The 72,089-nt window shown below is 46.3% G+C and overlaps 1 protein-coding gene across 2 annotated transcripts; it reads right to left on the reverse strand.

The window, feature by feature from the left end:
- Positions 1 to 2,109: 2,109 nt before the first annotated feature.
- On the reverse strand, positions 2,110 to 40,260 carry Add2 (adducin 2). Of its 2 annotated transcripts, none has more exons than XM_077791813.1 (14): positions 40,078 to 40,260; positions 38,511 to 38,649; positions 31,585 to 31,736; positions 31,163 to 31,243; positions 27,555 to 27,704; positions 26,065 to 26,208; positions 24,080 to 24,178; positions 20,298 to 20,474; positions 16,154 to 16,411; positions 15,245 to 15,364; positions 14,288 to 14,377; positions 12,066 to 12,213; positions 10,679 to 10,804; positions 2,110 to 2,414 (listed from the first exon to the last, which is right to left on the reverse strand). In XM_077791813.1, exons 1-14 carry the CDS (start codon positions 40,258 to 40,260, stop codon positions 2,110 to 2,112), a joined length of 2,172 nt encoding a protein of 723 aa, XP_077647939.1. The 2 variants fall into 2 exon arrangements, with proteins under 2 accessions (XP_077647939.1, XP_026260910.2); XM_026405125.2 differs by having other exon boundaries at positions 2,110 to 2,417.
- Positions 40,261 to 72,089: the final 31,829 nt, after the last annotated feature.

Raw genomic sequence — 72,089 nt, forward strand, 5'->3', positions numbered from 1 at the left:
TATTCTAGTAACCATGACTGCTTCCTTTTAACGTCAGCATCATGTGTAATTCTGAGCAGCTGCTCAATAAATTCTATGAAAGGATGAATGAGTAAACAGGAACCTAGTTTTTAAAGAAGGCATCAGAGGATTGGCTTTTAAAGGCATTTCCCATATGACAGATTTTTTTTTTCTGAGATGTCAGTGCCCCGTTGGGTTGTCCATCCTAAGACGGGACCCAACCAGGAAGCAGAGGGGCCCTAGCAGTTGGGAATCCATGCTAGGTTTTCAGCACTGGGTTTTCCTTGGCCATGTCAGTTTCCTTCCTTTTCAAGAAATAGCCAACTGTGGATGGTGTTTCCTGCCCCAACTGGAAGGCTCCTGCCTGTCTTGTCAGAGGACCACATTCACAGGCCACCAGGAGTTGAACATGTGTCAGTAAAAGTGGACATAGGTAGTTTCCTACCTTCATTTCAAGTGCTAACATTATGCAGTGGACACTAGTCTCAGAAATGGTTCATGGACTAAATCACCTTCAAGGATTAAAGTTGTCCATTCACCAGAGATGTTAAGAGCAAGGGCTCAGGACTCAGACTGACCTGGGTTCAAATCTAGACTTTAGGTTTTCCTTTGGGGAGTTCAGTTTCCTGATGATCAAATGGGAATCATCTTATCCAACTCACAGGATTGTTGTGAGGCTTACAGGGTGTCATGTATGTGAAGCCTGCACAGTGTCCTTGGACTTGAAAATGCTCAAAAAATGGAAAACTATGGTTCTATGGTTAAGAACGTCCGAAAATATTTTTGCATTAGGACAAAAAAGAGAAATTTTCTTTGAAGACACTGTGCTTTAAAGAGAATGGATTGTCTAGGAGTCAACAATGCTCATGAATCAATGCCCTGTAGAAGATCATGAAAAAATAGTGTTGGCATTTAAAACAAAAGCTGTAGCTATGACCAGGCCCCAGGATAGACAGAGCGACAGGGCTGGGGACACCCAAGCATTTCTCTGAGCGCTGGTCCAAGAGGATTAATCCTGAAAGACACATTTCTGTTTCTCCTCTGCTGGACCCAGAGTAACTTGGATCTGGAACCCCAAGGAAGCCAAGACTAAGATGCCAGTTCTCTGGTCTGTGAGCAAGTGCTCTGGGTTTGAGGGAAGGTCAGGGGACACCTGGCTGCTGGACAGGAATGAGGCAGGTACAGTGCATTGCTGGGTGTGTCATGCAAAGCTAGAAAGGCAGCATCTCCTGTGCCACCTTGATCCTCCTTATACAACGCAAAGCCAACAGAGGATTTAAATTTCCCCACTTTTCTGCCCTGAGCATGAGACGACATTTTCTTATGCTAAGTTTGGTTTTAGTTTTGAAGCACTTGAGATGCACAATACAAACAGGTCAAGTTCCTGGCTTCTGATACTGATCAGACCATCCCTGATCGTCAGGCTGACTTGGCTTGCCCTCGCATCGGCCAACACTTACAGCTCTCCTATTCATCGTTCAAGTGGTTCCATGAAGACAGCTCAGGGGTAGTGTTCGGGGAAGTGCAAGCTAAGCCATCAGCCTTGGGAAGAAAGGTTAACTTCTATTGGCGGGGACAGGTCAACTTGTCTCGTTACTTTGAGCAACAGGGTAGGGACCCAAAATGGACAAGAGAAGCAAGATTTCTCAACGCAGCCGTATCTCCATTGCAGGAGATGGGCCTTCTGGGAAGAAATGGACCTTACTCAGGGGAAGTCTCGACCTGTTTGATTTAGTCTGAGCCTGTGAGAGCTCATAGCCCATTTCTTGCCTTCCTGCCCTGGGCTCAGATTGGTGGGCAACGTCCTGACAAAGGTGGCCCACAACTAGGCAGTGTTGTAAAGTGGAAGAGCACTAGACGGGGGGTCCGAAGACCTGAATTCTAGTGTAGACTCTGCCGCTAACTATCTGTGTGACCTTGGGCAGTCACCTGATTTCTCTGGTGTAACTGTAAAATGAGGGGTTGGTCGGGTGATCTCAAGTTCCCCCTCTGAGTGTGATCCCGGGTCCTATTCTATCCCTCCTTGGCCCTGTGCTTCCAGGGACAGAATTGGGAGAAGGGGAGGGGAGGAGGGAGAAGATGCAAATGGGAGTCCGTGGGTGCCACCGATCAGGACTCCACTTTCTCCTTCTTTTTGCTCTTTTTCAGGAAGGAGGGGGTGCGGAATTTCTTTTTCTTCTTGGAGGGAGACTTGGAGGGTGAGCCCTCTGGGGACATGGGGCCGCTGGTGACTGACTCGGTTTTGTCCTTGGAGGTATCGACGTCCGTGTCGGCGTTGGTGGTCATCTGGCTCAAGCCTCTGCTGAGGATTTCCTCTGCAGTCTGCTCTTCCTCCCTCCCGTTGACCACCACCCCTTCTGGCTGGGCTGTTTCGGGCTCAGTGGTGGCTTGGCTTGTTTCTGTCTCCTTAACATCTTCTAGAAAAAGAACAAAAGACACGACTGTAAGATTTCATTCAGATGAGAATGTCCACTGGGGGAAAAAAACACTTCCGGTTCAGTCTAGAACAATGGTTGGGGAGGCAGACTGACACGGGGATGCAGAACAGGGCTCTCAGGCAAATGGGAGGACAAGGCTGTCATCCGAACACTGCACCCCTTTCTACAAGGCCTGCTCCTGCATCCTAGGTAGGACAATGACCCTGGACTCTTGTCTACACACTGAACAGACATGGAGGTCAGAACATGGCAGGAACCCCAGCAGAGACTCAGCTCAGGACATTTCTAGGCACAGAGCTAGGGTCACACATGAGGGAGGAGAGAGGCTGATGGAAGGAGGGAATGTGTCCTGGACATCTCAGGGGAGGCATCTGAGAATCGCTGAAGGCAGAGCAGTTTCACTAAAAAAACCATGGAGGTTGCAGGTTTGTTTTACTTCTTACACCAGGCGAGCTGCTTAGGAAAATATGGAAAGTATCTTCCCAAGAGGAAGAGAGGAGAAGGCTGGGAGGATGGAATTCCCTGAGTGGTGTGGACCCTGCATTTCTATGATATAAAGGTTAGTCATAAGGGATCTACCCATCTAATGGCACCCGGGGATGGCCAGGTGCCATGTGCAAGGGCAGAGCTGCTCAGACCCCAGGAACTAAACCCTCCAGTGACCCTTCCTCCCCTCCCCACCCACAGCCCACCCTCTTTCCATGCAAGCTTTGGAATGCCGGCTCAAGAGGGAGGAGGGGAAATGTAAAACCACAGATTTTGAGAAGTAGAAGGCACTGTACAGGTCACCTGGCTCCCTCCTTGTTTCGTAACTAAAAACTGAGCAAAGCTGTAAAACGGTGGGTCAGCCTCGGTTCACTGACTTCTAGCCCAGTGTTGTTCTCACCGGAGCTCAAGGGAGCATCCGTGTGTAGCATGGGTGTGAGCTCCTGTGAGTGTGTGAGTACATGTGGTGTGAGGGTTAAGTGAGCTGCATGTGTGTGGGGAGTGTGGAGTGTAAGTGTGAGTGTGTGTGGAGGACGTGGCAGGTGTGGTGAGTGTGTTGTCACAAGAAGTCAGCCCCGCAGGGTCCTCCATGTGGGAATGTGGGCTCTGGGGGAAGGGACAGCCAGGGTCACAGAAGTGGGTGGAGAAAGCGTTCTAGAGAAGCGTGGGGTTCTGACGGGTGAACAGGGACACGTCTGGTTATGTGGAGGGTTACATGGAAGATGGGCTGGAAGGGGGACCTTAGGACAGTTAGGCTGGGCTGGATTAACTGCTTGGGCAAGATCTCCTTGTAATGAGGCCTTTGGTAACTTCTGAAACCGACAAGTGGAAGCCTTCTCCCGAACGCCTTCTGGAAGATTCCCTCCTGGCACCACAGACTTTGGTCACTGGCTCCCATTCTTTCCACTGCCCAGCCCACGTCCTCTCATCATCCAGCTGCCCAGTTCTCCAGCTCCTGACTCCCATGGCCCTTGCCCCAGTCCCCTCACCTCTGCCAGGAATTCCTGTGGCCATCACCTGGCATGCTCCTGAATGCCATCCATCAGTCTGGACACAACCTTCTGTCTATCAGTTGTCCCCATTGTACCTGCCATTTAGCCTCCTCAGCCTCCCAGCCCCTGCTGCCACCCCAGCCTGTTCTCTGCTCTCTGGAGGGCCCTTCTCTCTCCTCTCTGTGTCCACAACCTTCACCTCATGCACAGAGTCAGCTTGAATGTTTCATCTTCCTTAAGGTCCTTCCCGATCCCCATTTCCACTTCTTTGCTGTCTCCACTACTAGAATTTTTAATCACCGTAATTATGAAACTATTAGACCTGGGTGATTTTTTTATGCCTATCTCTTCCTCTTCTGAACTGAAATAAATTTGGGCAAGACTGTCTAATTATCTATGTAACTAGCTCCTAGAAGATACTGGGAAAATGGCTGTGGGAGTCCATGAATAATTGAACGCATGAGCAAATAATGAACATGTGAATGGATTTATGCTACCCAAGGCAAAGCCACCCCCTCATTATATTTCCTGTCTACTCCACCCTGAGCTTTCTAAGGATCCATCGTGTAATGCCACCCAGGTGCTACACTTCCTGACCCTCATCATCTTAATTCCCAATTGTCCTGGACCCTCCTCATCTTCATTCCCAATTGTCCTGGACCCTCATACCCCCACCCCATGGCTCTGCAACTTAAATCCAGAGACTCACGACAGGTGCCCACTTGAATGACACATAAGGATATATTCTCAAGCTTGATCCTTGGTGCTCTTCAAAATGACTTTGGGACTTGTTTTTTAGCTTCACAAATACAACTGTGGATCAGAAGGGCTTCCACTTTCTGTTCTAGTGTCATTTCCTGCCTGGCGATGACGAGGATTCTTACTCTTCCTGTGCCCTTCATGCGTTCCCCATCCATTTCCCTTCCCACACCTGCTCTGCCATCCACCTCAGCTACAACCTTGGCCTCTGGTGAGAGTCTTGGTTCACACCCACGTTCTTCTCACCATGTAGAAAACAAGGGCCACACCCAGTGTACCCACTCTGACCCCAGACAGCTCTCTGATGGTGAATTGGTTTCGTGGGTCGTGGCAAATGGAGTGTGGAGCTGGAGGAGCCAAACTGAGGTCGCCACTCCCTCAACTACAGGGACAGAGACCACGTGAGAGTTCTGTTGGCCAAGAAATGAAGCAGTGGTACAGGACTCCAAAAACATGTATGGGTCCCTGGAGAGGACTGGCTCTGAGAGTCTAGACCCTTCCTCTGTTAGTGACTCAGGGAGTAGGCTGGGAGAGACCCCGAGAACTAGGTGCAGGTGGGAGTTTACCTTCCAGCATCTGCCAAGAAGCATAGACTTTCTCTCCTGAGTGGGGTCCTTGGGACTCTGGGAATAGGGGATGGTGGGGGAGGCAGAGGGTGGAAAACTGGGAGCTATATCTAAGGATGGTGACAAGGTAGCTGGAGAGAACAAGGAGGAACTGAGATAGCACATGATTGGGAGCAAGACTAGACTCAGAGACCAGGTCTACTCCCAGACCCCACAGGGCTGCAGGACGGAGGGCTGAAAGACTTCCAGATTCCGAAAGAGAAGGCAGGCTTCTGTAGGGAGGTACAGAGCTTCCTAGATGCCCTGCTTCTCAGATTTGATTTCTCACTATCCCATAGTCTCCATCCACTCACTGCCTCTTGGTCCACCAGTGTCCCTTTGATGATTAATTCTACACGTCCACTTGACTGAGTTAAGGAATGCCCACATAGCTGGTAAAACAATCCTTGTGGGTATGTCTGTGAAGGTGTTTCTGGAAGAGATCAACACTTGAATCGGTAGACTGAGTAAAGGAGTTGTACCCTCATCAAATAAAGTTGGGCATCATCCAATCTGTTGAGGGTCCAAATATAACAAGAAGGTGGAGGAAGGAGAACTCTCCTCTTGAGCTGGGACATCCATCTTCTCCTTCCTTCATACACTGGAGATCCTGGTTCTCAGGCCTTCAGACTGAGGGTGAATAAAGCCACTGACTTTCCTAGTTTGCCAGCTTGCAGACACTCAATCATGAAGCTTCTCAGCCTCCAAAATCATTCCCTAGTAAGTCTTCTTTTATATGTCTACATATGCCCTATTAATTCCATTTCTCTGGAGAACTCTTATACAGTCACCTCCCAAGAATGTCCTTTCTCCCTGCCTCCTGGTTACCATCTCTGGACAGCCTACCCGACTACTATTTGCGAATCCAAGTATATATGTCCCCAAAGTCTGGCTCAAGACAGCTTGTGCATCTGCCTGGTATTTGACAATGACCTTGCCCTCTTCTAAACCTACTGTTCACATAATCATTTTGCACTTGCATGCATCACTCATCTTTTCTAAGACCTCATTTACCACCCTAGTAGACCATTCAGGACAGAGACTGTCTTACTTCTCTGGCAGCCATCATCATCCAGCTCAGTGATAACATGTACAAGCCTTTTTCCAGGTGAGGCCAGATGAAGGTCAACAGAGGATACCTTGCTTCTCCTCAGCAGCCAAATCTTCTGTGCCCACACACTGGAGTGAGGACATGGGGAAGGACAGAGGCCTCGCCTAACTACAGGAGCAAGGATGCCTTTCCTCGCTGGCCTAATGAACCTGGCCTTCTAACATCTCAGGGTCAAATTCCATGACCCCTGGCCCCAGCCCCACAACTACAATGGCCCTCTCTCTGCAGGAGGGTGGACACCAGAGGAAGGGCCCTGAAGCAGAATTTTCTGATTTGCTTCTAAACTCAGGGTCAACCAGACAGATCATCAACTGTATCCAAAATGCATAGAAAGTTGGTGACTGCCATCTGCTGTTTTTGTTTTCCTGCTGAGAGAAAGCTCTTCTTCTGTATAAAGAACCAAAAGAAAGGTTCATAAAAACCTTGAAATAAACATCTGTGGTCTATGCCAACACAGAGCTGATTGTGTGGCAGCAATCAAAATATCCCACAGGGTGCTCAAGGGACAGAGCAGGGGAGCCAAAGACCAACAGCCAGAACTGCCCCATGGCAGATCAATAAATTGGATGCTATCCACACAGATAGGTTTGCAATAGTGTTTCTGCCCTTGTTTCAATTTTTGAAAAAACATCAGTGAAAGAATTGCAGAGAGCCTATGAAAATACAGCTTCCCTGTATTGTCTCCATGATAAGACTGAAACAGATGGTGGGCCAAGAAATTTACATTTTTTAACAAGTCCTCAGATAATTCTAGTGCAAAAGACCCATGGGTCACACAGTGGGAAACATGATTTTAGAATGGTATAGCTCCTTCCATGTCTACCCACCCCCCAAAAGGGCTGAGACAGCACCCCTGATAGGAGAGAAAGTAGAGCTTCTTATAACCAGGGGCAGGTGGAGTCTCTGTGACTGCCATGCACACTCCACAGCCAGGACACAGAAGCTCCCCTGGACACCCGAATATACTTTCAGTGTGTGGTACAGCTGGTGTGCAAACACGGCCCCTGTGAGTGATGCCTCCAGGTATTCACGTGCTTATGTAGACCCCGTCCTCCCTGAGTCGAGGCTGGCCCCATGGCTCACCATAACCACTAGAAGACAAAAGTGCTGCAAAGCTAGCCTCATGCCAAAGACTAAAGTAGGACTAGAAACTGCTGCTTTTATAGTTTCGTATAAAGTCCAACGACCCTGATGGAAACATACAGAAAAGCCACATGGAGAAGCCCTGAAACCACATGGATTGGGAGGAGGGAGAAAGGAAGAAAGGGTGTGTGTGTGTGTGTGTGTTAGGAAGAGGGAGGAAGGGAAAAAGAGACCCAGACACACCAGTGTCCCAGCTGAGTCCAGTTTTCTCTTGGCCTCTGTCAAGGTACCATACACATGAGTGCACCAGCAGGTAAGTTCCAGTCTAGTCAAGCTCCCAGCCACCTGCAGCCTCAGCCCGATGTCATATGCAGCAGAGGAACCATCAAGCTAAGTCCATCAATCCACAGGAGAACTAATTTCCATAAAACCAGTTCCTATTATGTGCCATGATTTAATAACTATCTAGTGCTACCCCAAAACTTAGAGGCTTAAAAGTCAAGTGATGTATATTAGTTCTCACAATTCAGAGAATATGGTACGTAATAAAACCTAATTTATGTAAATACCTTACAAAGGACTTTTATATTCCTTAGGTTCTTTTATCCTGGCAACAGCGCCGTGAGTTAGGAAGAGCAAGCATTTGTGTTGTTCCCCCATCTGCAGTGTTTTTAAGTGACATATTTAAGATGACTAAATTATTCAGTGGCAGAGCTGATGATGTGATGTCAAATACAGGATTGTGTCTTTGCTGGCCCAGTCAGTGGCCCTGAGGGGTTGCTGGAGGATGGAATTGGCAGGGACAGGGGACAGTCAGTAAAGAGTCAAAGAGAAGATGGCTCAGATGGCCAGATGTAACAGAAGAGGATTTGAAAAGAGTCTCCTTCAGAGAAGCTGATGGAGAAGGAATCTGGGACACAGATAAGGAATAACGCTATGGTAACTCATGGGGATTTAAGAGCACGGTGACAAATGGTTGTAAAAAACCACTCCTGATCTGACTGGCTAGCTAAATACGAGAGTGCAGATGCCAGCCTGTCTGCCCTGAAGGACTGACCACCCACTTCACATGGGTCACCCCACCCAACTGAAGCTCATGCCTTCATCATGCAGGGTCTGCTCCAAGGTAGCCATGCTTCTCAGCTCTGTCTGTGGCACAAGATGTGCCTTCAGAGAGACTGTGACTCTTCTATCAACTCAACCTCAGTGTCCCCTCCAAGGGCACGGATTTGGACCAGAGAGAATGAGGAGTCCTGCCACAGTGGGTATGATGTCAGGAGTTGGGTAAACAGTTATCCCATCCATCACACACCCTCCTGCCTTCCATCCCTTCCAGGAGCTGATAACAAAGTGCTTCTCTTTGTCCCATTCCTACCATGAGCCTCTTCTCCAGCCTCAGATTTCCTTCCTACAACTGGTACACACATCCTCATAGGTGCTGAGGGCTCTAATCAGGCCCAGCCTTCTGTGCCTCCCCATGCGGTAGCTCCCTTGGGGCACTCAGGCTCTGGTCCACAGCCCTAGAAGAGGTCACCAGCTCCTCAGAGGTACTCATGCACTAGAACAGAGGCGGAGGTGAGCTCCTGAGGGCCACGGGCACTCTACCGCAGGGAGAGCTGCCCCACAGCCCTCAGCGCAGGTGCTTGTTGCCTCTGGGTGTGTGTGCTCTGTGTGTACATCTGTGTCTCCCTCAGGGAAGCCTAGTCTATGCATAGTGCAGGTGGAACTGGTCATGAATTTTATATCCAGAAAAACCGAGGAAGGCGGGGGTGTGAGTTGCAAAAGAAAAAATTGGGAGAAATCTATTTCTTTTGAAAAACTCCTCCCTCCCCCGTTGCCAGTGTCGGCATGAGTTAGTAAACAGCCTTTCTATACTTACTACAGAGACAAGTATTCAGAATCGGAGGAAACTCCTTTGATGAAGGCACAAATGGGAAGAGAAAGGAAGACGTTGTGGAGACAGGTTGACAACACGACACCATGATGAGACACAATGAACACAGACCACTGGGGACATCCACTTGGGGCTCTGGCCTCAAGCAGATGGGTTTCCTCTGACAATTCTGGGCCTGTGCTCGAGAGAGCCGACTGGCTTAGGAGAGAACTCAGGGGTGGGCGGGGGTGGGGATTCTATCTGAGTCCACATATGTGGCATCTACCCAGGAGAGAGAAGATCCCAGCTGCCACCCTGCTCTCTGGATGGCAGGGCAGCCTGTCTGGTGGTGTCTCTGGGAGTCTCAGGGGACCCAGGGAGGAGTGTTTTATATCCTGGAGTGATTCCAGGAGCTCCTTAAAGATACCTTTATGATTGAGGGACTTTAACAGTATCAGCGTCTACCATATGGATATTCTTATTCATAACATGACTAGAGCTTACATTTAAAGCATGCTTTTATTCTTTCAAAGTATGTCTTCATCTATACTTCCTTTAAACATGCAAGAACCTTAAATAGGGAGAAAATAAGAGTAGCCCCATTTGGCAGACAAGGACATGGGGGAACAGAGAGGTTATCTGATTTGGTAAAATTAGCAGCTTAGATGTTATCAGTTAGCAGTTCAGATGGTTCTAGAACTGGGTTCTCGATACTACTGTCTCTCTAATGAAGTGGTTCTCAAACTAGTCTACGTTCTAGACCCCCCTGGAGAGCTCTTACAACTCCAGGCTTCAGGCCCTCCCATGCCCCAGCCCACCCAGGTCCTCTAATTCATAGCTGCTGTGGGTGGGATCTAAGCCCAGTGAAGGCAGAGAATGACATCATCAGCCTCACCCTGGGAAATGCAGAGTCTCAGGCCCTATCCCAAACCTAATGGATCAGACTCTTCATTTGAACAAGATCCCCAGGGAGTCCCCTATGCACATTAAAGTCTGAGAATTGGGCTTAGCACATCTGCAAAATCCCACTAGCCAGCTGTGTCTCCACTGCAGCTGAGGAGACTACGGGTCAGTCTTTCATTCAGCTTTGCTTGGCAGGGCTTAAGCTGCAAGGTGTGCTGTCAGAGTTTATGAATGAAACAAACTGAAAATTATTCAGATTTCCTAGAAATAGCAGAGGGGAAAGTTTTTCAAATGGTGTGTGTTGCGGGGGGGTATTACACCTGTTGAGAGGCAGGTGCCCAGTGTGCCTAGCTGTCCTGCCATCCACGCAGACACCTCTCCCAGCTTGTGGATGCTCCCCCCACCCCCACCTGCTCAGCTCCACTCACCCTCTGCAGACTTGGAAGGAGAGACCACTGGGCTCTTTGTCTCTGCCTTCACTGGGCTCTGTGCTGGAGAAGCAGGTGCCGACTTTTCAGGTGAGCCTGGCTCTTCTGTGGCAGCCTCCTTCTCTCCTGAAAACACAGAAAAGCACCTCAGCACCGGGATCAAATACTGGCCAGATAGGCAGAGAGAGAGGATGTTAGCCACGCTGCCATTTTCTAATTGGTCATCATTCCTCCTGGCGGAAAATGAACCTCCTGGCTGAGGTCAGCCAGAAGCTCCCGCTCCTGCTAAGCTTTTATTTCTGCTGTTTCCTTGGGGAGGAAAATGGGAGAAGAGTGATCTTGTTTCTTTCATCAAAGCTTATGTACCAGTGCAACAGGTCATTCCCGAGTGGACAGCAGAATGCCCCCTCCTCTCTGTCCTGTCTCTGAGGAGGACCAGCCAGATAGACACATCCATGGGCAAGCGCCAGCCCCAAACAAACACTGACTCCCTTTAAAAACACCCGTGATTTCTTTGTGTGTAGCTACTTTGTTAACTCAGCTAATTTACATGTCCTGTCCAAACAATCCCTAGGGATAACAAGCCCCATATTTTTCTGTTCTTCCAGTTGGTCCATGAGAACTGCAAGCCAGCCAGGCAAGCTTCCATTTTGTGCTTTGGAAGAAGGCGGACCCTGGGTGAGGAGAGGTGGCGGAGAAGGACGCTGCCCTGATGAATGACAGCTTACCCTAGTGGACACTGCCAAGGGCTGAAGTATGTCTCAGATTCCGGGTGTTTGTAAAGCAAAAAAAAAAAGGGGGGACGGCTCAATTTGGCTGGAGTGGGGAAGGTGGCGGGGAGGCCTTCTTGGCTGGAGGGGGATTTGAGAGGGAGCTGGCAGTATTGATGACTTTAGATCAGGCTAGCACGAAGGGAAACAGTGCCTGGAGGGGACACAGGCATGGACCAGGGCACGCATCCCATCACATATCTGGAAGTCAATATGGAGAGACAGGTTTGAGTGAAGACTCTGAAATAAAGGAGGAGTTAGAAAAGACATAAAAGTGCCAGGCTCAAAGGCTTACATCAGGCCTGACAGGTCATTAATGATAATTATGACTCTTATTCCGGCTAACGTTAAGCTGGTGTTTGCCAACCTAAGCCATATTTACAGGCACTATTCTAAGCACTTTACACAAGCTAACTCTTTACACGGAGGTGAAAGGGCAAATGAGGTCATGCAGCCACCATGTAACTGTGAAGCACAGAGCAACAGAGGCATTACTGGAATTAATAAATAAGTGGAATATTATTTGGTGATGGGGCAGGAAGTCCTCCCTGGGTGGTCCTGAGCTCTGCCCTCTCCCCTGGGAGATTTCCAAGCCATGATGCCCCAGGGTTACTTACCATCCAGTTCTAGTTTCTTCCTCTCCACCTCTTTCTTGTACTCCTCCAGCTCCTGGTCGGTGAGTTGGCTGAAGGGGTTGGGCACCGTCTCCTCTGAATCATCTTTGGTATCCGCATCACCCTTGGACATCAGCTGGCTCTCTGTCGACTGAAAGTTAACCACAGAGTGTGTGTCGCTCTCTGAACGCCGCAGATGGGGCCCGAGCCTGGGCCTCCTTTCACACTCAGGTGGCTGCCAGCAGTCTTGCTAGCCATAGCGTGGCATGCAGCTCCTTGGAAACAGCTCAGGGCCTCGTGGTAGGGCTTGTTCATTCCTCCCCACTGCTACCTCATCACCAGACCCAGATTTTGCAACTGCCTGAATGAATAATACAGGGAGGCCACTCTTTGCCCCTGAAATAAAATCAAAGGATGCTCCCAAGCAGGAGGAAGACACACCTTTATTGCAATCCCTTCTACGGACACTTCCAAGCCATTACTACGTAAATGTACAGTCAGTGGCCCAAAGTCAGTAGGCAAGCCCAAGCCTAGCAGGCAGAGTGTTGGCTTGAGCAAGCTTCATGCCAGCCATTCCCCACCAGAGCCCCTGCCCACCCCCCAACAGCAGTGCAAACCCAACACACAGCAGTAAACACAGCAAACACAGCAGCCGCAGCATTCTCAGTCCAAGCCAGGAGTTCTGTTTTGCGCATGGTCAAAGGTTACAAAGGGGCAAAGGTCCTGAGTCTCAGATTCCCAACCTGCAGGTACCTTCAGGGACACTGGCAAAATCGCTCCATTTCACCACCCCTGTGAGACCCTTGGCTCTAGAGAGCTAATCAACCAGACACTGTGAGCCTCGGGAATCCTTTGGCTACTCTTGCCCAAAATAGGGACTAAAATCCAGACTCCATTGCCCTTCGTCCTAATTGAGCATCCTCATCATGGCCTTTAAGAATTCAGTGCTCTAGAGCAAAAGAAAGTGAAGCCCAGGGGCACTGAACCCAGGGTAGCCAGGTCTTCTGACAAGAGGCCCAGGGGGCTCCTTCCCAAAGGGAGGCGGAGGTAGGCCTATGGCAGGAATCAGTCAAAGGAGCCAGATTCTAAGATGAGGGACTGGTTTTCAGCAATTTTGCTTGCTGTATTGACCTTTCACCTCCCCCAGAATCATAGACTATTTCCATCCTTGACCCTGTGGCATGTTCAGTGTTCTTCATGTGGCTGAATTCGGGTGGGTGGGAGTTGGATGTAAGGATGTAACATTCACACTTCTCCTGGCAGTGAACCCCCACCTTGTGGGCTGCTGCCTGATCTGAAACCATCACATCATCTCAATTTTCTTTGTAGAGAACATTTTCTGGACTTCCCCACTTTTTACTAAAGAAAATGCCACGCCCATTGCTGCCTTGCCTTGAGCAGCAATGACTTCAAACAAGCCAGAATTATGAACTTGCTAAACACTAGACAAGAAAGATGTCATTCTAGCTCAAGCACTCAAGCACCAAAAAAATGACTTTGCCAGGCACTGTGGCGCATGCCTGTAATCCCAGCAGCTTGGGAGGCTGAGGCAAGAGGATTGCAAGTTCAAAGCCAGCTACAACTTACTGAGGCCCTTTCTCAAAATAAAAAATAATGATAATACTGAAAAGGGCTGGGGATGTGGCTCAGTGGTTACGCATCCCTGGTACAAAAAAATAAAAAGAAAAAAACACCAAAACAAAACAATGACTTTATGCTTCCTTAACCTAAGTGGGGTTGTGTGGGCAACTGACTGCCCTTCCTTCCCTTTAGGAGCGCACACCCTGTGTCCACACCCTCTGGGGGTCAGGAGCATCTTCCCAGAACTCTGGCCAGATGATGCCATATCCACACACAGAGGTCAGAAACACTCAGGGTCGTGCAAGCCTGGTGCACCTGAGAGCCACCAGCCCTCCACAGGGTACTAACAGAGGCCTGAGCAGGGTACCAGGGTGGAAGGTATGGAGCTGGCCAGCCACACTCCCAAGAACAAGCTGGACAGCAGCTTCCCTGCCCAGTGCCTGCAGAGGGCAGGTAGACACTGTCCTCCTGGGACCTCACAGCCCCCTTGAGTGGACCTCCATTCTGCAGCAAGAGCATGGATGCCCAAGAGCACAGAGGAGGATGGGCATGAGGACTCAGAGGTCCTGCTGCCCAGCCCCAGGCACCAAAGCCCCAGAAGGCAAACACGTCTCCCCTCCAGCCAGGGGCAGACTCTGCTGTACCGGGCTTCGGCTCTTCTCAGCAATGACGCTGGCCAGGAGCTGGGACTGAGGCCCCGCCGACTTCACATCTTGCCGATTCTGTTCTCGAATCTGTGTGGAAAGGAGAGAAGGAGGGTGCGGCATCAGAGTGTGGAGCTTGTCAGGGGGCCTACTGGGATCCAGTGTGGTCTGTGACTGGAATCTAGAAGGGCCCTGCAGGGTGAGGGAGCCCATCCCCTATAAGAGAAAGTCCCCAGGTCTGTTCCAGAGTGAATTCACAGTTCATATAAATACCAAGTTCATTAAATCAGAGAAGCAGCTGTGAGGACAAGAAGAGGGAAGGGGACACAGAGGGAGGGTCTCAAATTTTAATATTCCTAAGAAGCCCATGAGAGGGAGTGAGAGGGAAGGTAACTTAATACAAGAGACATGTATTTTAAATATAGATTCATGACCCTCCCCATACATACACCTACTGAGTCTGAATCTTGATGGGGCGGGGGGGGGGCGGTGCAGTGACCCAGGAATCAGACAAATGCTGTAGGGAGATTCGGCCACAGGCTGAACACCATTCTGGGCTCTACTGGCCCGTGGGCAGCCAGAGCTCAAGTTTTAAAGTATCATTAGAAATATGAGTGAATTATCAGGTGAAGGTCCAGAAATAAATATCAAGGTTCTCAAAGTCTTAAAAATAAGACAAATGGCATAAAATGTATAAAAACTCTCATGTAGTGGGTGGGTCTTGCAGACATACCCAATGAGCAATGCCCACAGCCCGCTGTGGGAGGGGCTATCTAGGACTCTCTTCGCTATCTTGGCATGGTGCCCACAACATTGTCCATATATGGTAGATTCTTTTTTCTGTGGCACATCCGGGGTGCAAGTAAGGTGGGCATGTCTGGGAACTCAGCCTGTGTTTGCAGGACTGAGATCCCTTTGCGACATGAGAGAAAACGAGGCCAACAGACTCCACCTTACCTTGTTCCTCATGTCCAGCACTTCTTGGGGGTCGGTGTAGAGAGGCACAAATTGGTTGGGGTTTTCAATCCGGATTGGCATGCCACTGCTGGATTTCTCCACCTCATCAGCCTTCATCCACTGTATGAGGCAAGGCCAGGTGGGTAAGTTAGAGGATCAGGGCCCACAGACCCTCCCCAGTAGCCTACCCCTTGTGATCTGGGCCCACCAGCCTATGCTGAAGTTCAGAATTATTCATAGATGTTCTCTCTTCTTGGGCCCCTTTGATGCTGTGACAGATGACCTGGCTGCCAAAGAAGGCCTTAGGTCATAACAAACACTGGAGGGTAGGGATCAGAACCTTGTTAACCAGCTTAGACAGGTGACCACTTGGGTTTCAGCATTAAATAACAATTTGAGTTTCAAGGGCTTGGTGGAGAGCTATTCTGTATGGCTGCCAGCTACTTTCATGTTAACAAAAAATCAAATTGAGAGTCTGTGTGTCTGTGAGAGAGGAAGAGGAGGAGTGAGAGGGAAGGTAACTTAATACAAGAGACAAGCCCCCTGACCTCTTGGCTTTGCCTCAAATTTACAATTGAAATGTTGGATATTTATCCCTGGTATTTCCCAGCAACCCCCTCTGGACATGAGACCAAGAAGTAAAAAAAATCATTTGTTCCAGGGGACAGTAGCCTAGTCCAGCTGCCCTCTAGAGAAATTTGCCCCTCAGACCAAAAATTTAGCACAGAGATGCAAGAAAGAGGTGGTCAGGCCAGGGGTGGGAAGTGTTGAGCTGTTGTTCCCAGAGGCCCCACAAGAAGCCCTGAGAGGAAGCTGCACAACCTTGGGTTCTGGGGCCATTTGTTCTGCTCCCTTATAAAGCTTGTTAACCCCCACAAATGCAGCAGTCCGTCCCGGCTTCCCCCTTACTGTGGTCTTGGGCCGGGGGCTGCCCATGCTCCTCTGGACCTCGTCAGCCACATTGACCCGCAGGTAGGTATTGGGCGTGTTGAGCCAGCGCGTCTTCTCCTTCTGCTGTTTCTGGGCATGCTGTCGCAGGGCGGGGACAGGGGCACCATCCTCCTCAAACACAAAGGCAGTGACCGTGGCTGGGATCTCCACCTCACTTTTGTGTTTGGTTTTCTCTTGAACAAAGGGGTGGCGGTACGGGTAGCCTGTTCTGTAGCCCTAGAAAGGACAAAAATAGAACCACTCATTGTAGAGGAGGAAGATCAGAATATGTACTTGTGTTTGTGAACACACACATGCACACACACACACTTTGCCCCATTCCATTTATAGACTGTTTCAACTCAAGTTTCCATAAGACAACCTAGGTGTGGCCATTCTCCTAAGGTATTTCAGAATTGTTTGCTCCTAAGGGTCTCCAATCAGGACTGAGAAAATTCCTAGGACCTTGTGGTCCTCCGAGTATGGACACCTACAACTCTTTACCCACACAGAGTCCCCAGTTTCATCCACTCTGATAATGACTCTCAACCCTGGCTGTGCACTGGGATCCCGGAGGGGCTTCAAAAAATACTTTTGTCTGGGGCCCTAATGCAGAGCTGTGGACTTGATGGGACGATTGCCTGGCCTCAGCCACAGAAACGTTAAAAGCTTCTCAGCTTATTCTAAGTCACCCCTCCCTTCCTCGACTCTGAAGCTTCTGAACTCCTCCTGGAGCCCTGAGATTGGACTCAAGAAATTTTTGTCTCCTTAAGCAAGATCACGTCCCCACAGGCAGAACTGACCACAGATCAGTGGGAACAAACACTCCGGAAATTAGGCATCTGCCAGAGCGATATTTGGCTCTCCTTGTCTTCTTCTTCTACTACTTTTTAAAATTAAAATGACATTAAGGTATTTTCCCGATTATAAAGAAAATATGGGCCCATGTAAAAAAAAATTAAGCAACAATACAAAAAAAATGAGGAAAAATGTGAATTTCACAAAAGATAACCACAAAATTGTTTTCTGGTCTTCTCAGTATTTATATGTGGGTATGTGTACATTTGATTATTAATAAAATTGAATCGTTTTCATTACATATATTGGCCACTTGAAGTCTTCCTTTATAAATCATTATGCTCCCAGCTCATTTCCTGTTGAGCTGGTTTTTTCCTTTGCACACTGATACACCTCTTTTAACACTAAGAGCATTAATCTTTGGCTGTCAACTGATGTCACAAACATCTTCCCCCTTCATTTGATGTTCAGCTTTGTCTATGGCAGGGGAATGATTTACCAAACTGCAAGTTTTTAATTGTCTCATGGAATCATACCTGTCAATATTTATTCTTACAATTTCAGACTCTTGCCATGCTTGACAAGGTCTTTCCCAATGTTTTTAATACCTCTGTGAATTCACTTTTATATTTAAACTTTTGATAACTTGGGATTTTATCTTATTGAAAGTAATAAAGTAGCCATGTTCTTTCTCACATGGCCAGAAGTCTACCTTTTTCCTCACTGATTTGTACAGTGCCTGCTACCTCTGTGAATTTTCATGTATTTTGGGTCTATTTCTGGATTCTCTAAGCTGTCACATGGGTTTGCTTGTCCAAACTGTTTAGGAACTGCTCAGTTACTAAAGCTTTATCCTACTTTACCATGGGGTGGAGCTAGTGACCCTAATTATTTCTTTTTATAGCATTTTCCTAGTCATTCTGAATTTCACATTGAAAGTATTTTTTACGTCCTTTTACCTTCCCTAGTTTTGGACAGAATCACATTCAGTTTGTAGATTGATCTTGGGGTTGTGACCTCTTTACCTATGAACAAGCATAAATTATATTTTTTTTCATTGATTTTAACTTTTCTGATGTCTACTGTTAAAGTTTTGTGGTTCCCTTTAAATGAGGTTTGCTTAATGTTTATGAATCTGTTGCCTTTGAGAATACGATTTTTCTATTATATCATTAGCTATTTTGTGCGTGTGTGTGTGTGTGCGTGTGCATGTGTGGTGCTGGGGATCAAACCCAGGGCCTTTACATCACACATGCTAGGCAAGTGCTCTATCACTAAGTTACATCCCTAGCCCCCATCATATTTTCCAAGTAGTTAACATAAAGATACAAAAATTAATGATTTTTGTATATATTTTCAAAACTGACCACCTTAAAATACCCTCTTTATTTCTAATTTTTTAGTTGATTTTTGGGGAACTCTCTAAGCAGGTAAGCATATTATCTGTTCCAAATAGTCATCTTACTTCCTTTACAGTATTTATGCCTCTTATTCTCATATCTCACTGCCTGGGATTGAGTTCAATATTATTCCAGAACAATATTAAGTAATTGTGCTAAAAGTGGGAATCATTGTTTATTTCAAAGTTCCTTGGAATACTTCTATGGTTTTACCATAATATTGGCTCTTGTTTTGAGAAAAATCATTTTAATCATGTTAAATAAGCATCTTCCAGTTCTAACTGGTAGATAATATTTTTATAAATTGATATTAAATTTTTATCCATTTTTTAATATTTTAAAATCTTCAAAAAGGTTTCATCCTTTGGCCCTTTGATATTGGGAAATATATTTAAAGTCTTATAATATTCAACCATGCTTGAATTCTGGGAATCAGCCCTGACTTAGTTAATGGGTATTATTATTCTAAATTATGTTCCATACTACTTGCTAGTTTTCAGGCAATATTTTTCATCCATATTCAAAGTAAATTAGTCTGAATGTAATTGTTATGGATTAGTATCTCTTATGAATATTAGGTGTCCTCCAAAAGCTCATGTATGAGAAATGCAAAAAGGCTTAGAGGTGAAATGATTGGGTTATAGGAGCCCTAACCCATGCCTTAATCCCATGCCTTTGGGGCATATATTTTGTATCTGGTGAGTGGAGTCTCTCTGCTTCCTGGCCATATCCTGAGCCATTTTCCTCTGCCATATTTTTCTGCCATGATGTTCTACTTTACTTCAAGCCCTTAGAAATGTGGTCGGCCATCTATGATCGAAGACCTCTGAAATCATGAGCCGCCCAAACATACTTTTCCTCCTATAATTGTTCTTGTCAGATCTTTTAGCCACAGCCGTGAAAAAGGTGACTAAAACAGTATCCTCCTTTCACTCTTCTTTGACACCATTTAAATAGCATGAGAATTGTCCATTTCCAAAAGGTTCGAAAGAATTCCTGTACAAAACCATCTAGTCCTGATGCTTTATTCAGGTGGAGATTGCTCAGTGCACAAATGGCAGAAAGAACGGCATTTTCATTGTGGACTGGACCTTTCATCATTACAAAGTGACCCTCTTGATCAATCTGGTAATAAGGTAAAGATGACTTGGAGGAAATGAAGGCAAGAAGAAGAGATTTAATTATCACAGTGGTCTTGACGTGATAAAGGGGGCCTGAGGAGGTAGCAGAGGGAACAGGGAAAATGAACCAGATGGAAGTGCTAGGAGGACAGATTTCATCTTTTCCATCTGTGAGCAATCGAAGAGGTTATTGTCTCCTGCAGCATTTAACCCCTTCATTTTAAGTGCTTTCCTCTTGTTCTTAAATTTTCTCCTGCTCATCAACTAAATTGTTAGCCCCTAGAAGAAGGAAGAATGTCTAAAATTTTTTTGGTATCCTTTAACGAAGCAGACCGCTTCTAGACACATACCAGTTTAATTCCTTACATGATCGATTCATCACTGCCACAGAATATTCTTATAAAGGATAAGGAAATTAATAATATTCTGTGCTTTCTGCATTGAAGTCATAAGATTAGACAGGCAGGACTAACTACTTAAGAGGGGTGAACTACGCCCCAATACGACAGCAGCTCTGACTGTAAGAAGACGTGCTCTGATTTTTGCTGGATTACTATTTCTTATAGTACTGTGCAGATATGACATCCACAGCCCTTAGTAGGGAGTGGCAAAAGCCATCACTGAAGAAAACTCAACTATTTTTAAAAGGGCCACACATGCCAAGTTAAACTGCCCATCAGTGAAGCCCTCAATGACTTGATCGTGATGTTGTCAGTTTCTGTGCCACCTCATGCCTTGCATTGCCTGGTTCCAGGGGTGAAGGTTCCAGGCACTAGCCTGGAAGGGCAATGGCAGGGGACTCACCAGGTTGTCCAGCATCCTCATGAGGGCTTCAAACTCGTGCTCCCCCAGCCGGCTCTTCTGCATGGGCCCAAAAGTACTCCCAGCCCACTGCACAGAGCCGACCTCGTGGGGCCGGTGCTTCTCCTGCTCCAGGAGGATGAGGTTCTCCACTCCCCCAGCGCTGGACAGAGCTGACACCTGCAGCAGAAGCAAAGAACCCTCAACCCATGTGCATACAGGGGCCCCCACACTTGCCTACGCTTCTGCATGACATAGGACATTGAGGGCCACGGAGGTGAACTTAGAACTAGAAATATCCGGGAAACTGAGGAAAAGCCACTCAAAACTCATCGGACATGCAACTATTTCCGGGGAATGAGATATTAGTAATTACTTTGCTAATTTCAGTTTTTAGAGACCGCAGAGAAGAAGCAAAAAAATAGCAAGTGTTAAACCTTAGGAATAAAATAATACAGGGAACTGAAAATTTACCTGGGATACAGACCAACTTAGAATTGTGATTATTTCTGAGGAGGCAAGATGAGATTGGAAATGGCTGTAAAGGGAACTTCCATTCTTGTCTGTAATAATTTATTTCTTCAAGAGTTAAATATTTGAATCAAAAAAGTTATTAATATATTTGTTAAATCTTCCAGGTGCAGTGGTGCATGCCTATAATCCTAGCAACTTGGAAGGCTGAGGCAGGAAGATCACAAGTTCAAAGCCAGGCTCAGCAACCTAGCTAGACCCTGTCTTAAAAAGTCAAAAGGGCTGGGGATGTCATTCCTTGGGACAGTGCTGTGTCTCTGGATTCAGACCCTAGTACAATCTGAGTGATGTATGTCTATTGTTATTCTCTTTATTTTTTTCTGTATTTAAACACTTTCTCTGTCTCTGTCTCTGTCTCTCTCTCTCTGTGTGTGTGTGCGCACGTGTACGCACACATGCATCCAGTCACTTGAAAAAAAATAGCACAGCTTTTAGACCAGTGAAAATTGGTCTAAAGTGTAACCTGATGGGAAGAGTTAACAGGTCTAAATAAAGAATGCATCCTCCATGATAGGGTTAGCCAGACAATGAAATCCCAAAAAAGAAGACAGGTGAAGTATCACTATATGGCCAGGTCCGGTGCATGGGGCTAGACAGCTTTCATCCATGGACTTGTAGGGTTTGTCCCACCGTCAAAGCTCTGTGGGGAGGGGATGATGCAGGTGGTTGCAGGTCATGGATGTGGAGTACTGGGAGAAGAGGTATGTGTATAAAGCAGACAGTTTTAGAATAATCCTATAAAAACACATTTACTCACTTAACTAAACTTATTTTCCAATTCCATGCTTATACTACTGTTATATTCTATGGACTCCCACATACCTACCACTCAGATATAGCTGGTCAGGATTTGGATGGATCAGTCTGGTTACAGAGATGGAGAGTGGCTTCTGAGTAGTCTCACTAGTGAGTCAGTGTCCCATGCTACCCATTAATAAATGCATCTACATCTTGAGGAAGACTGGATACCACACATAAGCCTGTTTACTACAGGGGAGCTGCCCTAAGCACATAAACTTACAGTGTGCTGGCATTTTGTGACTTATATTTTTTACTGAAAATGAAAGGATCCATTTATCCTGCTGACAAATAAACGCAAGCCTATAAATCCATGAGGGTCTGGACAGCCTGAGAGTGTGTGACATTCCAGGGTCAACTGCGCACCCTGTGCTACTTCTTGAAGCTCAGCCAGGTAGGTTTACCAGGTGAACCCCATCTCCCTGGGAAGAGCCGGAAGTGAGAACATATTCCACACTCTTTTCACCCAAGACACATACCCATATGCCCATGTGACAGTTCCCACTGACCCTTACTGCCCTGGAAAGGAAATACAGGGTAATATTTAAGGGCACGGAGTTGGGTGCCAGGTTGTCTGGGTTTGAATCCCTGTCACTTCCTTATCGTGTGACTTTGGGCACTATTTGTCATCTTTGTGCCTCAGTTTTCTCATCTGTTAAATGAAAACAGCAATGCCTACCTTGTGAGGAATCTTCAAGGCAATGATTGTAAAGCACTTAGAATAGCCCCTGGTCCCTAAGGAGTGCCACATGAATGTTGCTGATAAATGAACTCTGAGATGCAACATCCCCCTCAGACTGGTCATTAATGGAGGAGGAGGAGGGAGGGAAAGAATGGCCCATAACCTTGCAAGGGCTGCCTCCTCCCACCTCCCTCTTCCTCCACCAGTTTCCATGGTGATGGGTAGCAGATGGAGAAGAACTGCCTGTGCATCTTCCCATCTGCCTGTCAGCAGAGCAGGGAACTGCCTCTCTCAGCTAGGGATGACCCAGTTTTCTGGAACCCCAAACTGTTGGGGAGTAAAGAGTTCCCAGGAGAGCTGAACAGGCACTCAGCCTTTAACTATAAACATGACCACAGCCACGTCTGCTTGTTTACCCATGTGACTGAGGGAGAAAACAAGGCCCAGGGTGGAAACAGAGCTTCGGCACTGCCCCCTCTACCTCACATGACCCCAGTACAATCCCTGTAGCAGATCGCTGCTACCTGTGCTTTCCCGCGTCCTAATCCACCACCTTCTGCTCTCATCATCTCTGGGTTTCTTCCACTTCTTCTGGCTCCATGCTTTAGAAGCCTCTCTGCCCCAACAGCTGGGGAAAAGCCCCTGGAGCTTCTCTGGGGGTTGCTAGCCACACTGCCTAAGGTACTTTCACAAGGTCACATCAAACCAGTCTTGAACAGAAAGTGACAGCAGCCATGGGGGGCTGTCAGGGAGGGTGGCCGGCAGCACTGCCCTTTGATCACACATGACCACTCTGCTTTTGCTGAAGTTGCCCAGTGGCCACCTCCAGGGTCCAGGGCCTGGAAGACACAAACTTCACTGTGCAGGGGGGCACTCACAGGCATCTGTCTCCATCCATTTTTAGGGCTGAGCTGTCTTTGTGAGGATGAGGAGTTTCCATGAGCTATTTTCTCAGGGAAGCCTCTTTCTTCTCCAGAGGCAAAATGGGGAGCCCCTGAGTGTTCAGGTGTGGGGAAGGGCCAGCGGCTTCCCTTTCTAGTGAGATTCTGTGGGTTCTGACACCAGCCAACAGTCAGAACTCAGGGCCAGTAACCTTGGTTGGGGGAAGGACGCCACACCAGGGAGGCACCCCCTGGCTCTGCCCACCTCCCCTGGGTCTCTGGTTCTGGCTGTTGGGGGGCAGGGAGGTGGTCTCACACCATTTCCTATAAAACCTCCTTATCACCAGCTTCACAGCTTTCTTTTCAAAGAAAAGATAGTCTTTTAAAAACTATTGATAGAGCCCCACTAGCAATTATTCTGGATTCTTCTGGACTGATCTCCTTCCTCCCAGAGTAATGCCTCAGAGAGAGGCAGCAGCCTTCGACTGAGCTCTGCTCTGCTGGGCTAGCAGGAGGGGGCAAACAGGACACCAAAACAACCCTGTACACTGGGGACAGCTAGGTGCCGAAGGTGCACTCAGGTAACATGAAAGCATGGCATACTCATGGTGACAGTCTTTCCCTCTTCTAGCTGAAGAGTCCAAACAGCTCCCTGTCCTGGGTTTGACCCCCAAAAGCTGGGTGGCCAGACAATGGTGATCGGTTTTGCCAACTCACAGAACTGACTCTAAATGTGAATTTTCAGAAGTGTGAAGTGATGCCATAATGAGAAATCAGGCAAGAGTGTCACAAGGCCAGGTGTAAAGGACTCCCCAACTCACAGCCAGCAGGGCCACTGCCCTCACCCACAGGCACCCATCAGACCCAACTGCATCCCAGAGGGATATGCTCACCTGTATCTCACAGGCAGCCTGCAGGTGGAAGATCTTATAAAATGCCTCCTCTACGGTGTCACCTAGAGCGACCATGCCGTGGTTTCTTAGCACCAGGATCTGTGGAGGAGGAAAAAGCCAATTAAACCTCAAGCCTTCAAAACTTAAGAGAGATTTTTTATTTTATTTAGAGCACTTTCTATAGCCCTTCCCAGAGCCCCTCCCCCAGCTCCTTATTTATTCTCCCTAATCAAACATCCCAATGCCACCTTGCATTGAAATTGAAATTGAAAAGGCTTTTTTGGGGGGAGGTACTGGGGATTAAACTCAGGGTCCTTAAATTTGGGGGGACAATGCCTAGATTTTTAGGTGTCAGAGAACTTAGAAATCGGAAAAACTTTGTGTGTATGTGTGTGTGTGTGTAAATGAATGAATTTTTTGATGTCTAATACAAGGGTTCAACCTCAAAAGCATCTCTTGTTCCTGTGAATTAGTTGACTTAGGACCAAAACCCAAGAGGACAGTTCTTTGAGGTGGCTCTGCAAAAACAGGTAAGTGGCATCCCCTCTCTGGGCCTCAGGTTTTCACTCCATAAACTCAGTGAGGCCCTGGCAGCTCCAGGATTCCACAGTTCTGTGAAAGAGGCTACACTGGTCTCCCAAATTGATTTTATAGATGTGGAAATAGAAATCTTAAGAAACAGAAAGTCTTCCAGCTAATTAGAGGCAAAAATATGAACTTGAACCCTGAGGTTCTCACTATTGGTCCAAGTTTTCAGATTCAGCTGGGAGCAGGTGGATAGAGGAGGAGACAGAAATGAATTTACACCAAGAGTACCCATCCCCAAGGGCAAAGCCTATCTTCCCTGCCAGAAAGTTTACTTGGTTGGTTTTTCCCTTGAGAACTCTCTGAAGCCACACAGGGCCCACACGGGAGCTGAGACACAGGTCCATGGGTCGGTTCTGTCCTTGCAGAGCCTGGGCTGAGGCTTTGAGGCTCTCTACAGCACACCCTCTCTTGCTTAAAACAGCTGCAGACCCTCTCTCTCAAGTCCAGAGAGATGGAGACAATGATTCTAGCCCACAAAAGACTCTGCAAACAGTGAACACCCCCTCGATTTCTTGTAGCACTTTAAAGTGTAAAGATCTCATCCCTGTCCTGGCACTGCTAATGATACTTTGGAGGATGTTGGGAGAGAGAGGTAGGACTTCTCACCTGAGTTAGAGACAGGGAGGCAGGGAGCCAGGAAACAGACAGTGAGTGCCTTGTCAGGATGGTGGCAAGCAACCCCCGACCCAGGCTGTTTCCAAGCTCAAGTGTGTGCTGTTATATGTTAGGGCTTTAGACTTCACCCAAGCAATAACGGTGTTCCACTTTTCTCTAGCAGATTGATAATGAATGAATGAATGAGTGAATGAATGAATGTGATAACACTCAAGTTTGGGGAGACTGCAGGGAAATAACATCCTCTATATTAGACATGGGGAAGGAGAGAAGAGTTGTTAGGGGGAGGCAAATGATCAATATGAAGCAAGAGTTATAAAATGTGCATCCCTAGAAATTTGTCCTAAGGAAGTTATCTCAAGCATAGGAAGATTTAGTCAAAAGGATTTTGATCCCAATGTTGTTTATATGAAGAGAAAATTTGAGAGGGTGAAGACAAGCCTTCTGATGTCCTACCCTAGAGGTCTGTTCCGCTTAATGGCTATTCATATAAGGCATAATTTAATAATTTAAAATAGCGACAGAAAATGTTTAATGATAATACTATATTTTGCTAAGGGCAAAAAAGAGAACATATTTTATGATCCCAATTTTGTAGGTATATATGAGAACACTTGGGGTGTACCCCAAAATCTGAGTAGTGTGATAGGTTTTTCTTTTTCTGTCTAGAAAAAAAAATTATCTGCAACCTCTAAACATTCTCCAATGAATACATGTCACTTTCGTGATGTCAGTTTTGACAATGCCCCTCCAGAGCACCTTCCCAGAAGAGCTGAGCAAACCTTGCAGGTGGGGCCAAGGCACTTCTGCAGGTTGATGCGATCGGCTTCCTGCTCCATTTCCCCATTGAAGTCATAATAGGCCATGTCCCCCACCAGCAGGGCATTGTGGGAGACAGGCAGGAGGCCACACTTCATGGCTGAGACCTGTAGGGAGACAATGGAATGGCTAGCACCTGCTGCCCCCAGTTCCATTGGCCTTTTCCACAGCCCAGCACAGTCCAGTTTTACTCTGGGGTAGGCAGGGTCAGGGGAGCAGCTATGGAGAAAGGCCTGGGTCTCCTCCACCAGCTGGGATCTGCTCTCATGCTTCTGGCTCTAATGTCAGTTTTCACACCAATACTCCAGCTGTTAGAAATGCTGGGTACAATGATTCAAGAGAGCTACTGCTGTCCTGCCCCAGCCCGGCTGTGGTCCTGTGACTCCAAGAAGGAGGGATGGGAGTTTGTACCAGGTGGAACAGGCTCAAGATCCCCGGGATGGGGTGGAGAAAACACTCAGCCTTGGTTTCAGTGCAGAAACCGACACGTCTCTGCAAAGAAGACCAATGAGAAACCATTTTATGGCTCTGGGGCTGCAGAAGTGCCAGGAACCAGTGGTAAAGCACAGGTTGTGACCCTGCCTCCCACCTCTTATGAAGAGCAAGGAGCATGGAGGGAACCCTCACTCTACTCCGTGAGTCGGCCTTGGGCTTTGCAGACACACATGCTTGGCACAACTCAATCATCAAGTCTTAGTCCAGATTCTGGGAGGTCTGACTGCCCATAACCAGTGTGCTTCACTGAGAAAAGAACAGGCCGGCCACAAGTCTGCTCCTTCCTGGTGAATGCATGGTCCTCTGGAGGTCAGTAGGATGGGGTGAAGCTTGAAGCAACTGGTTTTCTACTCTCTCTCTCCAAGTGACATCACAGTGTCTTGGATCCATATGGACAAATGACCAGAGGCCCCTGGGGGCAACTTGCTCTTGAGGTTATTCTTCCTATTCTCCCTGAGATGGGTTGCACCTGCTCCCAACTCTCAGCTACACCAAGCTATGGAAAAGTGGGGACAATCTAGGTTCTCATCTATCCTCTGTCAAGATATCTCCTCCCAGAGCCTCAGCTGTGTAGGGGCAGGTGGAGCCCCGGGCCGCACAAGACTGACCTGAGCAGAAAGTCGGGAGAGACAGCCCTGGGGTACATGGTCCTGGCTCATGCACGTAGTAGAGTGGAGGATGCCATGGAATGGACATTCCATATCTTCACCTTATACCAGGACTTTGGCAGTTAGAAATAGGGACAGAATGATGGTTCCGAAGCTGGATTCTCTCCTCACCTTGGCCTGAGTTCCAGATCTTTCTAGAACTGTTTTAGATGATGAGATTGCTACTACCTTAGACAGTTTATGTCTTGCCTCAGGGAGAATCTTTCAGAAGCAGGTGCCCTGGGTCTGGCTGCTGTGCAGGGAGGTGACAGTGGATGAGGACCTCAGAGTGCCAGGAAAGCACCACTCACCGCTGCTGTGGCTGGCGTATGCAGGTGGATGACGCACCGAACATCAGGCCTGGCTGCATAAATGGCCGAGTGCAGACAGAAGCCCGAGGTGTCCACCGGGAAGCAGCTGCTGCCCTTCTCGACCACCTCTCCCAGGATGTTCACCTTGATCTGTGCCAGAGAAGAGTCTCAGAGTAACAGCACGGCAGGGCCTTTCCTCCTCCCCCAGGAGGTGAGCCCTGCACTCACCAACCTCTCTATTCCCTATTCCAGCCCCCAGGAGCAATGGCTGAGCTTGGTGTTGAAGGACAAGGACCCAGTCCTGCCCTCAGAGAGTGAACAGTCTTAAGGGATCACAACATGATACAATTCAGCAGGGGAAATGCTAGAACAGAGGTCCTTAGACTTTTCTGTGCATGTGAATCCCCTGTCAAAATGCAAATTCTGCATTTCTAACACCTTCCTAAGTGATACCCATGCTGTGGGTCACGGACCCCACTTTGAGTTACAAGAAGTCAGTCATTCACAGAATTCTCTAGAACTAGGTAGGAGTCTTTAATCCCAGCAGAATAGGAGGATCAGAAGTCTCCCCAGAGGAAATCATGTCTAAATTGAGTCTTTTTATTTTTAAATTTAAAAATCATACACAAAGGTAAAGAGACTATTATACTGAACACCCATTTACCAACTACCCAGAAGGCAGAGTTTAAAAATGAGTAGAAAGAAGTCACTGGCTTTATAATCTACTTTTGACTCTAAAACTCACATGGTTGGGTTTTTTTGGTTTTTTTTTGTTTGTTTGTTTTTGTTGTTGTTTTTTTTTTTTTTGTGTGTGTGTGTGTGTGTGTGTGTGTGTGTGTGTGTGTGTATGTGTCCAATCTCTTGCATGAGGAAACAAGAGGGAGAGAACAAGCTGTAGCTGGCCATGGTGTCCCTTACTTAGATAATTTCACAAAACGCCAACATCAGAGAAGGTCACTTTGTAACTGACACAACAAGACAAATGACCACTCCTTAAGCATATATAAACAGACTTACTCAGACAACACAGTGCAAGTACAAAATCGGCCAACACCCCCCTCTCCTGGCTCACGGGAGGAACTGCTGCTTCTTTATCAAAGAGCTACAGCCTCACTCCAAGCCAGGGGCCCCCTGGATAGCAACTGGGAAAACATCCAATCTTTGAATTGCTGCAACCCTACAGCACACGCTCCGAGGCCACATCCCCATCAGCCAACACCAACCCAAATCCTTAAAGAGGTCCTCCTAACACTTGAGCTGAAAACACGCCTGTTCCCCAGTGCAATTTCCCTCTTGCTGGTAGTTAATCTACTTACTGATTACAGATGTCCCCTGGACATTACCGAGCTAGATTAGAGCTTCTAAAAAGTATAACTTGGGCTTTTCAAGCTGAAGCAGCGGAGCCATCTTCAGTGTAGCCTACAAGGCAGTCCTATAAACTGCCTGCATCTCCATCCCTGAAAGCCCCAGCAGAGGGGAGTAAAGGAAGGAGACAGATCCTGGTGTGGGGGAAGGGACAGGCTACTGACATCATCTGCTTAAGCAGAAGCATCGGTAAGATGTCCAGTAAATCCCCTCTTACAAAATTCTTCTTCAAGTGAATTTTACAAAATGAATGTGACTTCCACACTTGGAAGTGGCAGCAACTCTCCCCCTCAGGCACTTTGAACCTGAGTGTCCTGTGATAACTTCTGGTTTCCTTCATCCTAGTTCCCTGCTTGCTCTGATGTGTGCTGAGTTCAGAATTCCCACTCTGGGATGGCCCCTCTTTGAGTTCATGTGTTTCTTGCCTCGTCCTTGGATGTGTGACTTGTGATCACTCAAGAATCTCCACAGCTAATAAGACAACCACCAACCCATGAGGTGCCTTTGCACAAATGAATAAACAAATATTCCCTCTGAGGGTAGCCCCAGGGGTGCAGGGCTTGGCACATGGATGTTGCTTCTATGCTAATTTGAAGAAGCCAAGCGCCTGGATGCATTAGTGAGTGGCACACAGGCTGAATTTCACCCTCTCCAATCCTCCTTGCCAGCCAGGCTCCCTTGTGCAGTATACAAACTGTACAAGCATACATGGCAGCCCTAAGACTACACATACTCCCTGAGTAACACATGCTCATGACTCTCCAGCCTCTATCTCAAGATTAGGTCTCTTCTAAACCTAGAATAATCAGATGTCAAATGACTTGTCCTCCTGAATGTCCCACTAGCTCCTCAAACTCAAATCTTGATCCAGCTGATCGCCAGGCCCCAAAAGCCCACAGGACCAAAATGTTCGGCCTGGCTTACTGTAACTGCACTAACCAGTTGTCCTGATATCAGCTGGCCTCCATATCATGGTCAGTGATCTTTACACAATGGAAACCTGATTGTACCACTCACAGTACTTCAGTACACTTCATTAAGTGAGTTTTACAAAATGAACATGACTTCCACACTTTGAAGTGGCAGCAACTCTCGCCCTCAGGCACTGGGAACCTGAGTGTCCAGTGATAACTTCTGGCTTCCTTCAGGCGAGTTCCCTGCTTGCTCAGATGTGTGCTGAGTACTCTAAGTGCTTATAGTACATCAGTAGCTCTGAAATTCCAGCAGAATAAAGCCAAAATGCTGTAATAAGTCCTTCCAGGCTTCTTATCATCTGGTCCCCACCCCGTTTCCAGCCTCACCTCTAGATTCTGAACATCTATGCCAGACTCTCCACCTGCCTGTTCTCTCGTACAATGGGACCCATGAACATCAGAGCTTGGAGCATGCTACGCTCTAGCCAAGGTCAGGACACCTCTGCCAGCCCTCTCCCTGCTGGCCGGGTAAGTCTGCTTATCCTGTGGACTCACCAGGACTCCCTTCTGCACCATTGTTTCAATTAGAAGGCTCTTCCCTCCATGCCTCCACCTCCTGGGGCTGTTGGCAGAGCTTGGTGCCCCTCCCTGGGCTCCCAAAGCTCTCCCGGAATACTCTACACTCTGAGCTGTCCTCAGTGACTACCTCGCCTGTCTCCCCCAACCAGACAATAAAGCCTTTTAAAACAGAGCCTGTGTTGCTCCTGTCTCTGTGATCCCAGTTCTCACCTGGCCGTCACCTCCTTGGGTCACGTACCCTCTGTGAGCACCAGTGTCCTTTTCTGCGTATAACATGGCCTTGGCCAACCTTGAGGTCCTGCTCTGCCTGGATGTTCAGTGGCTCTGTCAGCCTGGACTTTTGTTCTAGTACCTGGACTCTATAGTTGGACATGACTCAAGTGCCCGGGTGGTGTCCTCCCCTCTCAGCTGCAAGGAACGGCAGCCCGTGTCTCTGAGAAGCATTGGGCGCTTCTGCTTTCGAGACAGTCCTTTCTACTGCTCTCTCCCTTCCACCCAGAAATCTTCCTGGCTTGTACCACCTTCTGGATGCCTCCTCCCATCCCACCTAAAAGGAGCAGCCTGGGAGGGACCCAGAAGCAACCCCTAAGAGCCCCAGCATCAGTTAGGTCTCGCGTTTCTGAGCTTCTCATTCCAATGTGTCTGACCCCCTCCCATCCTCCCATTTCTCCACTTGGAGGACTCCGGCTCATCCCTTCTCCCTCCTCCCCCCTGCTGTGGAGGAGTCCTCCAGATGCCAAGGGTACTCACCAGGCTGGACGCTGTGACTTCACTGCAGGAAACTCCCTTGGGGCTAATCAGGAAGTGGTCCTGCTCCTTGCTGACTCTCAGCTGCAGGAAAAACACACATTTTTAGGGGCAAATAGGTAAATGGGACATTTCCAAGGACACTTGAATCTCTTCCTTCCTGAATCCACTTTACTGAACTCTTGCCTCTCCCCCAACCATTAAGAGATGAAGAGGACTCAGCTGTCCATGGAGCTGGGGAACCACAGCGAGAAGAGGAATCTCACAATGTTCAAGAACAGCCTCAGAAGTAGGGTCCAGGTGATCCTGGTCCCCACCCAAAGTGTCCACTGGGTAGGTTATCTGTTTTAGTGACCAGAGTTTTCCTTTTGGCTCTTGTGGGGGCTACATGCAATGTCCCACCCTGCTCCAGGTGCTTTTCTCACCGTAACATAGGTGTCGCTCAGCTGGGCCCAGCCATAGAGGTCTAGGAGTCGGTAGACACTACTGATCTTGCAGCGCATGCGCCGCTCCCCCTTGGCCAGGTTCAGGGAGTCAGTAGTGTGGAGGTCATTGATGGGCGTCATCATGGAAAAGTCTGCAGGGGACAGCAGTAGGGATGGGACAGCTCTCAGGGTCAGGAGCTCCCGTCAGCTCAACCCTCCTATTCCTGCACTAAGCCTCTTCAAATTCTTACAGCTATACAAGAAACATCCCTAGGCAATGAATATTCTTTAATCTTCATCCAGAGGGAGAAAGTCCAGAGAATAGGTGTTCATACCCCATAAAGTCCTCTGCTCATTTAACTAAACATGGCGTTGCTTTTGATTTAAAAAAAAAAAAATGGTAACACTCAGATCACAGAATAAAGGGTTCTCAGAATGCCAAGATTACCATAAACCCTAAGAATGGACATCAAGTAAAACCAAGAATACCCAAATCTTCATCTCATCAGATTAGGCCCTGACTTCCTTAACAAGACTCCTAAAGCCCAAGAAATAAAATCAAGAATTAACAAATGGAATGGACTCAAACCTAAAAGGCTTCTTCTCAGCAAAAGAAATAATCAATATGGTGAAGAAAGAGCCTACATCCTGGGGGCAAATTTTTGCCACACACACATCAGATAGAACACAGATCTCCAGGATATATAAAGAACTCAAAAAACTTAACACCAAAATAACAAACAACCCAATCAATAAATGGGCTAAGGAGCTGAACAGACACTTCTCAGGAGATTATACAATCAATTGACAAATATGTGAGAAAATATTCAACATCTCTAGTAATTAGAGAAATGCAAATCAAAACTACTCTAAGATTTCATCTCACACCAATTAGAGTGGCAGTTATCAAGAATACAGACAACAATAAATGTTGGTGAGGATGTGGAGGAAAAGGCATACTCCTCGCACATTACTGGTGGGACTGCAAATTGGTGCAACTAATCTGGAAAGCAGTATGAAAATTCCTTAGTAAACTTGGAATTAAACCACCATTTGACCCTGCTATCCCACTCCTCGGTCTATAACCCAATGGTCTTGGAAAAAATGGATGAAGTTTGATGGGGCAGAGGGGAGGGAGGGGGATATGGGGGCAGGAAAGATGGTGGAATGAGATGGACATCATTATATTACCCTAGATACATGTATGAATGCACATATGGAGCGACACTACATCATATACAACCAGAGAAATGAAAAGTTGTGCTGCAATTGTGTACAATGAATCAAAATTTATTCTGATGTCATACATACCTAATTAAAATTAATTAATTAATTTTAAAAAAACAAGAATAAATTTCTGAGTGAAAATAAAGGTCTATTTCATCAGTTAGCGCTAATGAAGAAGTTACCAGTCATTAGATCTGATATTATCATGCCATTTTAGCTAGATCATGTAACAATTTTTTTTTTTTTTTTTTTTTTTTTGTAATTTAGAAAGCCAAGTCAGTTGGGAAATAAATTCCTTGACTTTCCTGAGTCATTTTCAGGAGTCATAAACTCCTGAAGTTAAGGTTGAACAATGGATTTGAGGCTGCCATTAGGGCATATCTGTTCCTCTCTGGACACACAGACTCTTTTTATGTGATGGTTCCTTCTGGGAAATTTCTGGAGAAGGTGCAAGAGACTTGGAAACAGGCCAAGAAGGTTTGACAGTCTCATCCTCAGAGCACTGAGAGGGTCTATGAGTTGATGTCCAGTCCATTCCATTAACCATGATGACAGTGCCTCACTCGGGGAGGCAGAAGAAGGCATCTGAATGCCCTGCACTTGGATGACTCAGTGTCTAGGAACCAATAAGAGAATCAATAAGCAAGGTTCTAGCTAACAATGATGTCTGCCTGAGAGTCTCTCAAAGCTGCTTCTCCCAGCTCCCCACTAAAACTCTAATGGATTAAAAGGCTATTTGGAAACTTTTATCATATTTATACCCCCGCCTCGACTACAATGTGATGTATTTCCCGTATCATATTGGCCATTCGTTAAAATGAGATGGTCTGAAGATGTGAGGGTGGGAGGGTGCTGCTGGGCCACCACACACAAAGGGCCTGTGTATCGACCATATGAGATGCCCCCACCCCGGGGCATGTGTCCACTGAATGGAGCATTGCCAGGGACACCAGTGTTCTAAAGTCCCCGTTAGATGAGCAAGAGCAACGACAAAACTCCAAAGTCAAGGATTTCTAATACAGAATTGACTAGTCTTAGATCCCTTCCTGTAGGTGGGTTTCCCACACAAGAAACTACCTCTTTGCTTCATCCCTAGCAGCAAAAGGGAAGGACATTAGGTCTTAGGCAAAGCCAGGCAAGTGGGCCTCCTGGAGAGAGGGTTCATATCCCCGTTCTTTCAATTCCTCTCTTACAAAGAACCGTGCAGTTCTAGGGTGGCCAAGAGGCCAAAACAGGCCTGAAAACATTCACTCCGTCACATCTTCTGAGTCTGGTCTCAAACAAAATTCCCTTCCCTGACTCTGAGGAGTTTCAACTGTGAGGATTCCTCCACCCACAGGACCCAGGGGCAGGAGATGAGAACAGCAGGGCTCTACAAGAGTTCCCACACCTCTGCTCTCAGAATCTTAATGTACAGGATTCTTACTCTGACCAGCTCCATAAGTGAGTCTGGTTGAACACCATGTTTATGACACAGGTCTAACTGGGCCAGATGGAAACTCAGTGACCTCCCTGAAAGACAATAGTGAAGGGCACACTAATGAAAAAAAAAAAAAATCTAAGACAAATGGAGCTACACAGAGAATAACTCATGACCCTGACAACTTCTCCTCTCCACACCCACCTCTGGACATGTACTCATTGTATTTTCAGGCATCCATCTTTCTCCCTAGCAGATGCTGATTGATGAGGCAATGGGAATACCGGTCAGCCCTATTTGTCTCTCAAAAGTAAAAGTGCAGGGACAGAGATGTGAAGACAATGATGGAGTACAGACAGACAGACGTGGGAGACAAAAACCAGAGACCAAGGCCAGAGAGCCTGCGTTTAGACAATTAGTATTGATATAATAGAAGAAAATTTTTCTAAACTGAAAAAAAGGTTTATGTATACAAATTGTAAGACCTTACTATATTTTAGACCAAAAAAGTACATAAAAATTATATGTTTACAGATAACATTTATGAACTACATAGATGAGGGGAAAATCTAGAAACATCTTTAAAAAAAAGAAGAAGAAAACTTTTGGGTAGCTACAAAGGAACAACAACAACAAAAAAAAATCTGTCCCAAGTTTCTCTATTATTGCCTTAGAAAGCCAGAAGACAATGCTTCTATAGGAGGTTTAAAAAAAAAAAAAAAAAGGCTAAAACCATTGAAGTGACACAAAACAGGTAAAAATAAAAGGAAGATCCAAAGTACATCAGGCAAATAAAAACAGAAATAAACAGAGGTCATAACATTAACATCAAAGTACAACGATATTCCTTTGGGCAAAGAGAACCATTTTGCAGGTCATTTTATATGGATTAAAGGTATAATCCATAATAAAACTACAGCTATAATGAATAATTGTGCTTTGGACATTTCATTAAGATATACAAAGGAAAAACTATCATAAATACAAAGAGAAATTAACAGAAATCAAATACAGTGGAAGACAACACAACTTCCATTTTATACCAAAAAATCAAATGGAAATGGAAATGTGGGTTAAAGGTCATGACCTAGAGATCTCCTATAACCATACATCATTTGAAAACATTAGGCCACACTCACAGGAAAAAAATCTCAATAAATCCTTGACACGGCAATTAAATAGGCCATGTTTCCCAAACATAATGCAATAAAATCCAATATTAACAAATTTTTTAAAGAACATGGATTCAACCAATTAGAAATGAGAAAACACAATCTCTGATACCTCTTAGAATAAGAAGAAAGGAGACTGGCAATGTGGCCCAGTGGTTGAGAACGTGCTTAGCATGTCTGAGGCTCTGAGTTCAGTCCCTAGCACCACCAAAAGATAAAGTCAAAATAGCAACCAGTAATTTTGAAAAGATCCAGGAAGTAGATAATTTTATATGAAATATATGACAAAAATTTACTCAATAAACAGCAAAAAGTAAAGATAAAATTAAGGGGAGGGTGTCAAAATAATCTCCAAAATATTTTCAGATCTGGATGGCTTTATAAATGAGTAATGAACTTTAAGGAACAAAGGCTTTCTATTGCATTCAAAATCCATCAGGGGAAAAAGAAAGGTAAGCTCACCCTGGATCGTGTTAGGAAACCACAGCCTGAATCCCAATACTGGATTAAGACCACCCCAAAAGTGAACTATTGAGCAGTCTCACATGTGAAGACGTAGATAAAAGATCCTGAATAAAATTTCATCAAATCAAATCCAAAGTATTTTGAAAAGAATATATCAAGACCAGGAATCATTTATTTCAGGAATGAAAAGAGTTCAGTATTCAGAAATCTATAACTCATCACAACAACTGATCAAGGAAAGAAAAATCAATAAATGTCCTCAAATGCAGCAACAACCACTTCTGAAGAAGACCTATAATGAATTAGATTAAAAATATATTTCCTCGGCATGAGAAAGAATAATTACCTCAAACTGTGTGGCAAAAGAATTTCCATTAAAGTCAGAAACAAGACATGGATGATTACTCTCTAATCTATTATTAACATTGTTCTGAAAGTTCTAGTGGATGAAATGAAAAAACTGGAATAATAAGCCAAAGGGTACATTTGTTCCCTGGGATGATAAAACATGGGAAGGTGTTGGAATGATAAAGGCAAAAATATACATTATTTGCAGATATGTGATGTTCTATACACAAACCCCAAGGTAATTCATATCTATCTATCCATCTATCTCCCTTCTTAAGTGAGAGCTATAACCAAAAAGAAAACTGAATACAGAAAGATTCATTTAAAGTGACAAAGTTTCAGGGATTAACATCAGTAGGGACCATATGAAAATAGCCCTTAAATATATGGTGAAAATACCCCTCATATCTAAAAATATTTAATCAATTCATGCAAATAGTTTTAAAGAGCCTCCTGTGTGCCCAATGCTATTTTTAAGTCTAGGACACTATTCTAGAATACAGTATTCTAGAACCAAACATACAATTTTTCCCCATGGAGATTATATTTTAATGTAAATTACACACTTATAATTTCTCTAACAAATCAATCTATTCATCTAATCCCAGGAAAAATTCTAAAATGAATTGTTTAAGGTAGACAAGGCGTAGAGGGCAGAGCTTGACAAAATAATTCTGAAGGCATTTTAAAGAATAAACACATGTTTGAGAAAAAAATGACAAGTGAATAATTAAGGGCATTTGTTCCCTGGGATGATAAAACATGGGAAGGTTTTTGTAAGCATGCAAACAAAAACAGAATACACAAAAGAAAACAGCAATGGATTCAACCACATGAAAATTAAAGAATTCTAGAGATGAAAAATACCATGAAAGAATTTAAAAGGCAAAGGAAAACTGGAAAAACTTGCAATGTATTTAGTAGATAGCAGGGAAATAGAATTCATTATAAAGATTCCAGGTTCTGTAAGAAAAAAATATGCTAATAGGAATATCAACAAAGAATGCAAATAGGCAACTTACTACAAAAAGAAAATCACATCCAATATATATTAAAATGCATAATATATCTACTCAATAGTAATAAAATAAGTGCATATTAAAATGCAAAGTACTATTTATCACTGTCAAATCAGAATGATGAAATTAATGCTAAGATATATTACAGATCAGGGTGAAGAAATGAGCACTCTGTCGCATTGCCACTGGAAACATAAGTAGATTTTATCTTTCTTTCTCCAGAATGGAGAAAGTAAAAAATTTGCCAATATGCACAAAGGTCTTAAAACGTGGATATGCTTTGATCCAGCAAATCTACATTTTATAACTTAAGAGAAAATAGTCAAGTATCTATTCTAAGATTATTTTAATCAGGATGTTTACTGTATTTTTTATAATAGTAAAGCACTGAAAATAATCTAAAAGTCCAATAACAGAAAATTGATTAAATAGCATACATCTGCCAAAAAATTACATTGCAAAACCAAATTGTGTGCATATGAGTTACTAACACACCCTACCACTCTACCACTGAGCTACATCCTCAGCCCTTTTAATTTTTTATTTTAAGACAGGTTCTTGCCAAATTGCCCAGTCTGACCTCCAACTTGCAATCCTCCTGCCTCAGCCTCCAGAGTAGGTGGGATTACAGGAGTACACCACTGTGTCTAACCAGAACCATATTTTATTATGTAAAAAATTAGAATATATTATTATAATGATATATATAATGTGATTATATTTTTACTTGCATAAACTATATGCTAAGAGAAAAGGTAAAAAGATATACATCAAAATATTGATAGTCATCATTTTCAGGTTTCAAGAACACAGTACAATAATCTTTCTTGATTATTTTCCTAACTGTCAACCATCATCCTATATTTGATGTTTTGTTTTTAAAGGTCATGGTCAGAGCTTCATACACAGCCCAGGAAGGTGGGTTCATGCTTAGCCCTGGCTCCTCTGGCTCATCTATCGGGTTCAGTTGGCCTGTCTAATGCAGCATAGAGATAATGGCTTCGATGGCTGCCTCTCATCCCCTGAAGTTACCTCTACCACTCCCATTTCTGTCATCAGGGATAATTCTTCTGTGAGTCCTTAATTGCAGCAATATCAAAAACAGAGCCAGGCACCTCCCTGGCTTCTGCTGATCTCCCCCAGGCCTGCTAATGCAATCGCACGCTGGTGCTGTCGCCTGGCAACCAAGCTGCTTCTCTTCTCCATGCTCCTTCCTCTCTTCCCCATCACACCCCTCCTCCTCTGCTCCTGGCAGCTCCCCAGACACCCACGTACTCATGGAAGATGTTGGGAAGACTGCATGAGAGGTGCTGGCCATGAAGTCCGCGATCTGCCGCAGGGCCCAGATGTTGGAGGAGTTGTTCCCCTTCTTCATCTGCTCCTGGATGAGGCCTTCCAGCTCCTCCCTGAAAGACTGAAGCAGACCCCAAGGTGCTGGTCCTCCCAGAGTCTCTTACATGTGAGACTGAGGGCCCTTTTGCCCCAGGTACTGAATGATGAGCTCTGTCAAGTACCCACTCCCAGCCCCTAGGTCAGCCAAGCAGGGATCATGCTTGGGATTCCTGGGTCCCAGGGGCAATTCCAGTGGCCCTCGGAAGTCTCCCTGGATTGCTCTGTGGGGAGCACCAAGGAGATGCTGGGAATGAACTCCGTGTTCTCTTTGCCCTGTGGGCAGTGATCCTGATTTCCATTAGCTATGCCTATGGCTCTTCTGGATCTCAGTGTCCTCGTATATTTAATAACAATAATAATAAAAAATAGAAGGAAGGGCTGAAGGATCTGATGACCTCTGAGGTCACTTCCACTTCTGATACACTACCCTAAGCCTAGCTTCTCAGACAACAAGGCCATGAACTTGGCATCTTGCCCACCAGGTGGCAGCAGGAAACACTTGAGGTTGGCAATTCTACAAAATCACAGAAAGAAGCAGAATTCCTCCAGTTCATCTCCTGCAGGAGACCCAGAAACCAGGTCTGGTGCTATCTGACTCTGCCACCCCTTATAGTCATACTCTGGGGATCTCCCCAGGAACTCCTCATGCCAATGCTCTTAGCACCTGCTGTCTTCCACCAGGCTCCCCACACAATTCTGCTAAGACCTCAGACCCATTCTCTCCATGCTCATCTGTGGGGTGTGAGCATTCACTGTTCTTCCCTCACCGTGGTGGCATACAGACCACATAGGTGCCTGGCTCCCTGAAACCCACTTAGGACTGAGGAAGAGCTGGGCACAGGCTTCTGTGTCCATCTTGCCAAGCACCTGGAGATTCCACTCCATCCAGAAGTCCCCAACACTCAGTGTCCATGGCTGTTTCCTAAGGAGCCCCATGCTCTACTTTCCCAGACTCCTCCTTGCCTCCCTCCACTCTGCTCTTCCGCCCAGCTCAACGCCCCCCGACTTCAGTCATCCATCAGACCAGCTGTCCTCAGGCACTACCTGCCTCAAGGATGAATTCTATGGCGGTGCCTTCGCGTGGTGCCCCCTGCTGGCCACCAGGTGATGTGGATTTGTCTGTTCGTGGTTACAGTTCTTAGTAGAGAGAGGAAGGAAACCTGGAAACTGAGGCTCTGAAGGGTCACAGGACACCCGGCAGGGCTCCTGTCTGTCTCCCACTTTCTGAGCCAAACTGCCCGTACACACTCAGCTTTGGCCACATACCAGTGATCAGGGAGAGAATCAAATACACACGTGTCCTGCTTAGCGGGTCTAACTTCCTACAACCCTGGGCACCGGAAAAGGAGTGACTGATCTATTGGGTCCCCTGGAGAGTCAACCCACCTCTCCCCTCCCCGCCCCACCTCCTTTTCCATCTCCCTGACGGGCTGCGTCAGACTCCACTCACCGGACTCTGCAGGATCATGGTGACGCGCTTCTTCTGCTCCATCAGGTTGAAGTCCTGGCGCAGGTCGGCCGCACGGTTGCGAAGGCGCATGTACTCAGGGTCTTCCTCGGAGAAGCGGTCAAAGTAATGCGACCCCTGTGGGGGCGGCGGGGAGGTGGCCTCCAGGACCGTCTCTTCACTCATTTTCCTGCTGGGGCTGTGATCTGCTCCTGGAACCCTGTAGAAGAGATGGGGTAAGCATGATGTTAGTTCCGATTGAGACACACACACTCCCTAAGGCAGAGGGTTGGGTTTGGTAGGCTTCACAGTGGAATGCAGCTAGTCTTGGTCTTGGCGGGGTGTAAACTGCACTTAGAAGGCAGGACCCTGCCAGGTGTGCTGATGGATAGGAGGCACTAAGGTAGCATTGAGCCAAGTGAAAACATGGACCCAGCTTAACTGGGTACACTGGGGTTGAAGTAGATAGTTCCCAGTGGAATCATGACCTGCGAATCTTTTTGAACATTTCTATAATGCATACCCACATAGTAGAAGCTATTTACTGGAACTCAGTATTTTATCTAAAATGTAAGCCTCTTACGGGGGTGGGGTGTAGCTCAGTGGTAGGGCATTTTCTCAGTATGTGGGAGGCCTGATTAGATCCAAAGCAACACACAAAATAAATAAATGTAAATCCTTTTTATAAGCCTCCTAAAAATTATGGTGGGGCAATCCACAAAAGAACACTAAAAGATGGGAGACACTTTGCTTGGTGCTCTCCCTTCTGGGAAGGAATCACTGTTTTAGTAAAAGGTGTCTTAATGCAGAATCAGATCCTCTTTCCAAGTTTAAAAGAGGTATGTGATTTTTATTAAAGGAAAATTTATTCTCTCCCAAACCCCACTAAGTATATATCAAGAAAAAAGAATAAATACTATTTGAAGGGAGCCATGTTGTGCCCAGAGTCCCACATACCCTGCAGTGAGAACAGGGCAACCACTGTATTTTATCTACTCAAGCACTTTTTTAAATGCATGAATGAAGAACTAGGACGTGCCTTTTATTGCTATAATGGAGCCCTTCTGAGGAATAAGGCTACAGGTCTAGCCTTCACTTCCCAGCTGTGCAACTTTGGCTAAGCTGATCTCCCTCTGTGCGTCAGCTCTACTGGCCCTTCAGTCTGGGTCAGACCATTTTAACACCACAGTGCTTTAGCCTTCTGCCCAAGGCCTGATTACCTTCTCAGCAGAAGGAGGCATGCACCTTGACTGACCCATAGTTTTTGAACACATGTGTGAGATACAAGAACATTAACTAGGATTAAAATCCTAGGTTCTCATCCGTAACCTCTCACTCCCTTGCTCTTCCTCCTTGTGGAGATGGAGTGTTCTCCTCTTCTCTGGGAGAACCCTCCTGGCCTCTAAGTCCTGATTTACACTTGACCTCCAGCCTTGCTTCAGCAGTCCTATGCATTCCAGCCTTAACCTTCATTCCAGCCAGCAGCTCATTACAAAGGAAGCCTTGCTGATGGTCAGTAGGGCATATTCTTGTTGTCCCTGAGCTGCCTGTGGCCTCTCTTCCCTCTTCTGCCAGGACTCTTTACCCTCATCCCTTGCAGTGTCTCCAGGAGAGGTGGGTGGGGGGTGATGCTATAAGTAAGCCCAGGGAGAACAGTGGGAGCCCATCCCATCAACAGAGAACACCCAGATGTTTTGGTATTGTTGTTTGCATGCTTCCTTTAGGGAAAGGTGGGTAGCAAGTTCAAGGGAAAGCACATGGGCAGAGTCCCTCAAGGGGTGGATGGATGATGACCTGAGCCCTTGCCTGGAGCTGTGGTTCTCAACCTTGGTTGCACATTGGAATCACCAGGGGAACTTTAAAAACTACTGATGCCAGAGATTCTACTATAATTTGTCTTGAGTGTGACCTGGACATCAGGATTTTTAAAAGCTCCCTAGGTAATTCTAATAAGCAGTCAAGGGTGAATTATTACAGGCTCTATGCTAATGATTGTAACAAGCAATGTAACATCCACTCCAGGGGCTGGTCATTTCTAGCAAGCCTGACAAGAGATGGTATAAAGGCTCATGTTTCTAAACTCATGCTATGTGTCACTTCCCAGAGCTGTCCAGGCTACTGAAACGACCACCTTGCCTCGTACAGCAGGGGCGCTCCATATGTTATCATGACACGCTTCTGCAAGGCTATCAAACTGTGACCTCTCATCTTATCTCTTTCACTAATTAGTCAGCTCCCCATGAAAGCCCTTTCATCTCCCTCCCCCCCCCCTAGGCCGGCATCACCTTTACCAATTGTGTCAATGAGATACTTGTCAAGAGATGGGGATGAGGGACTATGGTGGTGGAAGGAATCTTTTGGACATGGCAGCCAAAAAATAAGTCTAAAGAGAGATTTCAAAACAGATATGGCAGGTTACTAAAACAACTGTGGGTTGTACTTAGTAACATTTAAACCCAGACTCTTTCCTCTCATCTAAATGGAGAAAGAACAACCAGATGTTTCTGGTGGAATTAGCTCTGGACCAGAAGCCAGAGGCCTGTAATCTTGCCCCAATTCTGTCACTCATTTCCCTCTCTGGGTCTCATTTTGTCCATCACCAAATGAGGGAGTGGAGAGAATGACCTATGCAAAGAACACACATGGGCAACTGATAGTGTCCTGGTGGCCTCAAGTCAATTCTGTATGCAAAGGGCTACTTAAGAGTACTTCACCTCCGGGGTACAGTAGCACACACCTGTAATCCCAGCTGCTTGGGAGGCTGAGGCAGGAGGATTGAAAGTTCCAAGTACAGCCTCAGCAACTTAGTGAGGCCCTAACCAACTTAGTGAGACCCTGTCTCGAAACAAAAAATAAATAGGGCTGGGGATGTAGCTCAGTGGTAAAGTATCCCTTTAGTTACTCCCCAGAAGCAAAAATAGAATATTCTACCTCCATCATGCTCCCACACAGTCTGGAGCTTGGGGTAAGAAAGAGCTGCAAGGTCAAATGTGGCAGGACTGCACTGGAGCCATGGAGATGTGCAGTCACCACCAGATTGTCCTGGGCAGGCAGCACTACAGACCAGAATTCCTCTGCAGGCATCACCCAGCTTGACTCCAACACCTCTCTGCTTAGTGACTCATTGTGGCAATTAATCGTCTTTGTCACTTTCAAAGCTCTGAATCTTAGAATTTTATTTATTTATTTATTTATTTTAAAATTTTATTTTTTTTATTGGTTGTTCACAACATTACAAAGCTCTTGACATATCATATTTCATACATTAGATTGAAGTGGGTTATGAACTCCCAATTTTACCCCAAATGCAGATTGCAGAATCACGTCGGTTACATTTTTTTATTTTTATTTTTTTTTTTAAAGTAACAAGCAACTTCCCAGTGAGTGCACCGGATGAGCATGGAGTCGCGAGCTCCCTGTGTTTCCTAAGCCTACAGGCCCACCAGCTCCAGAGCCACCTGAACCCACAGCTTCCCTGGGACTGGAATGTTTTGAGCCAGCTCTGTCTGATACTCAGTGTTCCTAGCTCAATCTTTCCACCCAGAGGAAAGGTGAATCCTACCCCCTTTCCAGGAACAGCTCCATGAGGCCGTTCCCCCCTCCCTGAAGCATGAGGAACTAATAAGTATGGGGCTAAGGGAGAGAAGCCCACACCAACATGTCCTGGCCACCTTCCCTTCTTGGAGCTCAGCCCTACAGGGCTTATCCAGAGGTGGGCCTATGGGAGTGGCATAGGATGTGGATGCCCTGATTCCATCACCATGCCAACAGCCAGCTGGACAGACCCTTTGGCTTTGTGAACCAGAGGCATCCTTTTGTGCTCCCTCTTCCCCCCCCCCACAATGCTGTGAAGGACATCAAAATTGTGTGCATGTTGCTCAGTGGTTAAAGGCATAGACTCTGGAACAAGAACTCTCTGGGTTCAAATCTCAGCTGTGCCATTTATTACCTGTGTGATCTTAGGCTGGCTAACCTGTTATGTGCCTCGGTTTCCCAATATATAAAATGGGGATTGTAATAATTGCCCCCAAAAGATGGTTGTAAAGCTCAGCAGAGTTAATGGCCTGGTCTGTAGCAAGTGTTATTAACTCTTGGCTCTAATTTGGTGTCGCTTAGGGGCAAGAATCAGCTTTAAGAACTTGAGTAATAAGTGGCTTGTGATTCAACTCTAAACAGGTGCACACTCAATAACTATAATTATGTGGTTTTAGCACAAAGAACCAATCCAGTCTTAAGCTATGTTAACAAAAAAGAAGAACAAACATCCAGGAAAAGATCTATGTGAATTCCTAGTTTTCTGATCAGACAATGGGAACATGTCAACCTGGAGCTCACAAGGAAGAGGAGCTCACAAGCTGGATGCTGAAGATAAGCAGAAGCCAGCGTTTGTGGGGCCAAGTGTGATGGAAGAAAGTATCTGGTCTTTGTCCCCAGGTCCTGGCACAGAACCTCAAAACCCTTGGAATTCTTTAAATGTCCAAGAGATAGCAGAAATATCTTTTACTATTCATAATGACCACTTTTCACCCAAACCTGAGTGTATGCTAATAAGGTGACTCATCCAGGGCCCTCAGATAGTTTCAAGGGAGGTCTGACTACTCTGGAAAGACCAAGCACATGATTAGAGGGTTGGAGCTTCCACTCCACCTCACAGGCTCCCAGGAGGGAGAGGGCTAGAGCTCAGTTCCATTAAAGGGCAAATGAGTCCACCAACCATGCTTCTGTAATGAAGGCCCCTGGTTAAAAAACTAGAGATCTCTGGACCCTGCGGCTTGGGGGAGTTTCCTAGTTGGGTAAATACACTGATGTTCTGGGAGAGAGCTGTGCCCAGATTCCACATGGAGAGAGCACGAGAGATCCACATGTCCCACCTCCACCCAGGCCCCTGTGTCTCTTCCATTTGCTGTTCTTGTCATAGCTCTTTTATGACAGAACTACAATGACAAGTACAGCACTTCAGGTTCTCAGAGTCATTCTAGTAAATCACTGAACCTGAAGAAGGGTCATGGGAACCCCCAAACTTATAACCAAGTCAGTCAGAAGTGCAGGTGGCCTGGTGATCCCTCTTGTGGCTGGTGTCTGACCTGGGGACAGTCTTATTGGTGACCTCTTCCATTAACTTATGGTAGTTGATCTGTGGCCTTTTAACTGAGACATATAATCCTTCAACTTAATTGAGTTGAATCTGAATTGAGTTGAATCAGTTGGTGACATAACAGCACCAGGCAGCTCCCTATTCATGATTTAATCTAGTCCCCAGGACGACTCAATGAGGTACATATTGTTGTCCAAAAAAATGAGTCACAGAAGTCCTGGATTCAGTTAGGACTATCTTTGACCCCAGATCCTCATTCTCCACTCTACCATATTGTCCCCAAACATCTGTTGTGCCACCCTGTAGGAAAGGGAATTGGCTGATTTCCTTGAGTCTCAGGGGCCTAAATTAGGAAGCCAGAGTTGTTACAGATGTGGCAGAGAACTTTCTAACCATAGGAGCAGCTCAATATTGGGAACAGGACAGCTGCCTTGTCAGGTGCTCTCTCTCCTCGAGTCCGGGTGTTGCAGAGGGTCTCCAGCCCTTGCTCAAGATGGGGTGGGGGTGGGGGTGGAGCTAGCAACTAGCAACCTCTAAGGTCCTACAGATTCTATAGTAGTTCTTGGGTAAGATGGTGGGGGGGGGGGTTCAGGGCAACAACCTGAGTGTCTGGAAGCTTGTGCTCATTCTATGCACCCAAGTGTAAAGTGGCATCACCTGTAAAAGCCACCAGCTACTTACTGGGAAGCTGGCCCAAGCCTATCCAAGGCTCTCTCCTCTCAGTGCTGGGTCTTCACCCCCTGCTCCACTCTCCGGGGTGCCAGCCACATCTACACAGCCTCAGGCATCCAGGTGGAAACTGGAAACACAAATACAGCAAACATCAGTGTCTCATCTTGCCACCATGACCCAACCCAATTTATTTTATGGACTGCTGAGAAACTCTTCAAAATGAACTTGAAATTCATTTCATTTTAAAAACAAAGTACATCTATAAAAAGAAAACATTTGTATTTTTACAACTGGGATTAAATTGTAAAGAGGGGAACTGGCAAAACCCTTTGCTGGGTGCTGGCTGGAGAGGTCTCAGAACAAGGAAGTTGCTCCAAATGGTCTGGTCAGGGAGCGCCATGTGGGGGCTCCTGCAGGGAGCCCAGGGGTTGGCAGACACCCAGGCTGGAAGGGATAAGACCCCTTCCCGAGACCCCCACAACACCTCACTAACAGATGGTAGTGTGAATGATTTTCCGAAGTAGTCCAAGAGGCAGAAATATCCTGAAAAATATTACACCCCAGGAAAGTGAGAGAGCCTGAGACCCATACAGGCCATGAAATGGTGGATTCAAAACAACTTCACCCAGAATTTCAGGAGAAGAACTAATACCTGGATAACAGGTCCTAAAGCACTCCTGAAAGAGGAATGTAAAGTTGTTAATATCTAACAACAATGGGCAAGCTGCCACTCCAAAAATCCTGGGCATTGAGTTCTTCAAAAGATTAATCATACACACACACACACACACACACACGCACACACACACACAGGATTGAACCCAGGGCTTTGTGCATACAAGACAAGCACTCTACCAACTGACCTATATCCCCAGACCAAAATTTTTAAAACCCACACGTGCAGGGCCTTGTACTCCCAACTACTTGGGAGGCTAAGGCAGGAGGATCACAAAGTTCAAGTCCAGCCTGAGCAACTTAGTGAGACCCTGTCTCAAAATAAAAAAGAGCTTGGGATGAGGCCCAGGGGTCGAGCGCCCTGGGTTGAATCCCCAGTACTACAAAAACAAAACAATGCACAAGTGATAGTTTTCCATTTTCCTGTGAGAGCCCTATTAAGACCTCTGGGATGGTCTCACCCAAGGCTGGCAGCATCCCTGACTGCCCCCTCAACCCCCTACCCATGGCTCTGGCTCAGTTCAGCTCCAGCCCTTAACTTGATGCTGTCCCATATATAACCATTCAGAAAGAAGTGTTTCACCAATGAGAGACAAGGAGGGTGGACCCAAGAGTATGACCTGTCTGGGAGTCCAGGACAGTGGCATGCCACTGAGGTATAGTCTGCTTCTTGACTCAGCCAAGGGGTCCTAGGGCTCAGTGTTTCAGTGCCTGGGGGGTCCCTAAAAGCAGTCCAGATGTCCACCTTCTAGTTAGGGCACTGGTGGTTGCTTTCAAAAGCGAGGCTTATAGCTCAGTATGCCCAGTGCCAGCTGGTGTCCTCCTTCCAGTGGTTTTATTTCTATCTAGAACAGAGTCACAACCCCTTGATGCTACATCTTTCCAGTGCCCACCAAGATGGGAGCCCTGCCTTCCAGGACAACTCAGCCTGGGGTTGCTGGCACACCCCCACCGCCCTCCCTAAGGACCAATCCAGGCAAGTTGTCTTACCCCAAGTATCAGCTCCCCCATTTCCCAGTAGCCCCTGGCATAGAGGTCTGAGGCTGTCAGATGACTACAACTGGCTAAGATTTGAACTGTCAGAGTCTGAGTTCTATCTCATGTGCAAAAACAGAATTAACCCTTTTCCCCAGAAGTAATGTGTACCACTCATATAAGAAGGCAGACATCTGTCCCCCAGATGAACAAAATAATTCCCATCCCAGTCTCTACTGATGTTCAACTCTATATGAGCCCCATTCTTTGGGTTATTCTGTTATCTTGATTAAAAGGAAGATGGCCCTGAGAGGTACTGGAAGCAAATGCATCATCTGCAAACCATTAATCTGTGGCAACAAAACTGTCAAGTCCGACTGCAGAGTCAGACTGAGGTGGGCCAGGACAGGCACCAAAACAGAAAGTTGGATGAGGGCAAGGGAAGAGAAAGAGACCTGGTACCTCCATCTCTCCATCCTTTCAATAGCCCCTGGCCCTGGTCTTTCCTCTTTCCTGTCCAACATCCCATCAATTGCCAGAATCACTGGTCTAAGATGGCAAATCTGGTCCACACTTGCCACTGCCCTGCTAAAACCCCATCCCCTTCACTAGGGGCCATATTCTTGTGACCACCCACCCCTTTCTTAAATTCTTGAACCTCCAGCCAAAACTTTGTTGGATTCTATTTTTAAAATGACAGCTATTCTTTGCACCTTTTCTAAATATAAAATTTTAATTCTGAATTCCATTTTCCAATCAAATGTATAGTCCATGTTAAAAATTTAAACTCACTGACCTCCCACCAGGGAGTTACACTTTTACCTCTCTGTCCATTCCCACCTCCACCCCCTCTCCTTAAGGATGGCCACCTGCAGGATGAGTTACCATCTCTTATCTGCCTCCCGCTCTCTGCCTGTCCCACTCCAGGGGTGATTCACAAGACCCTGAGGTACCAGACAGATTCTTTGTCGGCACCGGTGTCTGTCAGAGGCACCCTTTTGTCTGCCCCCCTCCTTTGGCTAGGCTCCGGTGTCCTCTCTCCCGGAGCCTCCCTCAGGCCGTCACATTACTGTTACCTCTTCCATTCCACTTGCAAGTGGACAGCAAATATCTATTACCCTGAGCTCCAAGCAGGCAAGGGCCTATGTCACAAGCATTTTTCTGTCCCCCATGTTGTGTTGTCACAGGGCCTGGTGCGAGATGGGTGCTGAATAAATATTAGTAGAACTCATACAAATGTCACTCGTGGGACGTTGGGAAGCTAGGCCAGCTTAACAAAGCGCAGTGCCCGGCCCTGGGGTCCTCAAAGCGAGGAAGGCCTGAGGGACACCTGCAGTACAGAGTGAGGGGAAGAACACTCAGCCACCGGTTTCAGGGTAAGGTGCAGGTATTCACAGGCCTGCGTGGCAAGTGCCCTAGGGCCTAAATCACTTCTTCCCAAGCACAGTGCTCTTCTGATATAGAGCCCGAAGCCTGGGCCCCTCCAGCCACTATGCTCTTCTGTTTTGAAGCAGGATCCCAGCAATGGCTTGCAGCTAACAAGAACGACTCAGTGTACTGCTGGACGGGAAGGTAACCTCACATACCACACAGATGCACCGCCATCCTCCTGGCTCTCCCGAGTTCGGCCTCTTCCCTCCAGTACCTGTCCCCTTCAGGATCCTCCACTCTGCACATGGGAGCCCTAGAATCCCTCTCGGAGTCACCAGTTCGCATCCTCACACTGACCCCCCTTCAGAAAGACCCTCCTTGGGATCCACCCTGATAGCAGGGAAGTGGGGGTGGGGAGGAAACATGCTTCCCGTCACACAGCGTTTTCTTCCCTATCTCACAAGACAAAGTATGTGTCCCCACTGAGGTATGAAATCACATTTCTACAGATTGCTCCTTATGGCTGTAAAAAAGAACAGGAGGTCTGTGGGGGGAATAAGAGACGCCCAAGCTGCCTGACTTTTTGCTAAAACCTGCTTCAGCTCTGTGCATCCCAAGGAGTGGTGGGTGACTGTCTCCTGCCACTTCACTGGCTGTGGGTCTCCAGACCAACAGAACTTGGCACCCTGACCCCAAAGAAGAAAGACACCACAAGATGACATCTCCAGCTGCCCACCACTGTCACAAGCACAACCACCCTTGGCACTGCCAGCCTCTGAAAGCCCAGGCCCCAGTGCCATAGACCAGCTCCCAGAAGGACAACCCAACATTTGCAGCAAGCTTAAGGCTCAGGGTCAGAACACACACTCACCAATCCATGAGTAAGATCCCCAACATGGAACAGGAGCCCTTCATGGCTATACTGCTGCTGTTTGGCAGAAAAAAAAATGGGGGCAGTTGAAATAGGGACTGGACCACACCCTGCCTGGTGTGTTCAGATAAAGAAGGAGCTCAGACCTCTGTGGCAGGATCAAGGAGGATGCTTATCACCATCTTTTCATACTCTTCTTGAATTTTCCAAAGTTTCAAATTGGATATTAATCACTGATCACTTAGGACAAAAGTAATTTTGTATGGGGGTGGGATTGGACTCAGGCCCACTCACAAATGGGGCACTCAATCACAGAGCCACATCCCCAGCCCTATTTTGTATTTTTATTTAGAGACAGGGTCTCACTGATTTGCTTAGCACCTCACTGTGCTGAGGCTGGCTTTGAACTTGTGATCCTCCTGCCTCAGCCTCCTGAGCCACTGGGATTAGAGGTATGCACCACTATGCCTGGCAGAACAAAGGTAATTTGAAAGAAGAAAAGGTGGAAGGAGAGAGGCAGAAAAGTCTTTCTATGTCTAGAGAGAAACCCCATCAACTGGAAGAATCCTTTAACCCTCAACTGCCCCAGAAGTTCTTATTTGTGGTCATCCCTGCTGCCTCGTTTTCCAGTAAAGGCCAGTGCATTTTTTTTGAGAGAGAGAGAGAATTTTTTAATATTTATTTTTCAGTTTCCAATGGACACAACATCTTTATTTTATTTTATGTGGTGCTGAGGATCGAACCCAGTGCCCCCGCGCATGCCAGGTGAGCGCGTTACCGCTTGAGCCACATCCCCAGCCCAACCAGTGCATTTTTAAAACCTTCCTCAAAGGACCTCACACCTAGTGGTTGATAGACAGGTTTTTACATTCTCCTACTACTCTGTTGTGGAAGGAGTGGACCAAGATCTCCTTCTTACAAACATGGAGTCAGATCCACTCCCTCTCACACAGCAGTTATTTGTGGAATATCTATTGATGCCCGGGAGTAAGCAAGAACTGGAATTGAATAGGAGAGGGAAGATACCTGAAAGAAATGAGACATGATTCCTGCCTGCTGGAGACCCACAGTCATGTTTGTTATTTATGAATTCAAATGAAACATAATAGATACATATGCAAATATATGCAGATATGCAGCCAACCGTCCAGGTCAGCACAATACAGGGCATTAAAATGCATGTCAATATTGACCTGAAACACATTGTGTTTAATGTTTGTTGGGACAGGACACTGGAAACTTTGGGCCCACATTTTTGAAAGCTAAGGTCCTGTGTTAGATCTTGCAGAAAGACATTATTCAATCAGCAGAAGCTATCAACACTCAGTGCTGAGCCCTTTTCCCAGCCCTTCTCCTAGTATTGAAAGACTAACATCCTGGTTTTTCAGGTGGGGAAATCGAGGCTCCAGGAAACCAAGTGACTTTATCTGGGCCATAGCAATGGTAAGGGCCTGGGTTTAAACTCGTCTAATCCCAGAGACTCTTTTTCTCCCTCCCTCAGAGGAAGGTGAGCGGATGCCAGGGCTTGTAGGAGGGAGATGAAAATCTGCCATGGCCATAGCCCAAAACCTGGGCTTCATATTCCTGGCAGCAGCTCCAAGGATTGGCCAGCACCAGAAAGGATGATTCTGGTTCCTGCTTCTGGCACTTGGGCTCAGAACTGAGCTCTTTCCCAACTCAGAAGAAAACAGAACAGAGGGCAAATGGGGAGGAAGCAGGCACCTCCAGTATTCATTCTGGAAAGGTGGGCTGAGCTTTCAGATAATGAGGATGGCTCTGGTCCCGGGCAGGAAGCCAGGTAGGCTGTGATGGTGACAGGTGGAAGTGGACCACCTACACAGCCTCCCATGACTGTTGGGTCACTGCAATGTAGGTAGAGCTCACCTCTGAGACTTGCCTGAGCTGGATTCAAAGACAATTCTTTCTATAAATACCTGCCATGAGTCAGTTCCTGGGGATACAAGGGGTATAATTCATAGTCCCTGCTCTCAAAGGGCCCACGATAGGGTGGGTGGCCCATAGCAAGCTCACTACAATCCTTTTTTCTGTTTTTAAATGTGATTGTTAAATTATTTTATTTGTTCTTCTTGAATATACATTAAGGTATATTTTGACATATTATTATACATTCTAATTCAGATCCCATTCTTGTGGTTGTCCATGATGTCATTATGACCCTTGATCTGAGGGGGCACAGAGAGTGCTTTAGGGAAGGCTCCAGGAGGCGGCCAGGTGGTTCCCAACCTCGAAATTCCAGCTCTGAGCTTTAACCAGCTGGTCAGATGCTCCTGCCACTGATCAAAAAACCACATGGACCTCATGCCTTCATGAAGGGGAGAGAAGGGGCATCCAAGAAGCCCTGGTGATGCAGAGACATTGCTGAATTAGCAGGGTGGCTGGGCTCAGCCGCCACTCAGTCCCCCCAGTGGAACGGTCAGCCAGAGCCGCAGATAAAGGCTCATCAAAAAGGTGGTCTAATGGAGCTGACACACGCTCTGGTTCACTGTTCCACACCTCCGGCTGTCTGGGAATCCAGTCACAGTTACTTTTAAGCAGTCACTTTGACACCTTTTGCCTTCAGGCAAGATTGTACCTTAAACCACCAAAGCTACATTTTCAAAAGTTTCATCTCCATCAAATGTAAAACGGTGATTCTTCTATTTGGCCCAATCTGATCCCATTTGTCCTTCAACAGGAAAGTGAAATGTAACCCACTGTCATGTGGCAGGACTACCCTTGTCCCCCATCCTCACTCCCAGCCAAGAGACCCAGGAAGCAGCTCTTGGACCATGTGTCCTATGTTCTAGCAGAACAAATCAAATCCTCTGGGTCACAAGAGGTGGGACTAAGTGCTCTTTTAGCACATTAGGACCCACATTGTTTTGTTGGTTTTGCTTTATTCTGGCTTGGGGATATTTGCATTTGGGGGGGGGGTCACTAATAAGGCACAAGAAAAAATTATAAGACCACCTGGCATCTGAGACTGGAGTGGACTCTGACACCATCCCTCCCCTCTCCAGATGGGGGAAACTGAAAATTCACAACACAACTCAAGTGAGATTTGGGACTTGGCTGTTGGGAGCCGAGGTGGAAGAGAATTAGTACATCCAGGAAGAGAAGGTGGTGGCAGCTGGAAGGAATACATTACAGTGGGAGGCCTGACGGCTCCTGTGGGGAACTGCTGGCCTCCAGTGCATCCCCATGGAAGGTCGAGAGTGAGGCTCCAATAGTCAGGTCACAAATAAGATGGGAAAATAGGATGTAGCTTGTTGACTTTGCTCCTCTTTCATGGTTCTGTGGGGCTTAAATTTTCATCATGGAGACATTCAGGAAAGAACTATTCCAACTTCTATTTCTGAATATGTTTTTGCACACCCATGTGTCAGAGACAAGGCCATGTGCTCCCCAAACCCACTTCCTCTTCAACCTTCCCACACTTCCCAGCCCCTTTCTCTTTGGATAGGGTCATAGGGACACAGAAGCGATAGGCATCGCCTGTAACCTAGGCCACTGCCATAGTTTGGATCTGGAATGTTCCCCCAAAGGCCCATGTGTTTAAGGCTCAGTCCTGTTGGTGATATTGGAAGGTGGGGGAACCTTTAAGGGGTGGGGCTAGTTGGAGGTTTTAGGATATTGAGGGTGTGCCCTTGAAGGGGATTATGGGGTGCTGATCTCTTCTTCTCTTTTGCCCTCAGCCATAAGGCAAGTGGGCCCCCTCGGCCATGCACTCCCGCCATGATGTACTGTGCCACCACAGGCCCAAAGTAATCGGACAAATTGGTCCTGGACCGAAACCTACAAAACCATGAGTCAAATAAACTTTTTTTTTAGTTGATTTATCTTGGACATTTATTACAGTAACAGAAAACTGACTAGCATAGCAATTTACAGAAGAGGTGCCTTCTCCACATGCTCTCTCAGTTCCTGCCTCCAGCTGGATGCAGAGGATCCAGTGGGCACACTCCCCACCCTGGAGGATGATGCGGTCACTCCATGGAAGGTAGCCCACTAAGCCCCGGATTGGCATTTCTGAGGTTGTTGTTACAACAGGTAACCTAACCCAGAGAAAGTACTCACATCTTTACTGTAGCTCAAGATGGTCTTCTGTTAACTCCATGATTATTGCTTCCTCTCCACTCATTCTACTGTCTCCTTCAGAATCACAATTATCTGTGTGTTGAATCTCTGTCCTCTAAATATATGATTTTTTTCCTCTCACTAGTGGTAGAGACATTTTCCTTGCCTTCTGATAGTTTGCCCCACTTCAATGATTTTAATTCAGCAAAAAATAATCTGGATTTCAATTTGGATATTTAACATTTTATCTTTTTGAGTACTTTTCTTACTTTATTTTTACTTAGACCTTTCTGTGTTAGTCTATTCCTTCTCTATGATACATGTATCTTTTAACTATACTCAATATGCCAAATAATTTTCTGACACTTTTCTTCTGTTTGCTGTAGCAGAATATAAGAGGTGATTCTTTTGAGTTTTCCAGATGGTTTCTTTTCCTCTGAAGTGTCTTTTCTCAAGAGACTTCTAATTATTTTTCTTTTACTTAATTCTCAGAAAGGGGGAAATCAAGACCCCTAAGTATGACTTTCAAGGAATGCAGCTTCTAAGGCAGCAGGCATAGTGGCCCACAGCTACCACCTGCCTACTTGGGAGACTGAGGCAGGAGGTTCAAAAAGTTTGAGACCAGCCTGGACAACTTAGCAAGACTTATCTCAGAATTTAAAAAATTAAGAAGGTGGGGGGGGGGGGTGCTGGGGTTGTGGCTCAGTGGTAGAACGCTCGCCTAGCACATGCAAGGCCTTGGGTTTGATCCTCAGCACCACATAAAAATAAATAAATAAAGATATTGTGTCCAACTAAAAAATAAATATTTAAAAATTTTTTTAAAAAAGGTATGGGGATATAGCTTAGTGGTGGAGCACTCTGGGTTCAATCCCTCATATAGAAGGGGGAAAAAGTTTCTAGCCAAATATGATCAGGAAGCCACGTGCTCTCTGAGAATGCAATGTAGTGAACACATAATTAGTGGTAATTTTTTATGCCTCCAGGAAATTTCTGCACTGACACAGCCACAGCAACCACCTCATTGATCAGTCCACCTAGCATCGGAGACATGAAAGGAATACTATCAAGGAAGCAAGTCCACTCCCACATCCAGATTAAAAAATGGGGACTCCTTCTAAAGGAGACTTAATGAAGTTCAACTACACTCACTTCGAGGGGTTGGAGCTATCGAGCTATTAATATCAGATTCAAGGAAATAAAAAGTGAACCCACAAATCTTAAAATATGACCTTCTAATTCACAACTTCTCAAGATGCTGTGCAACTCCTGATAAGACATAGGTGCAGGGTATGGAAGGTCATGGTCATTATAATGATTAGGGCTATCTGATCCTGGTGACTGTAGTCAGCCTCACAATGTAGGAGGTGAGTGAGTCATACAGGCGAACACAAGGAAGACCTTTAAGGCTGGTCTCAGAAGTGGGAAGAAAGACATCAAATCAGTTATTGATTTGATAGAGAGGGGTAAAAATAAACATTGGCACCAACATGTTTCTTCAAATCTAAGATATCTTCCACTGATTGATATACCATTATTTATGATCAAGAAAGAAAAAACTACTAATTATAAGTCACCATTGATTGAAGGGTAATCCCAATGTCAGAGATATTGAAACGTAAGGGAAATGTGTCTTGGAATTCATGAAGTATGAGAACCCCGGAGAGAAGTTAGGGCCATCCACTTCACGTGGTGGGCAGCATGCTAGCCACTGGGTCAGGGAGCCGAGGGATGACAGGCAATGGGGGGCTTAGGAGAGCCCCTCAACACCCTCCTCAGAAGACAAGTTTTGTTGGCTGTCCATCTCTACTTCTGCCCAGCACTGTGTCCTGAGATTCAAGACAACAGGCAGAAGGATGTAAGCACCTTTCAAATGGGTTTTCTCTCTGTGTACATCTACACTCTGATGAGGAGTCCTCTACCTCCGCTGTGAAATAGGAGCATGTCATAAGGCAAGACTAGAATGGCACAGGAAGGCCAAAGCTGAAAAGAGGAGATCGAAATGGAGTTACATCCATTACCTCAGTTTCTGATTTACTGAGCCAATTTAAAAAAAAAAAAAAAAAACAGGATGGCTAGAATGTTCTCCATAGGAACTAGCACATAGGAACAACAAATGGTAGTTCCCATCCCCTATAAAGTCTCTCCCTATCTGCCATTCGGTTCTGCCCTGTATTTTCTCAAAGTTGGAAACAGCGACAGCAAAGAAAATTAAGAACTGTGGAGGGTGGTAACAGTCTTGGACTCCTGTTGAGAGTCCAAAACTATCTTTGTACATTATGGGTCCAGGGAATTGGTTCTGCCATGAAGCATCATGGCCAAGAATACAAGCATTAAATGTCAGGATTGAATCCCAGCTTTGCATCTCTTTAGTTATGACCTTGGGTAAATTACTTTTTCCAAACCTTGATTTCTTCATTTGTGCCATGTGGAGACTGTGTTTTCTCAGGATTATGTGAGATATTATATGAAAGCCTGGAATATAGAAAGGACTCCACAGATGTTGGATGCTACTATTAAATCATTCCTCACCTGTTTAACTGACTGAATTCTCAATTCCATCCTGCCAGTAAGCATGCATTTGGGCTGCCTGCCCCCATCAAATATTCTCAAGGGAATGTCAATGAATCTGTGAGACTGAGCATAATAAAATCAGGCAGGTTATGTCTGCTGCTGAATTTCTGTACTAAATACACTGATGGATTTTTGATGGATTAGCTTTTTAAATGGGTCGCTCCACTTTTCCTTCTGGGTATTCACTATTGTTTGAAAGACCTGGTCCTCATGTTGAAATTTAATTGTCACCGTAACAGCATTAAGAGGGAGAACCTTTGAGAGGTAATTAGGCATAAGAGCATAGCACCAGTTGTCTGGGGAGCAGGCTGTAGACAAAAGGATGAGTTTGGCTGGTTCCATCTTGTGCATGCTTCCTTGACAGGCGGTGCCCTCTACCAGGCTTCACACAGCAACAAGGCCCTCACCAGAGCCAGCACCATGCTCTTGGGCCCCCCAGCCTCGACCTGTAAGCTCAATCAGCCTCTATTCTTTATAGAAAATAGCAAGGTCTCCAGTATTCTTTACAGCAGCAGAAAACGGACAAAGACCGCAGGTAATCTAGAGCCTCCCGTGCTGGCTACGATGCTGCCTGCATCACTGGTGAGAACACCTGGATTGGGCTGCAGGGTTTTCCTACTCATCCCTGAACCCCTTGGCCTGGCCACTTATTATAGGCATGAAAGGCTAGGGTCAGCCATCTCCTGATGCACTTGTACCTTGGGAAGGGCCTCTGACTCTTCTTGGAAGTCAAGCTTGCAATTTAAGAGTCAGGGGTGATATTTTTAGTCTGGGAAAAAGAAAAAGCAGCAAAGGACTGCAAACCCAGGCAGAAACACAAAAAGGGTATGAAGAGGGGAATCCCATCCACCCCCCCCCAAAAAAAGGGTGGGGGCATTTCAAGGAAATTCCAGAGGCATTTCAAGGAAATGGAACGTGTCAGGCCAAGGCATCACACAGACCAAAAGCACTGAGTGACAGACACATTACTCACCTAACCAACTTCTTTGATGATGAACACCCGTGTGGCATTCATCTATCAAATACAGTCGAGGGGAAATATGAATCTAGGTGATTTTTAATGAAAGAGCTGTTGGGTGGAATAATTACATATATTTGCAAGTGCCTGTCATGTCCAGGCACTGTGTTAGGCACTGTCCTGCCATAAGCCTGCCGTTCCAGAACCCACTCTGTGCTGTGGGGTGAGGAATGACTGTGTGTGACCTTGGGCAAGTCCCTCCACCACCGAGTACCTCATTCTACATGGCAGTCCTTGCAGTACCTCTCTCATGAGAAATGTCCCACCTGTGTTTCTGGGTGGCCTCTTCACAAGGGATTCAGAACTTGGCTTGACTGCCACTTCCTAGTGAAGCCACGCCCCTGTTCAGTCCCGTATTTCTCTATCCCCCACCTCCTGTGTGAGGTGCCCACACTCTGCACTCGTAGGCTCAAGCCAGGTGGAGTGGTTCTCCGGGCTGCTCACCCAGGCACACTGGAAGGTTACCTTTGGCCCCACTGCTGGGCTATCTCAGCTTTCAGGTTTCCTTGACTTGGATCCTCTCTCAGGGTTGTAGGACTCAGAAGATGATCCAAGTGTCCCTGGGCTAGGTGGCAGAGAGAGTCCCCTGCCAGCTCCTATCCAAGTGTGTGCTCCTTTGATACAGATGCAAGGCACCATGCTAGGTGCTAGTCACTCACCAGTGGGTGAGATGTGCTCTGCATTCTCCAGTGCAAAGAGCAGGAAAGGCACCCAACCTCTGGGGAGTGTTGGGTACGGGCAGGAAAGCTGATCACACTGGATCTTGGCCTTGTTCATGCCCGAGCCTCCCTGGGAAATGGCACAAAGGCCTCTGCTGTCATTTCTCTCCTCTACCTCCTCTCCTCCCTGCCTGGAGGATAACCTTTTGAACCTTTCAAATTTCAAAAACATTATTACTTAATGGTGAAGAATGAAGACTCCCTACAGACTGCCCAGTTTATAGCCCGGCTTCCCCTCTACCAGCTGGAGACAGAACACAGGTCTCTGAACCACCCTGTGCCTCAGTTTCCTCATCTCTAAAGTAGGAATGGTAATTCTGGTGGCCACCCCCAGGGGGAGCTGTTATAATCAAATGAGTTCATCCATGTCAAATATTTAGGATGACACCTGATGCCAGTCACAGTAGCAGCACTCAACAATGCTGGCCTTGTTTGGCAGTTTTCTGCAAATGTGGTTGAATCAGAAAATGGCTGCAATAGCCAAGGAGGGTGAGCCCTGTTTGGGAATGACCCAAGGGGATCTACCCCCCCCCATACACACAGATAAACACACACTGTATCCATGTCCTCACTCCCAGAATCAGTGAGTATGATCTTACTTAGGAAATGGACCTTTACAGATGTAATTAATCTCAGGCAAAACCAACCTGGATGATCTGTGTGAGCCTGAAGTCCCATCACATGTGTCCTGGTAATGCAGATACAGAGGGGATGGCCATATGGGGAAGTAGAGCCTGGAGTGATGCAGCCACAAATCAAGGAAGCCCTGGAGTCACCAGAAGCTAAAAGAGGCAGGGAGGAGGGCCCTCCCCTCCCCTCCCCTCCCCTCCCCGCAGAGAGAGCATAGCCCTACCCACACCATGATTCCAGGCATCTAGCCCCCAGAACAGTCACGGTGCTCCTCCAACCATAATGGGCACACAGATCCCCTGAGGATCTTGCTAACTGCAGATTCTGATTCAATAAGTCTGGGTGAGGCCTGAGAATCTGCATTCCTCAAAGGCTCTCAGCGATGCTGCTGTGCGGGTCCACATCACACTCTGAGTATGGAGGGTCTGAGGGCATGTGGCCATCAGCAGCATCATGAGGAGCAAGGAAGCCATGGGAACAAAGGGGTAGAGATCGTAGAGCACACCCGCCATAATGCTGGGCCCCTGTGACAGTGGATAGGAGCTCAGCTTTTAGCTGTAGGATAAAGAGTGATGCAGGTCATTGACCTTTGGTGGCACTTGTCCCTGGGCTCAATCGATGCTTCTGAATTGAACAGCAGCTCATCCAGGCAATGCTAATGGGTTCTGACTGCTCCAGTTCATCACCTCTAACAGGGTCAACCAAGAACGGTCTCCTGTCCTTTTTGACAGGGGAAAGAAAAAAAAGACATCCTCATCCTGGCTCACAGAGGCCAGGACGATACCTAGGAAAACAGAAGCTATGTTGGTAGAATCTTAATTTCAATGAACTTGATAAAAATTGTGGATTACTATCATTGAATTAATTATTTTAGGGGGTAAAAAAAAAACACTTGATCTAAAAAGGAGACAAGAATTTGCCTCAAACATAGCCCGGGCTCTTACATGACTAGGTATTGAGAAGCTCAGTTTGATGGAAAAGACAGGAGAAGCCTCTGGCATACACGTCCCAGAGAGGGAGTGTGTACTTTATCCCCCAACAGAGCCTATGTTTAAAAAATAAAAAAGCTGAAGCCAGTGCAGGAGCAGGTAGAGGCAGCAGGTGCTCCTTCACCTGAATCCTCACTGCACTTCCCACTGGTCCCTTTCTGCACAACCCCACCACCACCACCATCTATCCCACATGATTATATTTCCAAAATGCTTAAAAAATCCTCTATGACTTCTTCTTGTTCATAGCCAAGATGGTCCCAAGGCTTTATATCATGCACTGACACCAGCTGATTGGTAGCAAGCAGCTCCCCTCAAGAGATTGAGCACTTTTCTGTGTTCGATTGGGAAGAACATTGGGCTTGGTTTCCAGAGCTTGCCCTGGGATCAGGGCAGGGCAGGTGGCACTATGCCATTTCTTTCTGGACAAGAGGATAGTCATCTTGACTCTCAATCTCCTCCTATTTTCATTAAGGTATCATCTTGTCCCTGAACCCTGGTTCAGAGGTTCATCCCATGGAAAATCCAATGTCCAAAAGAAGATCCTTGGGGAGAAAGACGGGCTTTATTCAGTGGCCAAAGAATGAAGGAGAGCGAGCTTTGCTCACAAATCAACTTCTCAAGTCTAGGGGGTTCCGGGGTTACAGATATAAGACAGGAACAATGAGCTAATAAATGGGAGGAAAATTTATGTCTTTTCTGGAAATGGGTAGAGATCTTTCACCTTTTATCATTCCTTTCATGGTCTGGTGCTTCTGGTCATGGTCAAGTTAACCCTATATAATAGTTTGGGATAAACATCCTGTATCTCAAATGATCAGCATGTCTATGCACAGTGCTGAGTAGAATGTGACCCACGGCTAGGGCAAGAAAAGAGACAGGGGCAATATGAAAATAGATGTCGAGCATTTTCACCTGTTCCAGCCATCCCCTGGACATCTGCAGGCCCAAGGGAAGAGTGTTTTTGGCAAAAGTGGCCTTCAGGTCCCCCATGAGTAACCTAGGCCAACATTCTCATCACAACTCATAGTCAGTGGTGGGATCTACAGCAAAGACAGTGGAAGACTAATAATGAATCACCCAGTCACGTGACCTCCAAAATCAGTAATTTGTAAGTCAAATAAAAGCAAATGAAATCTCCAGGCATGGTGGCCTGGAGTCTCCCAGAGACTCGGGAGAAGTTGAGGCAGAGGATTCCAAGTTCAAGACTACTCTGGGCAACTTAGTCAGACCCTGTTTTAAAATAAAATAAAATGATAGATAGGGCTGGGGATGTGGCTTGGTGGTGGAACACCCCTGGGTTCAAGCCCCAGTACCTGGCAGGAGGGGGAAAGCAAGTGAAGCTAGAGTTTACTTAGGTTTTTTTCCTCCGTAACCACTTCCCACTCTTCTCCTTGAATACTCACTCCAGACAAATGGGAAGGCCTTCTCCAACCCACACCAGCACTGATATATGACTTGGCTGAGACCTGACCTTCCTTCTTCCCCTGGTCAAGGTCATTCTAATCTCCAATGCCTAATTCTCTCTCCCTCTCCTCAGGCTGCAACCTCTCATTTCATCACCAAACTGCCTTTTTTTTCATGCTATGACTCACCTCTGTGAGTCAGAACAAAGATGATTAATGTATGAGTTTTGAAGCTTTTCTACACCCTTGAGACCCTTCTCCTCCGCTATGATTTGAAGGTCCTCTCCAAAACTTATACTGAAGCTGGGCACAGCGGTTCCTGACTCTATCCCAGTTACTCAGGAGGTTGAGGGAGGAGATCCCAAGTTGGAGGCCAGTTCAAGCAACTTATCAAGACCCCATCCCAAAATTTAAGAATTAGGGGGGAAATAACTCATTTTGAAATTTCAAGCTATTGTAACATTATTCAAGATGTGGGACCTTTAAGAAGCAATTAGATCCTTGAGGATTTGGGTCTCAGGAACTAATCCTCTCCCAAGAAACGATGTTTTCAGCCACATGTGGTGGTGTACCTGGAGTTCCAGCTACTTGAGAGGCTGAGGCAGGAGGATCGCTTGAGCCCGGGAGTTTGGGGTCAGCTTGAACAACACAGTGAGATTCCATTTGTTAGAATGAATGAGAAAGAAAAAAGAAAAGTGAATAAGGGAAAAGGATGAGTTCCACCTGGTGGTTGTTGTTGTTTTTTTTTTTTTTTTTTTTTAAGTGCTAAGGATTGAACCCAGGACCTTGTACACATCAAGCACATAATCTACCTCTGAACCCAGCCACACACACCCAAGGAGATGGGGAAAGAGCAGGACGACAGGATCTTCAAAGAAATTTGTAAGTTTTCAGGATTCTTGTGTTGAGAGAGCAGAAGCTTTGTGAGGTTTGAGGCCACCAGGTGGCAAAGAAAAGTGGTTTATAAGAAATAATGCTACAGAGCCAGGGGCACATGCCTGTAATCCCAGCAGCTTGGGAGGCTGAGGCAGGAGGATTGCAAGTTCAAAGCCAGCCTCAGCAACTTAGCAAGGCCCTTAGCAACTCAGTGAGACCCTGCCTCTAAATATAATATAAATAAGGGTTGGGGATGTGGCTCAGTGGTTGAGTGTCCCTGGGTTCAATTCCCGGTACCAAAAAAAAGAAGAAAGAAAGAAAGAATGCTATAGTCTATATATTCCCCATTTCACGTTCAAGAAAAGCAAACACCTCAAGTTATTATTAAGAGCCTCTGCTGACCACATAAGTCCATTTGTGTTAGTCAGCTTTGCGTCACTGTGAACAAAATATCTGACAACAACATCTTAGAGGAGGAAAAGTTTATTTTGGGCTCACATTTTTAACATCTCCATCCTTGGTTGGCTGACTCCATTGCTCTGGGCTTGAAGTAAAGCAGAACATCATGGTTGAAGGGTGTGCACAGGAAAGCTGCTCAGCTTATGGCAGGTGGGAAGCAGAGAGAGTGAGCAAGCAAAGGGCCAGAGACAAATATAGTCCAAGACTATGTCCCCAGTGACCTCCTTCCTCTAGCCACACCCCATCCACCTAAGGTTGCTACTCCAAAATCCATTGAAATTATTAATCCATCAAATGGATTAATCCACTGATGAAGTTACAGCTCTCACAGTCCCATCTTTTGCCTCTGAATGTTGCTGCCTCGTCTAACACATGAGCCTTTGGGAGGATATTCATATCCAAACCAGAACGCCATTCTTGAGGCCACACCACTGCTCTCCGTCTGGACTTCATTGGATGTGGTCTTGTGGGTGAGTATCATGTTAACCCCATGTGCATCTTCTTCCTGACATGACTGTAAGGGCCATTTCCTTTATCAGTCTGCCAGGGTCTAGGTGGGTTCCAGAGTGACATAATTGGAAAGGCTCTTCAAGTAGTTCAACCCCAAAACACAGAGAAGAGGAATCAGTTCTCCTGGGGCTGAAACACCTTGCCTGAGGAGTCCGCCAGAGTGTGGCTGACTCTGGGATGATGCATATCAAACGTCAAATCCAGGGTACCAAATCCAGTTTGACAGGTATTACTGAAGACATTCTATGAAAAAGATACTTTGTGTGAAAATATGTGGAATAATCTAGAGGGGCTTGGGTTGTGGCTCAGCGGTAGATCGTTTGCCTCACATGTATGAGGCATGGGTTCAAACTTCACCACATAAAAATAAATAAAGCCATTGTGTCCATCTACAATAAAAAATATTTTTTTAAAAAACTGCGATGCACACTGCCCTGTGGTGAGTTATTTTATGATGAGAAGTGCCCTTTTGCCGATGATAACCATCCCCAGTCCTGGGTGAAGCCTTCTGACCTCTGGCCTTTGGGGGCCTCAACTGTCCCTCTTCACCCACGGGCAGAGAGTGTTTCCCCTGTCTCCTCCCCTCTGTCCCTCACACACAGACACCTCCCTGAAGGCTTGCCTTCCTCCATACGGGCAACGCTAACACGGAGAATGGCAGGTGCACCCTGGGGGTGTTTATTTCTGACAGTGGAAGCAGGGAGGCCCCCTTAAAGACCAGGGGCCCTCTTGGCAGGGTTTTCCCATTGGCAAACCCTTGAAGACAGGTTGAGCATCTATCTAACTCACTAATTATCTGTTGCAGGACTTCAATGGCCACCTAGCCTGGGCCTATGCTGGCCTAACCACTCCTCAGCCTTCCCTGCTGCCCCTTTCAAGGGCAGCTGCTTCCTGCTAGGTTGAAGGCAATGGGGGCACTGACCCCAAATGGGGGAGAGGCCAGGGCATTTCGTCCCATGCTCTGGCTCAAGTGGCATCTCCTCCATAGTCCCGCTCCTACGGCAGAGGCCCACCATATTCTAGCTTCCCCTGAGGGACCCTGGCCCCAGGCGGGATGACACTATTTCCTCCCTCTCTCTCATCAGCTTCAAGATAGAGGTGAGAGTGGGCAGGGGGAGTAGTGTCCTGCTGGGCTACCTCTCCACACACTGTTTACGGGTTGGTTTTCAACTCCTCTGCTACCTGTGCAGATGTCCTGCATTAAATCCCCTCTGCTGAGATACAGGAAGTTCCTATTTCCCTTGTTAGACCCAGACTGATACACAGTCCAACTCTCCCTTGCCTGCTTCATTGAACCTATGAAAGATCAAGGTCAAGGGGATGTCCAGAAAAAGACATACTGATATTTAGTTGTTGCTGGCTAGATGGGGTTTCTTGGTTCCTATCCTTCACACTTTGGCAAAATATTGCAAGAAACACTTCCTCTTTATTTTTAGTCCAGAAGAGTTGAGAGTCATCCATATCAATCATTCTGAAATGTGTGACTTTAAAGAACAACTGGAGCCACAATCTAGTCCTTTCACTCTCTAATCAGACCCTTTGGACATTAAGAGCAATTAGAGTATTCTGGAGGATGACCATAACCAGGTCATACTCTGCTTCCAGGCCCCAGTTTCAATATCTAAGGAAACAAAAATGATATGAAATCCAGAAGCATCTAAAAATGTCTCTTAATATATGCAGAAAAATTCAAGTCCTCAGATTTTTGGACCAGATGGTCTTGCAACTTTGCAAAGTAGGTTTGATTTCATAGTTATTTAAATATGCCATATATTTTAAATACACAGTGCTTCTACTAATTAACACTTCATAATTTCTCAAGAGTCCCATAGGCAATTGTTACCGTTTGTAAGTGGTGAAAGATAGTGGCAAGAAAACGAATGCTATTTCTTTCCCAAATAGCAGCTCTGGGAGAGTATATGTGAAATATCGCAACTCTCCCCGCCGTGTGAGCGGAGTGGGGAGAGATGTCAAGTGTAGCTCCCTGAGGTTGGTGTGGGGACATGTGACAATGCCCTCACGAGGAGACTTTGAACACTGATGCTCTTCAAAGGCAGACAGCCCCACATGGGCCTGTGGGCCAAGATCAGTTACAAGGATGCATGTAAGTTAAATAGTTACCTAGTAAGAAGGCATGGACACACGTGTGCACAAGCACTTGCTCACGTGGAGGGCAAAATGGTCACGGTTCGTGTGAACCTGTGAGGCCAGGCAAGCAGGCCACAGATTATGCAGTGTGAGCGGGGTCCCTCTGCCTCACTCCTCTTTGCCTCAAGTGGGAGCATGTGGAGATTTAGTTAATGTATCTTCTTTTTTCAAAGCCAGCGCTCCTGGGAGAGATCATCAGATATTTGTTAATCCTTCCCATGTCAACGTGATCTAATAAGACAGTGTTCCTCTTGGTGGGCTGATAGCAGGGGAAGCCAAAAGGAACAGGAGCATGAAGGCTGCCTTACTGTACTGTAACAAGGGGGCCTCAGCCCCCGGTAGTGAGGGGACCAGGGTCCTTAGAAGCTGATGGACACCAAAGAATGAGAGAAAAGAAAACATCTGCTACCCCAGGGTCTGCTGGGAAAGACCTGCCTGGACAGGCAGCCACCACCCTCACCTACTACCAATGTGGGACTGCTTCCTCTTTGCAGGGTAAGGAGATATAAGCAATAAGGCCAATGCTAAGTCAGGCGGCAAGACCCCTGCTACCACCATGTATACCTGTGGAATTGTTTATTGTATAGAAACTTCCTTGTTGGAATTCTAAAAATAGCAAAGAACTAGAATAGGCTGTCACCATCACTAGACTGGAAGTTCTGAGAGGGCAGACTTGTCTGACATTGTCCTCACCATGTCTCACTAAGAGTTATCTCAATGAATGGGATGGTATAGACTGAGGTATAATGAGACAATACCTCAAGGCCCTTCTAATCACACTCAGGGCCCACTGACCATTTGTGGCTGCACAATCTTTTTGCTGGAGTGACCGATAAGCCTTTGAGGAAGAGACCCAGCCCTTGGCAGACTTTGCAGAGAGACACTCCTGAGCACTGCTGCCTTTTGCTGTTCTCCTGGATCACTCCTTCCTCATGCAGCATCTGCACGACAGCCAGCCCACGTGCATCATGTTATATAGCACAGGGCATCTTCCCTGTGCACTAAGTTTCCCTTAAGCAGACCTTTCTGTCATTCAACAGGTGCAGGCTTTAAACTAGAAGACACTAAAGGGTAATTCTGTAGGTGAATTTTCACCCTTCATTTTTAATAACCACAGGCAAAATGGAACTATTGACATTGTGTCAGACCCAATACCTAGAGGTGATGTTTATGGTCCTATTTTCAAATCCCCCACCCATGGGGTTCTGAGCTTGAAGTGGCACAGGGCAGCAGTGAGAAGCAGCCTGATTCTGTAGGAAGGTGGGAGAAAGCCAGGGAATTGTAACCAGCCCATGAAAAAGAAGCACAAAAATATGAAGCTTTTGGATCTTTACAGTTCACAAAAACTGTTTTGTATCAATCAGAAACAGCTCTGAATTTAACTGGTGACACTCTTTCCTAAAAGTCCAAATCCTCATACCTGCTCAACACTAGGCTGACTGCAGAAGTCATCAATGAATTTCTGTCCAACTAAGAAACATTTGAAGGCAGGGAGGAATGAGTGGACCAGTGAAAATCACATATGTACAAAACAGAAAGCGTTCCCCAATCCCTCAAACCACACACCACACAAAGGAGCCAGACCACAGAGCTGTCATTCTGGGGCTGTGTCATGGGGGATAAAAAGCACCAAGCCAGAGTCTGGTCCTGGATTTCCCCACCATCCTCAGATGGCTCTGAGGCGTGAGGGAGGTGGGATAGAGAGGAGGATCCTGTCATCTAGAGACACAGCAGCAAAATCCCTAGGGGCAGGGAGGTGGCCTCCAGACAAAGAGCTCAGTAGACTGAAGCCGCCTCTAAGCTGAGCCCACTGTTTGCCTGGGGAAGTCAGTGGCTCTCCTTTGGGGACATGAAGGAAACAAAGGAACGGTTTTATAATGTCACAGCTCACCCTTTTTATTGGGGACAGAGGGACATGCCAGAGCTAAATTTGAGTCCCAGATGAACATCACTGAGAAAGAAGAATTGCTAAAATGCCTGACGGAAAAGGCTCCAGGTTCTGGCCACCATCTGTCTGTTCACACATCTGTCTAAATCCACCTTCCCCTGCTAATCACTCCCCACCTCCTCACTGTCACTCTGTGCATATACATCCTGCTCACAGTTTCCCATCTATATTATTTAGCATTCAAGAAGTCAGTAGACTGACATAGACATACATACAAAAAGACATGCTTGATCAAATTAGCTACTTTTATAAGACCAAGGTCCAAGGACCATCTCCTTTAGATTTGCCATAGGCTACAATTTTGTAGAATCCTCTGAGTTTTTCCAACAGCGGATGTTGCTTCTTGCACGCAGTCCGAAATCACTGCTGGCTCAAAGTCTCCCCAATGATCCTCAGGCTGCTTTTTAAGGAAGCTTTAATAATGCATAGTAAGGGAAGGTGCTGCATGAATAAAATACCAAGCCACTACACCAAGACTTGCTGCCTTGAAATCAAGCCTGGTGATGAAAGCAAGTGGGCCAGCTTAAAAGTTGGAGTCTTCTGGTTTGCATCAAGAATGAAGATTTGGATCCAAAAACCTTTTCTGGGGATGCCATCTGACAAGTGCAGGTTTGAGCCAGCGTCAGCTTGTCAAGGGCTAATTTTAATTTCCTCCCAGCAGCCTGGCCACACAAATCATTACTAGCTGAGGAAGGAAGAAATCCTTTTGATTTAGCCTTCAAGAGCAGTGGAGGTGAGTATATATTTGACTGACATATTAAAACATGCCATCAAAAAGGTGTTGTGGGTTGGCAAAACACATCAAGGATGCAGCAGAAAGGAAGATCCTATATCTGGGCTCCAATTTGCAGGTTATATAACTGATTATCACTGTGACACCGGGGAAGGTTTTAATATTGTTAATAATACAGTAAGGGCTGGCGCATCTTCAGAAATAGCTTGCCACACAGATGATAAAGAAAGGATTGCCTTTCTTGTCCCCAAGTCCCAGAGCTTTCCACAGATGCACAAAAGCCTACCCGGAGCAGCAGATGAGCAGACTTCATCTCTGTTGTCAAGGAAACCAGTCTGTTCTTAGCTCTAGAATAGAAAGGCTGGGCCTGGCCTCCACCATGCCTTCCGCCCACCCCTCCTGATGGAGCCTGCTGTCTCTCCCCCACCCCACACACACTCTGGGATGCCCAGGACCCTTTCTCTAGCATGCCGAGAAAGTAGTGGCCCCATTGACAGCCCAAACCAACCAGCCAGCAGGTACACAGGGCACACAAACTCATAGGAAGCCATGAGTTGACACAGAAAGGAAAAGAACAATTGGCAAGGGTTTGGGAAAAGTGCCAAGCGATCGACCTGTGTTATTGGGAATGGCTTAGAGAGGTAGAACTGACCACCCAGTGCTGGCCCAGCATTTTCTCTCTCCAAAACATCTGCCCCCTTCATTTCTCCAAACAGTAGCCTTGGATTACACTGGCATCCGCCAAAGGGCCCTACCTGGTGCCTGATCAGAGGCAGGGAGTAAGGCCCAGGGAAGCCTTTAGGATAAAAATACTCCCGGGGGAGGGGTATCAGAGAGTCTGGATGATACAAGTATCTGGGAGGAGGGGAGAGAGGACCCCAATGTCAGAACTCCCAAGGAAAAAGAGTCAGGATGGAAAGAGTGCAAGACAGAGTGAACCAGCTGCTGGCAGGAAAGGAGAGAGGGTGACAGTATTTGGGGTGGGGGGCAGAATTCTCTGTGGAATTTATAGACAGGGAATCATTGGCACTGAGATGATACCTGTTAAAGAACAGTCTTGCCCAAAAAACAACCGATGGACTTGATGTCCAAATTCCAAAGTCACATGTAATTCTGCTCCCCATAACGACATTGCCATCTGCAACAATCCACATTTACCAAGGTGGTCCCATAAGATTGCAATGCAGCTTGAAAATTACTACCTTTTCTATGTGTAGACATGTTTAGATGCACAAATACTGGCAACAGCCTACAATGTTCAATACCATCACGTGCTATACAGGTCCACAGCCTGGGAGCAACAGGCTGTGTGTAAGTACCCACCACAGTGCCCCCACCAAGACAAAATCAACTCACAATGATTTCTCAGAACATGTCCCATTGCTAAGCAGTGTGTCTGTACCCGATCCTCTGAACTCCTAGAGCAATGGGTGTCCATGCCCTTTTCAGACACCCGAAACCTTGCATTATACCTATTTGGATATGTGTTTTATCTGAACCCTGAGGAGTCATGCACCGACCCATATCCACTGCCCAGAAGAGCAGCTTGCATGTGCTCAGGCTGATGAAGTTTTCTGAGTTTTCCTGAAAGGATGAATTCTCGTTTAGATGCTGTAAAATCACCTACAGAAAGGGTTCAGAATTGTGGAGTCATTATGAGAAAGAATTTAAAGATTTTCACGTCTAGAATTTCAAACAGAGAAACTGGTTTTCATTTCTACTGGTGCTTTACCCAACTGCCCCAATTACTGTGATTGCCTTTTGTCATCATTATTACTGTTAACGACAGTGATCACTTTTGTCAGCATAGAGAAGTGGGGTGAGACACCTGAACAGAGAAATGAGGGGATGAGAGATCCCTCTGAAGCCCTGCCAGTACATACAGGATGCTTTGGAGCAGAGATTTGCATAACAATTAACTGAAGAGAAAATGACTGCTTGGCCAGTAGCACTAGCCTTTAATTAGACACACTCACACCTGGGTCAGTTCTGAGGGCTGTTACAGGCAAGGGGACACCATTCATGCAAACAGAATTCAAAATATACCAAATTCTCTGCTAGAATTTCTCAAATGCCGTGAAGAATAGAAAGTGCCAGCAATGCTTTTCATTTCTTTTGTGTGTGCATATGTGTGTGTGTGTGTGTGTTATTTGATTTATTGGTACTGGGGACTGAACCCAGGTGCGCTTTACCACTGAGCTACGTCCCCAGCCCTTTTTATTTTTTTTTGTTTTGAAACAGGGTCTCAGTTGCAGATGCTGAGGCTGCCCTTGAACTTGTCATCCTCCCAGCGGTGGTTCTTAAAGCCCTCCTTTTCTCTTTGTTCTCTTTGTACAACATACAGTTACCCAAGGGGCCCTTCCCTCCAACCTCCTCCTCCCTCCCCCCAAACTCTGCCCCAGGCTGCTCTGCCTTCTTCCTATTTCCCTTCTCCTTCACTTTTACTGAAAAACTCAACATCACTATGCAAATGTAAACTCTCATTCCATCTCTCCTTCCTCCCCCACCCTGCCCACCTCTCCTCCCAGCCCACTCCAATCTCCCCACTCCCTATCACCCGCTTGGAGAGGGTAGAAGAAGCAAGGGAAGCAGCAGCCACAGGACACAAAACCCAACTCTGCCAGGGGACTTGAAAGGCAGACAACAGTGAGCTAGATAGTAATGACCTTTGTCCTGCCACATAAAGACTATGTCAGGAGGAAGGAAAACTGGACCAGCAGGAAAACAGAAAGGGGAGTCTGAGGGGCAAAGGTTGGATTGGAGCTGGATTAAAAGTGGGGGCCAGCAAGGCAGATCCTGAGATTCTGATCATGGAGCAGCATTAAAATATCACAGGGGGCTGGGGTTGTGGCTCATTGTTAGAGAGCTTGCCTAGAATGTGTGAGGCACTGGGTTCGATTCTCAGCACCACATATAAATAAATAGAAAAAAATAAAGGTCCAACAACAACTAAAATATAATATTTTAAAACATATATATATATATATATATATATATATATATATTATTTATTTATTTCACTGGTATGAGAACATAGCTCCAGTCAGTACAAGATCCTCTCCTGACTCCCTCTTCACATTGTAGGAGACCTAGACTGCATCTGCTCTCATTGAGGAGACAGAAAACAGGTTCCTTGCCTGGGCTACCTAGAATTTTTAAGTATTTTTACAAAATACCCCTCCAGGTTTCCTGGTGTAAGCATGACAGTCCCCTGAAGTCTGTCACCACATCCAGTTGACAGTTCTAAACCAGATTAAGACTTGATGCAGTTCTGTGTAATGAGATAAGTTATTTAGCCTGTTATATAACTTCTAGAACTTTTCATATGCCTTTCAAGAAGTTACCCAGTTCAGAAAATCTTATTAATGCTTTCCTTATTTTTAGACACCAAGAAAATCTATTTCTCCACACTCCTACTTTAAAAAAGAAAAGTGAATAGATACTTAAATAATATTAGCTTGAAGCAGATGGAAACATTCGTCCACCCAGGATACTTATAAAAGCACGATGGGGGAATGAGGGAGGTCACGCTATTATTCACAGCCCTGATGTGTATAATTCATCCAAGTTCCCCGTCCTGATTCCATCTCTCTCTTAAGAACAACTGGTTGTGATTCGGCTTCTCACATCTCTAAAGCAGAGCAAGTCCTGGCTAACACACTACAGACTGCCTCCGCTCTCCACTGCCATCCTTCAGAAAGGAAATGATTATCCTCATTTTATAGGAAAGGGAGCTGAGACCCACCCACAGAATTCCAGAAACCTGCTCTGGAACACACAGCTAATACATGGACCTGGGGACATCTGATTTTGAAGCCATCTCCTATGAGGGCTCTAGATATTCCTATAAAACTTATTTAACTTTTTAAAATAAGTGAAACACTACTTAGGAGACATCCTCAAGCAAAAGCAAAAATTCAGTAAGGAAAGGCCAGAATCTTTAAAATGATCAAAGTATCACAAGAAATTCCAGTTTAGCCTGGTATCTGACTGGCAATCCATGACCAACCCTCCCACTTTTCACTAAAAACTGAGGTTGACTGGCACATGAAATCAAAGCAGAACTCATAAGAACTCTGAAAATGTTGGCTGGTCATTGTCTTGGAACCAGATGATGCATGAATAATGTGACTCATCACAAGACCCATGAGGCTGACAGCAAAGGTGTGGATGGTGACTCGTTTTTGCTGTGTGCAGGGGAGTGAGTTCAGTGGCTGAAAAGTGATGCTGTTCCCCTGCACAGCTGCCTCCTGGCTCAGGTCTGTACCT

Source organism: Urocitellus parryii, chromosome 12 (genome assembly GCF_045843805.1).
Source record: "Urocitellus parryii isolate mUroPar1 chromosome 12, mUroPar1.hap1, whole genome shotgun sequence".
NCBI classification, from domain to species: Eukaryota; Metazoa; Chordata; class Mammalia; order Rodentia; family Sciuridae; genus Urocitellus; species Urocitellus parryii.

Coding starts and splice junctions, on each gene's coding strand:
- Add2 (XM_026405125.2), bottom strand. CDS start 40,260: ATGAGTGAAGAGACGGTCCTGGAGGCCACCTCCCCGCCGCCCCCACAG. Junction 27,705..31,162: donor AAGTCACAGCGTCCAGCCTG/GTGAGTACCCTT, acceptor TCTCTGGCACAG/ATCAAGGTGAACATCCTGGG. Junction 20,475..24,079: donor AGGCTGCCTGTGAGATACAG/GTGAGCATATCC, acceptor CTTCTGCTGCAG/GTGTCAGCTCTGTCCAGCGC.